The 72,089-nt window shown below is 48.0% G+C and overlaps 1 protein-coding gene across 1 annotated transcript; it reads right to left on the bottom strand.

Moving 5' to 3' along the window:
- Positions 1–12,126: 12,126 nt before the first annotated feature.
- LOC119452796 (uncharacterized) lies at positions 12,127–59,547 on the bottom strand. The gene is made up of 9 exons (XM_049667216.1): positions 59,486–59,547; positions 57,491–57,578; positions 53,280–53,335; positions 45,460–45,600; positions 39,290–39,318; positions 38,967–39,028; positions 26,922–27,005; positions 16,355–16,399; positions 12,127–12,449 (listed from the first exon to the last, which is right to left on the bottom strand). Exons 2-9 carry the CDS (start codon positions 57,555–57,557, stop codon positions 12,292–12,294), a joined length of 642 nt encoding a protein of 213 aa, XP_049523173.1. The 5' UTR covers positions 57,558–57,578; positions 59,486–59,547; the 3' UTR covers positions 12,127–12,291.
- Positions 59,548–72,089: the final 12,542 nt, after the last annotated feature.

Here is a 72,089-nt window from a genome sequence, read left to right as displayed (position 1 = left end):
ATCATGTTGGTTAATTTTGACCCGGTTTCGATCCATTCTGCACTTGTGTTGACCCTGCTTTTGCGCGTACGCACGACGACATGAGATCACATTACACGCCGAAAGCCCGGGCCCCTAAAGTGCTTCGCACTTAAAATGTGCGGCCTGCATGTTTTCCAACTTGACGTCACTCCGAAGAAGATGCTGTTACTTCTTGACTGGCAGCCGTTGTCCTATATACAAACGCCGTGAACGCGAGTTCTACGAACTTGAGAGACGTGCGACAGACATGTCCATGGCACTATAAACTGTCATGTATTATTTGCTGATTTGCTATTGAACATTTGGCAATTTTAACGCGATAGCGTTTAGGGCCCGTGTCGCAGAAAATCCGGCGTCGGCAACCGGCGTGTGATCGCGGGTGGCGGAGAAAAGCATCCAACCACACCGACCACGCAGGCCCTCTGCGTGGTGTAAGGTTTTGTTGAACAAAAATTGAATTTCTGACAGTGAAATCCGTCAGAAAAATGGTAAAGTACGACTTTACCATTCGGCGTCGGATTCGCCGTCGGATTGTTTACCAATCGGGGTCGGCTTGTAATTTAGATGTACGAGAAAACCTAATTCTGCTACGAGGAAACTCAAACATTTCTACCGGACCTGCGCGCGTCGGGGCAATAGCAAACAATTAAGAACATAATAAAAAAGTGCTAGGGCCTTCAAATTTTAATATAATACCACTTAATATATTGCCCCTGGAAAAACGTGTTTCCAGCAATGCATCTCAATTTAAAAGTGAAGCCGACTTTAAGGGGATCGGTGTAGGCTTGGTCTTTGTAAGCTGGCTTTCCCACGTTCAGTGTAGCAGTCAATGAAGCCTACTTGCCGTATGCGAACGATGCGATGCGAACGGGTCCCGATAACGCTATTGCGTTCTACTCTTAAAGGCGAAGCTTTTCAATCAACGAAGTAAAAAGCTTCGCTGCTTTACGACAGAAGCGCGTTCACCTTTAGGAATGCCCGCTGCATGAGTCCAATCGTGAAAATTTAAGAAAAAAGGTCATGTCGGCAAATAATTATTACTTTCCACCACCAATATAGATAGCTACACAATACTGCAATGAAAATACAGTTTGTACTAGGTCAGATAATTAAAAAATAAGTCGTCGTTATAATCTACTAGAAATAATTATTATTAGGACATTTACTTGACGAGATACGCTCAGCTGTATTGGATATCCAGCACAAATCCTAAATATATCCAGTTGAACGTGATAGCATCATTTACGCTCTCACCTAATAATTACAGTATCTCGGAGTGGATGGCATAGGTCATTCAATGTAGCTTGAAATTCAGCTGTATCTTTATGTTTTGCTTTCTAGCTTGATGACACATGAAATACATTTCTGCTTTTTCCGGGAGAAATCATTTGATGAAGGTTAGGGCTGTATATTTGCTATTCGACGACGTTTTTGATTTTCAGCGGTATTAGTATATCGATAAAGTGGAAAGTTAGGCCATCAAGCGGTGACAGCCTTCTGCATTAGCCAGTTGTCTTTAGCGATCGAAGCAGTGCTTTTCAAGCAGAGTGAGTAGACTTTTGGAGAGGCCAGGAACCTAGAACTCTGCATCCGGAAAGGTTTTATCGCAGCTGCTAACTTATGACTAGCATTTTTACATAAAAAGTATTATTAATATTGTTATATTAATATGTTAATATTAATAACGCGCGGAAAGTTAATTTGAGCCGTCCATCCCATGATACTCGGTAGAACCGGATAATACACACCAGCTTCCCCAACTAAATATTTCCAATAACTAAAAAAATAACGGAGCGCTTTACGTGAATCGCAATCCCTGTATGTAGATGGCGTTGTTCATGTTAGTCCATAGCACTTCTTTTTCATTTCCCAAAAGTAATTAGCTTTCTAAGTTTAATTAGCCCGCCTTTAATAACTTACGTACTCGATAAGGGACCAATAGAAAAGTTAGGGAGGAGGTTAAGGAATGATTGATAACAGAATTTAAAGTAAGTTCATGTGTGGTACATTTTCCAGATGATAAAACAAAGCTCCCCGAAATGAAAAACAATACATATATCACGTGACAGCATGTCCGCGCACCGGTAATAGCAGCGGTTTCTAATCTTCGCCATCTATTACGCTGTGCATTTGACACACGTTGAAAACCTGAGCTTGACGTTGAACAAGGACCGAAGATGTACGCCGAAAGCTGATGACGCATCGGCGAAAGAGCATAGCCGCTTGTTTCTATTGCGATAGGCTAGGGCGGTATTGAACGCTTGAAGAGCGCTGCAATACCTGGCGCGCGGACACGTTGTCACGTGGTATACTTTTTAAATATCCCGAGTTTCTTTTTGTCGTAAAAAAATGACAAATGACTTAGGGAGTTTTAAACACTGTTATGGATCATTTCTAGGCATCCTCTATACATTTGTATTGACCTCTTATCGACTACGTAATTAGGTTGAAAACAGAATTCCTAATTAAACTTAATTACCAAAATAATTTAGCAAAATACATTGAAAATGAAGTTCATGACTGGCATGGACAATACTCATCAACAATAAACGGTTGCCGTTCGCGTAAAGCCTTCCGCAATTTCTTTGTTTATTGGCGGCGTGTAGTTGAGAAAGACGGTATGGACCTTTTAAAGTTACCGCTTAGGCAATAATATGTAAGATCGCCATGATATGTGAAGTCGAGTGCAGTAGAATATACGCGGTGTCAATAGAGGTCTCATGGGAAGCATATGGTATTTACAAATTATGTTTTTTAGAAAATTGCTGAAACTTCATAATGTTGAGGATGCATGCCTTCAGCAATATTTGCTTACCATTCGTTGCCAGTGAAGTAGTCGAGAAATGCAGTATATTCACTGCTCCCTCCAAGCAATTCTATGGTCAAGCACTTCACGCTGGCGGTGTACCCAAGGAAATTTGCTCCTTTTGTTTTCTGCGACAGCACGAACTTTGGCATGCCAGTCACAGAGAGGAGCTGGAATGTTCCTTTACGTCAATGTTTCAGAAAAATTAGACAATTTCTTTATAAATGTTACGACAGCAACCCAAACTGCAAGGAAAGGTGACCTAAACGAATTATAAACCTGTATAGCCATTTATTAAGCACAATTTATTATTCCGTGGAAATAACCTGACTGCCTACTTTTCTAGAGGAAGACGTGACATGCGCACCTTAAAAAGAGGCTTTCAATATGAATAGAGAGTGAAACAGCATGTGGCAAAAAAATTTGCTCATTTCTTTTTTTTTCACAGTTGGGCGAAGAAATTAGGCAAAATTGTCGCTGTGCAGAGCTATGAAAAATAGACTTTGAAGCTTTCGAGCTCAATGCCTGATCTATGTTTCCATAAAATGAAGCGTGAACACACACACTTATACAAAACATACCCAATGTAATAGACATACGTACTCGAGTAGCATTCCTGGCTCTTTTGTGTCTCTTTTCCACGGCATCGCTGTAGACAAAAATAATTGCCAGAAACGCAGCGAGGACTTCCGTGGGCCGCATCCCGTATGAAGCTGGTCAATATTGAATGTCAGGCTTTAATGGTAAGGACCAGATGCATAAATAGCATACAGAGCTCGCCGAGCAGTCGCCAATGGTTTCGTGCTAATTTAAAAAGACCATCGTATGCCACTCAACTTTCACCGCACATTTGTAGCTAAATGGTAAATTATGGCGTAGCACTCTGCTCATATGTATAGTGCTTGCCATCTTGCTTCCTTTTCAAAAAGGACGCGTCACTGCGCAGTAACATTCTTAGGGTCAAGAACACTGAGTAACAATAGCCAAAAACTTTATTACAATATACATATAGAGTAGAATTCTGCTGATATGAAGTATTTGCTTTCAAATGACATTAGTTGTGTGGGCGAGCGGACATGAACTTCTATTATTAACCCGGGTATACTTATAGGTTGCTGTAGCATCTTATACGTACACGCGTTAGTAATAACAGTAGTAATAGTAATAATAATGATAATAATAGTAGGAATAGTAAAGCTAACCAGAACTATAGTTATGGTTAGCTCTAACCTCTAACAAGCACGTGAAGGGAGTCTCTAACAGGAACGTAAAGCTGGACTTCCGGTGTGATAGGGCTTGAAAGAGGCACAATGAACTGCTAGCAAACCACGATCTGGTAATGTATTGAACGCATGTAGCTTTTTTTTATGGTAGAAAATTGACCTAGCGCTTACTCATGAGGTCTGAAAGGCAGCAACGATTTTGTGTAAGCTATTCCACGGCCGCGCGATGAAACACACCTCCTCGTGCGTTTCATCGAACGGCCGTGGCTATTCCTTCGCAGCGCCTTGCAGGGCACACGAAATGTGCGTTTTTTTTTTGTCATTTCGCATACTGCAAACAACACACCTAACATTTTTCTGACTCTGTGTGCAGGTAGTCTACATTAATTAGTCAAGCTTTCCTGCTCTTAAGCGCGCGCGAAACTCAGCATGCACCGAAAACACGCCGGGGAAGCTGTTAGACAATTCGTGAGAGAAGCTAAAGTTCGTGCCTATATAATACCTTGAAGTCATGAAATGTTCCAGTAAAAAAAAAAAAAAAAAAGAAGCCTCGAACGTTCTACGTTTACAAGTCTTCGTAATAGTTGTAGCACCAAGAACACATGATTATCGTTACTAGGTTTTTTTTTTTGGTACTGATTGTGCCTCTTTTCACTGAATGAGCTATTATATAGCAGGCTCAAAACGAGCGCTCAGCATTGGCAGAGTTCAATGGAGTGTTTTTCTTTTTCTGCGTGTTTGATGGCTTCACGCACTCTGGAATTCTGGAGTGCTCGCCTGTATGAACCTTCCAAATTTGTTAGTGAAAAAAAGTTCATGTGTTTTATTGCGATAGCAATTATATGGACACTTCAACCGGATTTCTGCCGTCGGCGTCGCCATCGCCGTCGCCGTGAGGTTCCGTATAGATAAAATCTTCGCCGCGCGCCGTATGCCCCAGCGGAAGCGTGCGGGGACGCGCGCTATCACGGAGAGCGAACGCACTCAATCTCCCACGTGCAAGCAAGGAAGCGGAAAGCCAGCGCCGGAGGGAGCAGGGGGGGGGGGGGGGGGCGCACTTCTACGCTGCCAACAACCGCGCTCGTCGTTCGTTCGACCGCACCGTCTCTTATCTCCACACGGCTCTGACCTTTATGCACCGTGCATTCGCCGCTCAGTTTCCGTTGAAGCGATAGACCGCACGTACCTTCGCCCGTTGCTGCGGCGTATGCGCTCGCTGCCAGCGTTTTGACAGTCGTTGGCTGCAGTCATTCAGTGTGATCTATTCATATTTGTTTGTGCGCGCTCACACCACGCTTGTTCATTCAGTTAGTAATAGTCGGGCCACATTTTCCAACGCACGCTACACATGCAATGCTGCCCAGATCGGCAGTGCAGCACTACAGGTGTGTCCCTTCGCACGCGCTGCCCACGGGAAGCGCTTCTCGTTAACACCACCGTTTCACACGCGCCTTCTCGTGGTCATCGAGTCTCTCTTCATGTCGGTCTACTTACGGCGCAGCACACCTGCTTACTTAATCAGCTCATGTTTACTACAATTCATATTGCTACCGAAGCCGCTCACCTTACTTCGTATGGCATTGCTGTGTTGCTATCGCATTCATTGCTTCACCGTTAGGGCGAAACTGTGACATTTTTTTGTTTAGGACAGACTGCTTCGTTCATAATCTTTTTCGATAGCAGCTGCCACCCGCATGCGAACTTGTGCTGTTGTGCACTAGCTGCATTCGGGCTCCTAAACTGTGCACAATAACTATTTATTAAGCAGTTTTTATAGGAAAACAGGAGTATCTTCCTCCCCCACACGTTTATTTAAATAAGAATAAGCGCGGGAGGGTGGAGTAATGGGCAGAGTTAATCGCTCGTCTATTGCAGAGTTTAGTTGAGCGGCCACATTTGCTGTGTGTCTGTACAACCACAACAGAAGTGGAGGCTCCAAAGAAGGGGACGGCGTGAACCCCCTCCCTACAGTTGTCAGCACTCACGGAGAACTTTGCGCACTGCCGCGTAATACACGCGTGGTGCCGTTCTTCCAAGCTAAACTCTACAGTACACCTTTCTGAAAATGCTGTGTCTGCACTGTCATGAAGCTTGTGTCTACTACCGAAGAACCAGGCTTTTCCTAACCATTTTCCCTGCCGTTGCTAACAAGAGTCAGGCAGAAAGGGAGAGGTCCTCAAAAGTACAAGTAACGTCGATAAAGCAAGCGCTTAGGTGCTAGGCTACCTTGCAATGTGCGTTGCCATTAGTTAACAGCGTCCTCCAGTCGTGTTATAGGTATATTGAAAAGATAAAACCGAACGTTCTTTCGACTCAACAACAGCGCGCCTCCCAAAAAGCAATTCCAACTGCTAAAAGCAAAAGTGGCCGTATATATAGGCACAAAGGGCTGAAATAGGTATTGATCGGCTGCTTAAAATCATAGCTAAACCAATTTTTACCAATGTACTCATACATCAAAAGGCTGTGGTCTGGAAAGCCTAAATAGGTATCAAGGTATAAAATAGGGTCAAATAGGTATTTGCCTATATACCTGTCTCTAGTGATGAATGATGATGAGAGAAAGAGAAGAAATCGGTTCGTCTGAACGATAGACAGCAGCGCTAATTAAGCTGCTGGTATAATCGCATGGCATCTGGGAACTTCAACAGTGATCTTGTTTTCTGTCTTGCAGTGTCAGGCCGGGGGCCAAGAACAGCGCGCTCCAACAGTGGTTCTGCACACACCGGCTAAGATATTGTCGAGCGTCCATCCTTGCGCCACATATGCTGGGCGATCACACATGTGTTTCACCGTTTCACGCGTCTGGCAGAGTTCGCAGTCAGGGCTATTCGATCGCCGATGATCTTTGCATATAGTGGCGGGTGAGAGCAATGCCTAGACGAATCCGGCGCAGCAAAGATGCCTAAAGTCGGGTAGAACTTAAGAAGGCAGGAGAGGCCCCGCCCAGGTGACCGAAGCGCGGCAACCGATTGCCTCCGCGATTAAAGAAATAGTCCCGCTGACGCGACTCGGCCCAGCGCGAAGCGCGTGTTGCATGCTCTCCGTCGGCGGGGTCACCTGCCGTCCGGCTCATGACGTCAGTCTTAAGTGTGTGCCTATTGGTGGAGGCTCGTGTGCATCCGCCTTTGAGGAGCAAATGCCGCTGCCTTCTAAAGTTGTACCCGACTGTAGCTCCGTCTAACCAGTGAAGGCATACGGCATTTCCCATCCGGATAAAATACATGAAGGCCTCTGTGGATGTTGTCAGCAGGAGCCCTGTACATCATTGTAAGGTCTTGCATGATGTTGGCACCACTTATTAGGAGTTGAAAACTGCGGTTGCTGTGTCCATATCCGTCCGTCTTATCTGTTACGTCGTCGTCGTTGTCAATTAAGCTGCCGTCATCGTCGTTACAGCGCACCTCGTCTTCTTGTCACAATTAATTAAACGATAAATAATAATTAATCCATCATTTGCGGGAGCTGGTAGCAGTTGCGAATTCCCTGTGCACCAGACGACGAGCGAGCCTTACCAACGACGACGTAGTGCATTCTCTTATCGCGACGGCACGACACGGCAATTAGGGGGACGCGCCATAATGCATCAATTTAATAATTAGCAATTTTCGTAACACGACCTGTAGAACAAATCTATAAAACCAGCAGCCAAAGGCTAGTGTAGACTCATAATCTACAAACATACATCGCCAACAGCTACAAAAATTAAGATAATTTCACGCACCTTGGAAAGCAATGATATGCGAAGTATTTTGCAGGGTTATCAAGCACCATCTTGTAACTGCAGCGCGCACACGAAAAACGAGGACAAAAAGGTGAAAGTGACAGAGGCTGCAGTTACAAGATGAATAGATACCAACTCGCCCAACTTTCAGTGCTTATCAAGCACCATTTGAGTTTTTGCAGAGCTTTACAAGATGGACCTACGTTTCTGTGTACGCCAAGCAATTGTGTTGTGAGTGTGGTTCTAGCGTGTGCATCGTTGCACAAACTTTGCAAGAAGACGATAGCGGCGGTGATGGTGCTAGTATGACGTCGATAGTGTGAGGATTAATTTTTTTTTGCTCCGAGGAAGAAACGCTGCAACCTTTTCCGTTGAAGACTCCCTTGAACACTTTTATAACATAGTGAGAAAGTGCTGCCGATCTGTTAACGAGGCTCCTGGGAACCTGTGAGCGAAATACAAATGCACTGCACAGTGAAAAATCACTTGCTCGCGCTTCCGCAAAATCGTCATGAAGCGTTATTGCAAGCATGCCGGACCCCAAACAGCTATTGGCTGATTTCGTCTTCGCGAGAACATTCTCAGTAAAAATATAATTATTGCTCATTTGAGTTAAACAAAATACATATATGTATATCCGCGATCTCAATAAGACAAATAACGATTCTATCTGTGCACTTCTGGTCCAACCACGACTGTTGTGCGTTGCTGTGTCTGCTGCGCGCGCCCTCCGAGGTGAAAAGCGTAGCTTAGATACGGTGGCCGCCACGTGGTGCCGTAAGGAGCAGTCTCGCGTTCAACCTTTTGACGGGGCCAGCGGGGCATGTTCCCATGGGCCGACTTGCCGTCTCTCCTGTGTAGCTTTCAGCGTGCTGGTGGTGATGAAACGAGAAAGAAAGCTGCTGATCGGTCCGGTAATTACGTCTAACTTCGCTGGTGCTTGAAGGATTCGACAAATTTTGCAGCAGGAGACTCTTGAAGAGACGTAATTTAATAGAAATTTAATTGTTTGATTAGTTAGCAAAGAGTTTCAGGGCCACTTTATGACTTCGGTCTAGCCGGAGGCGATGAAGCCTAGACATGGCGTCTCGAAGCGCTAAGAGCCGCGAAGGAGAAATGGCAGAAACTGGCACGCTCTCCCTTTTATAATAGACTTGCTCGAATGCGACGCGACGTACGTGAAATACAGTGGTAAGGTTGCCACTCCGACGATGTCAGCCTTCCGAGCTTGGCAGTTGGCACAGGATTGGAGGAGCTTGGGTGAAGCATGGTGCTTCACGCAAGCTCCTCCAATCCTGTGAGACAAGTTCTTCTGTAGGCTTTATTGACCGCAAGCGCAAACGATCCAAACATGGCGAGTGTATCATTCCTGGCCTCATCGTCCTTTTACTCCATGCTTCGCATGGCAATTTACAAGAAGATATGGATGTTAGAAAGCGATATACGCTCACGCAGCAGAGCTGTGTACTTTCCGTTACTGCGGTTATTCGCAGGGCAACTTTCTGGGCGACAGTTGCTCAGCGTTCCTCATTCAAACGACGTGTAATTGTAGCACCCATAATAATATAATCAGCTGTTTACTTGTCAACTCATCGGCATGCTTTCGCTGCCTTAGATGTCGCTCAACGAAGTGTTGTTGGGTAGCTGTAGTCATATCGTTGCTGTCATGATGCTGTCATAGTGATAGTGCCATCGACCATGGGGCTATGCGGCTGTGTTGTCGTGCCCTCGTCTTCATTGTCACGCCATCGTAGTTGTGCTTGTCATCGTGTCGTTCTTGTGTTGTCATTATTGTGGAAAACAGTAACTACCATCACGATATACGAATATATGCAGTCAGAGCCGAAGCAGTCGCTAGGAACTGCTGATTGATTTTGGGGGAATCGTAAACGCAGCAGGCGTATGGGAGAGATTTAACTTATCTGTACACTTCATATCCTTACACAATAACGGGTTAATGGAGCCATGGACAGCAGAAGCAAAATTAGTAGCGACATGTAGAGGTACTTTGTCCGAATAAAATCCGCGTGGAACTTAGGTCTACAGAAGGTTTAGCTATTTTGTAGGGATTCATTTTACTAAAAAAGTAGGTGGTATCCGTGTTTACAGGCCTACCTTTTTCTAGCGTGTATAGACAGGAACACAATACTACCTTTTTCTAATGTGTGAAACACTTGTGTGTGGCGGGAGTGTTCTAGTCGAAGAAGAATGACAGAAGGACAGTATGTTAACGACAATAACGCTAACGACGCTTTAAACTCGCATTCACGTCGAATACGATAGGTCACTGCAGTATTAGCTTTGTGTGCCCTCTGGCTGAACTCTGCATCCCAAGGTATCTATTAGCGCTGTATTTCACAAACGGTAATAGGTTTACGTACGAGCTAAAACTCTCTTGAGAAGCAGGCACACGCAAACAAATTCGTCCTAGGTCAACGCCATGGGTCGAGCCGGAATCGTACTGGCCGTCAGGCACACATTATCCTAGTTCCGTCGGAACACGTGATTAAAAGCCCGACGACTGGTCCGTCCCGGGCATTGCAGTGTCCTTGATCTTCGTTTGATCCGAAGGAATGGTGGGACATCACGACGTCAAGTCTTAACGCGAAATTCCCGAACAAATATGGACTAACCTTTAGGAAGTTCACGAACAATTGTCCGCCACATGCTGCTCGGTATTTTTGCAGAATTGACGCAGGAACTGCTTCTTTACATCAAGAAACATGGCTTATTTAAATAGAACCTCGCGCCCAGCTTCATCACAAGCTCACACAAATGTCTTTCTTCATGCCGTGTGGTTGAAGCAGATTAGTCAGCCTGCTCGCCCAACTTTTCACATTACTGAACAAATGTCTTTGTCGTTTAAAATATATTGCATGAAATTTTGGGTAGGAAGATAATCAACACCTCCCTCCCTCTTTTTGTCGTGATTTCTTCTTCGCACCGCTTGCGCATTTCGACCTTTCACTGTTTACAAACATAGGCCCTGCACGGCTTCCGGTTTTGCCCGCTGACGTAGCTGCGAAGTCTAACTAGCAAAGAAGCAACCATGCGTTAAAACATAGAAGACTGATAAGGCACGTGACCGGAAGTTTCTTGGGGGTGGCGCGCTCGCTGCTGTTATCGCGAGCATGAAACCGTCTATACCTGATTTGTAGATGCATGGTTGCCTTCACGCGCACGCAGGACCACGCACGCACACATACAGACACACGCACACATACACACACACACACGCACACGCACACGCACACACACACACACACACACACACACACACGCATACACGCACGCATGCACACACACACGCACGCACGCACACGCATCACTGTTTTGATGATCCAAATATAATCTCACTATCAGGGAGGGAGCAGTCTACCTGACTGGAGCAGTATTTTCTTATTTGGGGTGTTGCTACGCTGCGGTCGCAACACCCCAACGACCGCCGCTTCGCGTCGGCGCCCGGCACCACGGCTGCCGCCGTGGCACCGGGGTTCAAGCGACCGCGCTGGCAAACAGAGAGGGAAAAAAGGAAAGCGTGTTATTAAGAAAAAAAAAAAACTAGCCAGGGCGGGATTCGAACCAGCCGACGCATGATCCCGAAGCGAGCGCCATAACCACTCCGCCATACAGCCATGGTTCCAACGCTTGCATTCATGCGAACCGTATGATTGCGTTCGAGCGCCCTCGGCGAAAGAAACCACCTAGAAACTCGGTACGCGCGAGCGGCGCAGCGTGGCGCCAGCGGTCGAACGCTGTATCTACTAGCAATTGGAGTGTTGCAACCGGGCTCCTCTCTCACGCTTCCTTCTGGACGTGCAGCGCCATCTAGTGGCACTGCCGAGAAGTCCACGCGTGGCCTCCGAGATAAGTAGCGCACCGGTGCCTGCGTACGCTGAGAATTGTTCCCTCGCTTTCTTGTTAACGCTTCTTGCCCGGCATATATGTACTCGGTGGAACGATAAACAAATCAAAGATGGCAACCTATGGTTTGACCGCGTGAGTCTGCCTTCGCCGACCACCCATGACGGGACGTCGAAGTGATGCTGGCGAATATAACTCAACGCGTCCCGGGGGTTAGGTTTCATGTTTCCATACAGTTACTCCATTCATGAGAGGGCATCGAACATGCACACAAAGATCAGGAGCTTCTACAAACTCAGGCCTTCCAGCATAATGGCCCTGGTCCAACAGTTGTTTTCAAACATGGTTCGCTCTGCACCGCAGCCCGATGCTCTACCCATATCACCATGGACTACCCAGTGACTCAGGTTAGCAAGTAAGTGACAAACATAGTAACATCCCGGAAAGTTTTCGAAGTATGCTAAGAATGCTAATCGCAATAAACACAGTTCGCATTTGAAGAGAATGTGTTTTTATTGCAGTTTAGGCAGCGTTGAGACTCCCATCCGCATTTGGGGATGATTAATCCACTTCATTTAACTAAACTAACATAGGTCTTTAATGAAATAAGGTGATTTGATGTGATGGAAAACTAGCAACAAAGAATGAGGAAACTATGAGAGTCCCTCGCCTTCTGTTAAATTGCAGTGATCATGTCCCCGTTTATACATGCCTTCGACACAACTACAGTTTGAGTAGAATGCCTCCTCGCACAGCTTCTTAACTGTATGGTTACCATGTCTTTGAGCCCAGAGTTGGCATGTCGAGTTATCTGAAAAAAAAAGCAAAAAAAAAAAATAACGTGTATGCAACTGCACTAGCGGATAACAGAGCTTCTATTTACTCAGCCAATCCCATAGCCTTCTCACGATGCGTTCTACAAATTGCGACACGCTCGGCGACAAAAGCTGTTTGGTGCCACTATGTTGGGGAAGAAGAATGGCCGAGCCCCGTCTTTTGTGCGGAGCAGTAGTCGCTCTGTGCTAACTCGCGTTTTCCTACTTTGCTTGTGCTGCTCTTTCTCTTTGTGTGAGCCACGCGCGATGTACAAAGGAAACTGACCCCGTGCCCCCCCCCCCCCCCCCCCCCAAAAAAAAAAATATAAATAAATAAAAAGACCGGACTGCGCCCAAGTAAACAATTCAGTTTTATTTAAAAAAAAAACATTCTCTTTAAAACAACCTTCATCGTAGTGAATACACTTGTCCGAATTTTTCTCCCACTGTTCGATGCAACTTCGAAACTCAAGCCTTTAATGCTGTTGAGCGGACCGTGTGACGTCTTCACCTGTGCATAGTGGCAACTCTCCCTCCTTTATTGGTTTTATTTCTTTGAACTAACGAAAACAATTGCAAGGAGCTCGGTACGATAAATAAATGTGGGTAGGGAACGCTTACCCATTTCTGTGAGACCTAATAGCTTGTCAAAAATAAGTTTGTGTAAGTGAGTGTGCTATCTTGATGTACAAACCAAATTCCTACATTCTCATTTCGCGCGTTTCCCTCGAACACTCAGTATCATCGCCTGAATACCCATAAGGAAAATCATTAATTCGTGGTATTTCTAAGAGGAAATGTTTCCGGCTGCACATTCAGAAATGCTGAAGAAAAACAATAAGAAACAATGACCATTGTCTTCACGTGAGCGCAGTTGTCGCTTTTTTTTTCTGTCTTGGTGAAGAAGCTGTCCTCAATTGCCTCTAATCTTGTTTGGTTTCGGGTTATACCCAGAGCAACAGCTTTCGTCGCCTGTGATCATCTTCGAAAGAAAGTATGAGGCCCTTTGGATGTAAGCTTTTAAATAATTGCTCAAAATGAAACAAGTGTTTTTTAGTAGTACTTGCTGTGAGACCAGCTGGTGCATGTAAAAAAAAAGAGACGACGAATTTAGGGCCAAAACACGATCAGCGGTAAGGACATAAAGACAGGACGAGCGTATTACTGCTGTTTGTATCGCTTTTTTTCTGTCCACTGTGAGCAGACGGAGAACATCACCGCCCAAGCACTCCGTACAGATGGTTAACCAGCGAAGCTGGAACGTGTGGCCCCTGTGCTTGTCACTGGTTTAATCCTGACAGTTCATTAAAGTCTTTCTGAATTATTGCTTCTTGGTTGACGTCCGCCCGCCATTAGCGCTTGCATTCCGCTTGGCGTTGTAGCACTGCTTGGTAGGCTGCCGCATCCTCGGTACACAGTTGCTGCTTGCGCTCGGCCGCACGAGCCTGTGCTTGTACCCGGGCTGCAGCATCGGCACGGCGTAGACGAGCTCGTTTCCGTTCTGCTCGCGGCATTGCTGATCGAAAGCTGTCTGCTCCTCAGGAGTACGTAAGACGCGTTGCCTAGCCATTTCGGAACCGGAGAGAAAGGCTGTGTTCCAATTCTTTCCATCATCGTAGACAGTCTACTTTGACGTCTACGAAGACAGTCAAGACAGCTTCGAGGAGAATAATGGAACGCGTTTCGAGCCGTCTGGAAGACGCTTCTGCGACGTGACGCCACCTCGCGGCGGCAAAAAGAAAAATGAGAAAAGCACACATTAGTTCTGCATTTTAAGTATTTTCGCCTGCGAACCTATGAAAAACATGATGTGACTTACATTAAGGGTATAGAAAAGCGTGTCTACGTTTTTGTGTGCGCAGACAACCTTCCCGTCGAGTTTCTAAGCGCCCTGCTCAGTCGCCATCTTGTTTAGACAGGAAAGTAGCCTGCATCGTTCTTGACTTCGATGCTGTCTTCGCGATGCTGTCTACTTTGACATCTTCGTGAGAATTGGAATGAGACTTAAGATGGCCGCCGTCCACTTAGCTGTCTATTTAGCCGTCTAAGGCGAGTATTGGAACACACCCAAAGTGCTGCGCGCGCGTTCGGCTTTGGTTCGGCTGCGACGGAAAGCAACGACGTCACTACTGGCGAAGCCAATCGCACGCCTTTCTTTTTTTCTTTTTTGGCGCATGCGCATGGGGTTGCGCCGGAGGAGTTTTCGGCGTACAGGCGACAGACGAACGGACGGGCGAATCGGCTAGCCACATACAGCTTCGCTGTAAAAGTTCAATGCAAGTGCGTCTCATGTCCAAGTTTACACTAAAAATCCACTCACAAAAGCTCCAAGCTCCCACTGGCAGTTTCTGAAATCTTCTCGTTTGTGTAGCGATGACTCTCGGTGGTTTTATTGATGTAGCATGTACACGGACGCTCGAATCGAATAAACGCCGTCGGCGCCACCACGGTCGCCGTTGTCGTGCTGTCCCACAGGCAGGGCATTCTAGGCTCGCGCATGAAGGGTTAGAGAGTCTTCAGGTACGCGTACTGCGTTTGGCAGCACGCGTAGTTGAAGCGAAGTGGAAGCACCGTCAGCACTACGCTCAGCGGCAGTATTCTGCCTTTAGCTGCCGTCTTGAACGTTGTGCGCACGCCGCAATAACCATACTAGCGTTCCTCCTGAAATGCTGTGCTCATGCTCTGGTCTGAGCAGTAATAGTCAGGCTGACGTTATCTGACACTTCATTGGCCGCTGACAACGTCAACGGTTGCCAGTTGGTCTCATATTGTGCAATATCGAGATGCGGCGCCTGCAACAACAGCGAAGGCGCTCCTCATCAAAGCACTTGTGAAAAGCCTAGTGCTGCCCCTCCTGCTCAGCAGGAGTTGCCTTGCATGCTGCATCGCACCAACCTGTCGCAACCGCGTATTGTTTGTGCACCACCCGAAAATTTCATGCGCAACGCTGAATCTTGTTACCAATGTCGATGCTTGACCCTTCGGGCGAAACTGCAGACTATTTTTGCTTAACCTTTTCAAGAATATCATAGGTCGACTGTTCGAAGGTCGCCCGAAATGAGGATGTTCTTTAAAGCTGATCTTTGGGCCACCCAAACCACTCAAAATCTTGTGTAGTGGCGAGTGCCGCTACCATAAACATCGTTGGAATAATTAAAGTGTTTCGGTAGTCGTTCTTCCAAGAGGAAACCAGAATCTGGCGTTGTAAGAGTAGCACGGCAATAGGTGGGACAACTGTCACCACAAACCGGTAAGGCATTCTACGATGTCGTCGGCTTGGCTACCGCCTTGTGAAGTGTCAACTTACAAGGAGGAGTAATCCTCCTTGTAAGTGAGTACATAGCGGGAAAACATAGCAATGTGATTGCGAAGAGGTTTACGGGGCCAATCAGGTCTTGTTTTTGGGGTCACCCTCGTATATCCTTGTATGTGCATTTCCTACTCTTAGTGTTTCTTACGCCTTGCGCTGCTTTCAGTATGTCTCCTGTGAAGAAACGTTTATGTCTGATGCATACCATACCATTTTATACTCATTTTATATCCCCATTTTTATCCTAATTTCTTATCTGTATATTTGGTGTTCATCTTTGTGAAATCCCTGTCTCTACTCCTGTCTCTACTCTAGTTGCTTATCACGCTGTGGGTTGCAATGCAGTAAAAATGACTGAAGTAACTGTATTCAAATGCCGTCAAATACAGTAGTTTTTCACCAAGGACTGTTGTAGAAAATCTTAAGTTTCACCAGAAGAAGAAACCTTTCAAAAGGTATATATGATGAAATAGCGAAATATGATGAAATAGACCACACGACGGCTAATCAATTAGAATAGAGGAGAGAGTCGTTGTAGGCACTTAATATAAGTGAGCGAAAGCGGTGATAATATTTCGTTATATGCTTCACCTGTGGGCGGTTGTGTGGAATCGACAGCTTGAGCCGAGGCGTTACCTGCAAAAAAAAAAGAAAAGAAAAAAAGAATCATTTTTGCATAATTTTGCAAAATATTTGGCGAGTAATCAGCTCGATAACCTGGTTATCTACTACCCTTGAGTAAATGGACCACCATATATGAATCGATCATTGACTGCAGCTTACTTCAATGGCCACTTTAGACACTGTAAAAACCATTTGTAAAATCATCGGATCTTACATCAAATATGTAACCAAATGACGGCCGGAATTAAGTGTCTGTGTGGCGATCGCATCAAAAAAAATGTGGTTGATCCCTCTTATATAGGAATCGGTATAGAACACGAAAGTGAAACGTGTCTTCACAGAAGTAGTGTAATGTTTATTGCACATTGATATATAATGTCTATTGGTGTTTTGTGGCTAAAGCGCCCTTAGGCGTTGATGCACCCACGCTGACGCCTGGTGGCACGTCTCCTCCATCACGACTACCAACGTCGATGACCATGAGCAACCGTCGTGCATATGGAAGCTGCACTACGCTGCACACGCTAGCACAACGCGAAAGACGAAGCACGTAACTGACACACTAATACAACGCGCAAGACAAAGCACGTAACTGAATCGTCACCGAGTCAAATCAGCGCGTACAGCGCGTCGTAATTGCAGCCTCCGCGATCAACTTCAGAAACATTTTCAGAGCTAATTGCGGAGGCCACGCTCCGCTGTGCTGAGTACGGTGAACGCCACCTAGGTGGCGTTGGTAGTGCTTCTTGATGCCAGCGTCCCTTCGAATGCTGGCATCGAGGCGTCGTAGTACTGAGACCACCGAAGCGTTCACTGTCGGTGCGCGTTAAGGCCGGAATACATGGAGCGAATAACCGGCGTCCGAGCGAAGAACTTCGTCGGGCGGCGAACGTCCGACGGCCGGCGTCAAGAAATTTGCCGTCCGCAGCCGATCTGCCTGTCCAAACATTTTCGTCGGGCGAACGCCGCCGCCGGAAGCGTCTAGCGCGCAGCGGTGGACGACAGCCAATCAGGAGGCACTAGTTCCGGTCGCAATGCATGCTGGTGTTTCGCGCGCGCGCGCCTTTTCGCGTCGTCTGCAATCGCGTTGGTGTTGCCGTGTCTGCATGTCTCTGCACCGATTGAGTAGTTCCTAGTATGATCTCTCAGGAATCGCGTTGTATTTGTACATCCCATATCCGCTGATCTGCGAGGAAACAGACAAGCAGTGCAAGCTCTCTACAACAACCTTCAACAGAAATCTTCTGATCTCAGAGGCCACATGCTGTCGTCATGCCTATCTCCCGACTTCCCCGATAGATGGCGTTGGCATCGGATATTTCTTTCGCTAGGCTTAGACGCGTTCGAAACGAGAAGCGATCTCGAAAACTACTCAAGGTTATCCATAATACTCTGTCGTCGAAGCGGCCTGAGACTAAGCGAAAGCCGTTTACGCAGTCATTTGCTTCCAACTAAGTGAATTCTACAAGGACAACGCCAAATTCAGTTCGAAGCGGGCGGCCGGGACCGCCGCCAACACGGCGGCCAACGCGCGGCGGCGTTCGCCGCATGTATTGCAACACAGCAAACATCCTGCGTCGTGTCGCCGCGTCGTTACTTGACGCGTGAAGTTCGTCGAGAAAGTTCGCTCCATGTATCCCGGGCTTTAGTGTCATAATGCAGTACTTCTCTTTTCTGCTCATAGGCGGCGGCACCGCCCCGAGCAAGAGCGCGGGTACACGGAGGAGTGTTAGATATATAAGGCGCGTCTGTGTAGCTCTCTGCGAATGCGTTTGTGGCGCAATGGGTTAAACGCTCGGCGATCTATCGTCGCGGACCGAGAGGTCGTGGGTTCGATTCCCAAATTTTGCATGTTTGTGGAACTTTTTCTTCTGGTTTCTTTCTTTGTATTATGTTCTATGACGTATTTCCGTGACGGAAATACGTCAGTGAAGTCTTGGTGGACCCCGGAATAAAACACTTTCGTGTTAAAATATCAGACACGCGTTCACGATGTTATCGTGACTCTGAGAAAATTTGTAGGCGCAGGAACTAATTTGGCACAGAGCCTTGCGTTGTCAGTAGGAGAGGGAGTACCATACGTAGCACTTAAACAGGCATTAGGTTCCTTGTACTCAAACATGTGACGATGGATTGGAATACCTAATGCTGAAATTGGTCCTGTCGCATGACATGACATGGCACCAAGAAACTGCTATGTAACGGTCACTGAACAGTCTTCTACAGCGAAACTTATTGCGATGATGTTCTGAAAGAACTACACTATTCACGGAGTTTACATTTAAAGGTGATACAATCTCGACCGGGTGAGGTGGGTCGTCACCGCAAGAATCAGGAGACGACGATGAAGGCGGGCATTGTGATGATGAAAAATAGAAAAGATTGTATTCACTTCACTGGTACATGGTTTTGACTCTATCCGAGTCTCGAGCGGTTCTGCTTAACATGGGGGCCAGGTCGGCCTTAAATAACCCCTCCTGGTCTTGGGGTAGCCGATGTCTCCTTCGAGGAACTTGTGGAAGTGTCAGTCCTCTGTCGGGTGGTCAAGTTGACGACCTCTTCCCCCTCGGGTCCTCTCCTTTGGTAGCTCGCCTTTGCCTGTTCTCAGGTCGTAGAGGTGTGACGCTATCTCGGGGATGAAAGGGGTTATCTCGTCACGAGAAAAGCGATCGGGCTTGTTTCCCACATTTGAGAAGTAGAGTTTCCAGGAAGATCATAACCGCCTCTTGGGGATGAAGATAATTGCTCCGACACGGGAACGTGGGCGTGTTTGGTTTTCCCGCAAATGAGATGCAGAGTTCCAAGCCGATCATAACAGAGGCAATATGACGCATCTTAGGTGTGACGTGGAAGAAAACTTGAGAGAGAGAGAGAGAAAAGAAGGGGGAAGGTTAACAAGTATGTGGGTTAATTAGGGGCTAATTGAACATTATTAAACCTTTGTGTTTTGTATGTTTTGTGGTGTATTATCAAGCACCAACAAAGTTTCCGCGAACCAAAGCCCATAGCGATTGTTGTGTTTGCAGGATATGGGGGTTGTGTTATGGGTGTTGTGAGCGGAATGCTGGAAGTGTACAGATAATGTATAGACTTCGTATAAAATTATTGATGCAATCTTTCAAGGGCTTCACAAGCGTATTCTGGTCGGTGTCTTCCCCAGCCCGTAGTGTCACTCAAGTCTTCCCAAACGAGGTCAGGGCTCAGTGAGGCGCCACCACCGACAGAATCACAGTGCTAGTCTTCTCGTTTGTCCGCATCCACGTCCGGCACATATTGCCATGAATTCGTGGGCCACGTCAGCGATTGTGTCACGAAGAACATCATGGGCTTTCATCCGGTGATATGGTTTCGATAATTTGCTTCTGAACACACGACCAGTGATCAATGTCCGCATGCCCCCCCCCCCCCCCCCCCCACAAGCCGTCATGTATATCTACATGATCTCCAGCCCTCCTGCAGCTGATAGCAATTACGTGCTCTTCCCGGTAACAGAAGTTTTGCTTGCCAAAAACGTCGCCGTACCTAACACGCTCGTGACTGTAACCGGCAATCGCATCTCCATTCCCATTTTAAACATCAGCGTCTCTGCTCAACTAATTCTGGTAGGTATGTCACTCGCCGTGATCACGGCAGCCGAAGACAAATTTGCCGTTATATCTCACCAGCCTCTCCAGTCCATCCATCATTTGCACCACAACCAGTTCGCCGCATGATGCCTTTGTCGGAATAATTCCCGCTGACCTTTCTTCTGCTCAAGCTATACCGACCTTCGTCACCTCCTGGAGTCTTACTATGACATTTTTTACTTGGTCGATCTTTCTCTGAGCCAAGCGTCCGTTGTCAAGCATCGAATCGACACTGATGACGCGAGCCGTATCTAGCGCCGTCCATATCGTGTTTCTCTCGCCGAACGTTGTGTGATCCAAGGCGATGTTGACAAAATGCTCACAAAAGGTGTGATCGAACCATTCTTCCAGCCCGTCGGCGTCCCCTGTGGGGCTAGTAAAAAAATGTGGTTGATCCCTCTTATATAGGAATCGGTATAGAACACGAAAGTGAAACGTGTCTTCACAGAAGTAGTGTAATGTTTATTGCACATTGATATATAATGTCTATTGGTGTTTTGTGGCTAAAGCGCCCTTAGGCGTTGATGCACCCACGCTGACGCCTGGTGGCACGTCTCCTCCATCACGACTACCAACGTCGATGACCATGAGCAACCGTCGTGCATATGGAAGCTGCACTACGCTGCACACGCTAGCACAACGCGAAAGACGAAGCACGTAACTGACACACTAATACAACGCGCAAGACAAAGCACGTAACTGAATCGTCACCGAGTCAAATCAGCGCGTACAGCGCGTCGTAATTGCAGCCTCCGCGATCAACTTCAGAAACATTTTCAGAGCTAATTGCGGAGGCCACGCTCCGCTGTGCTGAGTACGGTGAACGCCACCTAGGTGGCGTTGGTAGTGCTTCTTGATGCCAGCGTCCCTTCGAATGCTGGCATCGAGGCGTCGTAGTACTGAGACCACCGAAGCGTTCACTGTCGGTGCGCGTTAAGGCCGGAATACATGGAGCGAATAACCGGCGTCCGAGCGAAGAACTTCGTCGGGCGGCGAACGTCCGACGGCCGGCGTCAAGAAATTTGCCGTCCGCAGCCGATCTGCCTGTCCAAACATTTTCGTCGGGCGAACGCCGCCGCCGGAAGCGTCTAGCGCGCAGCGGTGGACGACAGCCAATCAGGAGGCACTAGTTCCGGTCGCAATGCATGCTGGTGTTTCGCGCGCGCGCGCCTTTTCGCGTCGTCTGCAATCGCGTTGGTGTTGCCGTGTCTGCATGTCTCTGCACCGATTGAGTAGTTCCTAGTATGATCTCTCAGGAATCGCGTTGTATTTGTACATCCCATATCCGCTGATCTGCGAGGAAACAGACAAGCAGTGCAAGCTCTCTACAACAACCTTCAACAGAAATCTTCTGATCTCAGAGGCCACATGCTGTCGTCATGCCTATCTCCCGACTTCCCCGATAGATGGCGTTGGCATGGGATATTTCTTTCGCTAGGCTTAGACGCGTTCGAAACGAGAAGCGATCTCGAAAACTACTCAAGGTTATCCATAATACTCTGTCGTCGAAGCGGCCTGAGACTAAGCGAAAGCCGTTTACGCAGTCATTTGCTTCCAACTAAGTGAATTCTACAAGGACAACGCCAAATTCAGTTCGAAGCGGGCGGCCGGGACCGCCGCCAACACGGCGGCCAACGCGCGGCGGCGTTCGCCGCATGTATTGCAACACAGCAAACATCCTGCGTCGTGTCGCCGCGTCGTTACTTGACGCGTGAAGTTCGTCGAGAAAGTTCGCTCCATGTATCCCGGGCTTTAGTGTCATAATGCAGTACTTCTCTTTTCTGCTCATAGGCGGCGGCACCGCCCCGAGCAAGAGCGCGGGTACACGGAGGAGTGTTAGATATATAAGGCGCGTCTGTGTACCTCTCTGCGAATGCGTTTGTGGCGCAATGGGTTAAACGCTCGGCGATCTATCGTCGCGGACCGAGAGGTCGTGGGTTCGATTCCCAAATTTTGCATGTTTGTGGAACTTTTTCTTCTGGTTTCTTTCTTTGTATTATGTTCTATGACGTATTTCCGTGACGGAAATACGTCAGTGAAGTCTTGGTGGACCCCGGAATAAAACACTTTCGTGTTAAAAAATCACAGCATATCCACGGGGTGAATGATGATGAGTGGGCGAAGCTCCGGAGGGAATCATCGGATCTTCCGCTTAAGGGGACGCTAGCACAAACGCGTTAGAAACGTGCAGTACTCTCTAGTAAGGGGGAGCGGCCACAGCGTCTTACGCAGCCATTTACACATGCCGGAACGTGCACCGCGTTTGCCGACGCCATCACATGACTGCTGAGAGAGTATACCCCCCGTATTCATAAACGCTCCTCGACTTGAACTTGACTTGCCACCGCTTTGGGCAGCGCGTTCGAAACGCGTTGAAGGTAAGGCGGAGAGGCCACAGCGTCTTACACCAGCTTCTTACACGGGCCGTAACGCGCTAGCACAAACGCGTTAGAAACGCGCTAGAAACGCGGCCTTTCGTTAATGTTGGGTATTTATTGCCATCGTGGAGCGTGTGTCCATGTCCGCTTCGTGGCGTAGTGGGCTAACGTCGCGCGTTCGGAAGCGAGGGGTCCCTGGTTCGATTCCGCGCTACGGACACAACTTCGGAATTTTTTTTCTCATTTTTCTCAGACTGGTTACACACTACTGGTTACACACTACTACTACGACGACGGGGACGGAACGGGTGCCGCTATAAGGAGCTTCGCCCCTAAAAGACAGATGGCAGCTGGCGCTGTTTGTTGAATACCGACACTTGAGCAATATCCCGCGTAAGGACATATACCCACTGCCTCGAACCGATGACGCCTTCGGCTGCCTCCACGGAGCCCCGTACTTTTCCTCCATCCACTTGCGCTCCACACACTGGCAGATCAGCATCGATGCCATGGGCCGCGAGCAGACTGCTTTCGTCACATGAACTTTACCAGTTCAAGGTTTGGATTGTGTAATGCCCCCCCCCCTCCCCCCCCCCCCCCCCCCCTACATTCAAGCGGACGATGGATTTTCTCCTTAAGGGCTATAAGTGGTCTCCTTGTCCTCGCTACCTCAACGATGTGACAGTCTTTTCGCCTACTTTAGAGAACCGCCTGACCCGCCTGTCGGCCATTCTCGATGTGTTTCGTCGCGCTGGCCTGCAACTGAACTCGTAGTGTCGTTTCGATCAACGTCACATCCCCGTTATCGGTCACGTTGTTAGTGCTAGTGGTGTCCGACCTGATCCCGACAAGGTGCGTGCCCTCCAAGACTTGCCTTTTCCTCGCTAGGTCAGAGATTCCCGGAGCTTTGTCGGTTTATGCTCTTACTTCCGCCGCTTTGTCCGAAATTTTGCCGACATTACCCGGTCGCTTACTGACCTACTCAAGAAGGACGTCTCTTTTCTTGCGTTCATGATCAAGGTATCGCAGTCATCACCATCGTCAGTTTACTTACACCACCAGCCATTTTGCCGCGTTTTGTCCCGCAGCCCCTACAGAAAGAAGTTCGCACCGATGTTAGTGGCCACGGCATAGGCGGCGTCCTCGTCCAACACCAGCACAAGCAAGAACGTGTCATTGCCTACGCCAGTCGCCTTCTCTCGTCGGCGGACCCGAATTTTACGGTAACTGAGTGCGAATGCCTCGCTTTAGTCAGGTGTTTGACAAATTCCACCCCTACTTAAATGGACCCACGTTTTAAGTTGCCACGGACCCCCATGCCCTTTGCTGGCTCTCGTCACTGAAGGATCCTACAGGAAGGCTTGGTCGCTGGGAATTACGGCTCCAGGAGTACACCTCTGACGTTCTCTACAAGTCTGACCGGATGCACCAAAATGCTGACTGTTTATCACGCCACCCTGTCAGCCCAACCGACACTACCGAGCGTGATACCGATGACTTTGTCATAGCAATTTCAGATCTGTCCAACATCCGCACTGATCAGGAAACCAACGACACGCTACGGTCTATAATCGACCGCATCCATTCTCGTGAGCTCGACCCATCGCTTCGTCTGTTTGAACTTCACGGCGATATTCTTTTACGCTGTAGTACCACTCCCGATGGCCCGGAACTTCTGCTTGTTCTCCCCAAGCAACTACGTGTTACTGTTCTCAAAGAACTTCACGTTGCCACAACCGCCGCCATCTTGGCGTATCCTGCACATACGAACGCGTGCGGCGCTGGTTTTTCTGACCTGGTCTGTACAGATCTGTTCGACGCTACGTTGCGGCGTGTGACCTTTGTCAGCGACGTAAACGGCCCTCGGCGTGGCCTGCAGACCTTCTGCAGCCCGTTGACATACCTAAGGAGCCATTCTACCACATCGGTATTGACCTGCTCGGCCCAAATCCTACGTCTACCTCAGGAAACAAGTGGGTCGCAGTTGCAACTGACTACGCTACGCGGTTTGCCATCATGTGAGCTTTGCCGACTATAGCTGCGCCACTGACGTCGTCGATTTCTTACTTCATGACGTTATCCTTCATCATGGTGCCCTAGGCAATTGTTCACTGACCGAGGCCACTACTTCCTGTCCAAAGTCATCAATGACCTCCTTTGTTCCTGTTCTGTGGAACACAAACTCACTCCTGCACACCTCCCGCAAACCAACAAGCTCACTGAGAGGCTGAACCGCATCTTAACCGATAGCCTGGCCATGTACGTTTTTGACTATTATTGTGACTGGGACAGAACTGTGCCATACATCACGTTCGCGTACAACTGATCCTGTCAGGGCAACGCCGGTTTTTCGCCATTTTGCTTACTCTTTGGCCCTAACCTAGCATTGCCTTTTAACACGCTACTACTTGCTGTTGTAGAATTCCGCTCGAGCCCATCTGGCAGGTTAGATCGCTCATGAGCGACTCTGCGACTCGCAATTAATTCAAAAGGACCGCTATGACTGCAGCCACCGACACTTCTGCTTTTCTCCGAGATCTCGTTGTAGTTTTTTGGACTTTTATCTCGTCGTGTTTGTCTTTCGGAAAAGGTTTTGTCGCGTTACACCGGACCTTCCAAGGTTTTATGGCAACCAAGTGACCTTAACTTTGAGATGGACAGTTCTTCATATCTATCCTGTCACCTCGTGATGCCGTGCACGTATCCCGGTTGAAACCGTACTTTCCCGCCGCCTCCTCCTTTTGTAATCATCCTACGCCGGTGCGGCCCTCCGCCTGCCGGGGAGGTTAGGTGTTACGAGCCACCTCCTTGGATTAATGAAGAAGATGACGACCGCCGGGACGTATCGCGTATTCCGCCGTCTTGGCCATCTCTGTAAATTGTCGGTTTATAAATCGTGCTTCGCTTTCATTTATTTGACGCCACGTTACAATATTTACGGACAGCATGTTTAGTGCATGTTATAGGATTTTGGCATTATTGTGGAGAGCTGCTTTTAAGCGCTGCCTGTAAAAATAACATACAAGGAAATTTTCCGAACTATTCAGTTTTATAGGCTTTGGGTTCCGTGGTTGTTGTTATTTTGCTCTCTGTTTGTGTTTTAGTTGAAAATAAAGTTTGTTTTATTGCATACCCCTATGCGTCAGACTATTCAATCTGCTGAGTGGTTGGACAGGTGAGACTTTGCATGAAAAAGAAATTTGGAAAGTTTTTCTAACGTTCTGAACTACATCAACTTGCCCCAAATTTGATATTTTAATGGAGCTGAGGGAATCTTATGAATAATGCGCGGTCTCAATTTTAATGGCAGCCTTCGTAAAAGGATCCTGAAGCAAGTGCTGCGAAGCGTTACAAGGCCATCCTGAAAAGTTACAAGGCTATTTTTATTAGCTATGTTCCCCAGTTTTCCGAGTGAATTCTGCGTGAGACAGTTTTACATTTCCTGGAAATGGGTTGGGGGCGAGAGGAGGGGAGTGGGCAGGTTATGAGCGGTGGTTGAGGAAAGTTTAATTTGCTGTCATAATTATGGAGTTTTGCCAATATTTACTGAATTCCTGTTTTCTGCCTTTTTTCATACATTCCCCGAGGCTTATCGTAGGTATCCCCAATCTCCTCCATGAACGAAACAAGACACTTGGTTGGTATCTGGTGATAAAAAGGGGCAGGTTGTGGGCGACCTGCAGGCAGAACTCAAAGGCTTAATTACAGCCTTGGCAATAAATTACTTACGCGAGTGCTCCACAGCTTTAAAGTGTGTATAAGCGCTGCGTATGACCGACCTAGTTGGACTGTGCGAACAATAAGAGACACTGCAGTGACAATTAGTGAAAATGGGGTGAACGATATGGCTGATGTGCAAGCGAAGATAAATTCGCCTAGAAGTCTGGCCCTGGCTAAAACTTCTTAGTCAAGTTCTCAATAGCGTTGTATAAGCGAGCAATGTTTCCAACGGGTGATTCATATGCGGACAGCCTTTAAAAGTGTGCAGTTTAATTACAAGTAACTATAATTCTCAATGCACTTGCTGAAAAAAGAGCAGCTACGGTGACTACTGGTCAGTGAATCTGCGGTGTCGCGCAAGCCGGCCATCTTTTATGGTTACGTACTTGTACAGCCTAGCGTAGGCAAGCAAAGGTTAGCAACCATAAAACCCATTTCATCTTCACAAAGTTCGTTTTATTATTTGTATGACTCAAGCAATAGAAGATTCATAAACGACTGTGCCATGCGAAAGCAAGTGAATATACGTGACAAATTTGCCTACTGTGCATAGACGCCACTCGATCCATAAGAAAATAAGTATAATGAGTAGTGCAATTATAAAAATAACGAATAGTTGTAGAACCATTTGGAAAGAACAAGTTAGTGCAGCCGTGCCTCGTTTTCGATAGCAGTCATGATCTGTATCATCCCTTCGTTTCCATCGTAGGCTGTATATTAAATCAGTATGTAAATTTACTGAAATGATCAGGCCGAAGCAAAGGATTTTTTAATGAGGTGTGTTTCAGGAAGAAATACTCGACATCTCACCTAATATACCCATAACGAAGCATTGAGGTGTTGCAAAGAGAAGTGTGAAATTGCCGCTGACTTCTGGGTCCGGTTGTCCTCCATCTGCGAGAACACAGTGCGTAGTCATATAAACTTTCAGAAGCTGTCATGCAATTATTGTACAGGTCATACGGCTCTTTCTGGCAAAGAAGTTGGCAGGTGTGATTTTTATGCGATATACGCTAGGCATCTCTTGATGGGCAGAGACCATGAGCAAAGTGTCAATGTACTGTTTAAAATTACTTACACTCTGCGCTAACTGAAGGAGCCTTAATTGTAAATTAGTATAAATTGCCAGTTTAATTATAAGGCAGTTTAATACTTATTGCCAGTTTAATGATATCCGAAATCCGGAGTTACGGAATGTCCGTGCGCGCATTCTAGACTCAGCACTAACTAGAATGAAAAGGCAAATTCATGTTTATTTGTGCATATGTTTATTCATGTTTATTTGGCAAATTCATGTTTATTTGTGCCCTGAATGACAAATTATTAACTGGTGCACATAGCACCTTGAAGCTGCAGGACTAATTTTGAGGGATGCCATAGAGAAGGGCAAGATAATAATTAGCACGGAGTATTATATACAATGAAACAACAGCAAAGGCCCCGTATCCGCATTTTTCACTGCAAATGGCGCTTAGGGCGAAAGCACGGTAGTGGTGTGCCAGTACAGGCCATGAAAGAATAATATTTATTGCAGATTTTTTAGACCAATAGCTCTACTACTCCAGGTACAAACCCAGAAAACGCCTGGTTCCGTTAATCTGACCTTCAAGCTCAGGCGAGGTCAAACTGCTGCATACGCCGCGTGGGCGCCCATATCTTGAAAGCGATCTGCGATCTGTACAAAGCGCTCCGAGTGCTGGTAGCTTCGTATGCGCTGTGCATTCGACGCTTAGTTCGCGTTTAAGCGAGATGCAGCATGAAGGTAAATTGGCTCGTTGCCGCGCCGAGCAGCGTCTGTGTCCTTTCCCATAGCACGCAATACTGTGCTTTCGCTCGACAAACTTGGTTTAACCGCGTTCAACAACAGCACATTTTTCTATTGCTCTCGGAAAGTAGCGCGCTGCTTGTCACTGTTACACTCGAACAAATGTCAGTGTCGATTAGTATTAACTTGACAGTGACGCATCTGACTTGACGAAAAACGAATGCCGACACTGCGCATAGAACCAACGTCATCACTCCAAAAATGTTTGAACAGCGGATGTGTTTAAGCTCTTGGTTAGCCCGCGTAGTACGAACAAAAAACTGCGCCTGGCAATGACGTCACCACGCGTTGCCTAGCAACCACCTCGCAAAGCGGCATGTGCTTCGCTTCCTCTGCGTGCCATGCAGATGTTGTCTTGACATGGGACGTTAAGGAGTGGGAAGGAGAGCATGCGCGCGGCGCGCGCTATGCTTGGGAGAGAGAAAGAGAACATGAGAGCGGAAAAAAATGAGAACGAGAGAGAGAGAAAGAAATTGTAGCAGCACCAACGAGGCAACGCGCAAAGCTGCTGCCGGTGCCGTCCGCGTTTCCCTGTTCCCCCGCGTTCGCATCGAACGCGCCCGGTGTCAGCGACTGCAGCCGGCGCCTCTGGCGGCGGCTCGGCATGTTTCGACGAGACACGCCCCGGCAAGTGTAGAGGCGCAGCTTGACCATGACGTCACTGGTCGTAACGTGACGTCAGCTACGTGAATCAGCTACATAATCAGCTACTTGACGTCACGTAGCCGATTCTAACTTGCGCCTGCAAATTTCCTAATTTCATCACCCCACCTAGTTTTTTTGCTGTCCTCGACTGCGCTTCCCTTCTCTTGGTATCCATTCTGTGACTCTAATGGTCTACCGGTTATCCATTCTACGCATTACATGGCCTGCCCAGCTCAATTTATTCCGCTTAACGTCAACAAGAATATCGGCTATCTCCGTTTGTTCTCTCATCCACACCGCTCTCTTCCTGTCTCTTAACGTTAGGCCTAACATTTTTCGTTCCATCGCTCACTGTGCGGTCCTTAACTTGTCCTCAAGCTTCTTTGTTAACCTGCAAGTTTCTGCTACATATGTTAGCACCGGTAGAATACAATGTTTGTACACTTTTCTTTTCAACGACAGTGGTAAGCTCCCAGTCAGGATTTGGCAATGCCTGCCGTATGTCATCATCATCATCATCATCAGCCTATATTTTATGTCCCCTGCAGGACGAGGGCCTCTCCCTGCGATCTCCAATTACCCCTGTCTTGCGCTAGCGTATTCCAACTTGCGCCTGCAAATTTCCTAACTTCATCATCCCATCTGGTTTTCTGCCGACTTCGACTGCGCTTCCCTTCTCTTGGTATCCATTCTGTAACCCTAATGGTCCACCGGTTATCCATCCTACACATTACATGGCCTGCCCAGCTCCATTTTTTCCGCTTAATGTCAACTACAATATCGGCTATCCCGGTTAGTTCTCTGATACACACCGCTCTCTTCCTGTCTCTTAACGTTAGTCCTAAGATTTTTCGTTCCATTGCTCTTTGTGCGGTCCTTAACTTGTTCTCGAGCAATCCTGAATTTTGGTTCTCTTGCCAGGCTATATAACATTATCTTTGTCTTCTGCATGTTAATCTTGAACCCCACTCTTACACTTTCTCGGTTAAGGTCCTCAATCATTTGTTGCAGTTTATCTCCATTGTTGCTGAATAGGACAATGTCATCTGCCAACCGAAGGTTGCTGAGATATTCGCCATTGATCCTCACTCCTAAGCCTTCCCAGTCTAAGAGCTTGAATCCTTCTTCTAAGCATGCAGTGATTAACATTGGAGAGATCGTGTCTCCTTGCCTGACCCCTTTCTTGATAAGTAACTTTCTACTTTTCTTGTGGAGAACCAAGGTAGCGGTGGAATCCTTGTAGATAATTGCTAAGATATTCACGTATGCCTCCTGTACTCCTTGATTACGCAATGCCTCTATGTCTGCTGGTATCTCTACTGAATCAAATGCCTTTTCATAATCTATGAAAGCCATATAGAGAGGTTGATTGCACTCCGCAGATTTCTCGATTACCTGATTGATGACATGGATATGATCCATCGTAGAATATCCCTTCCTGAAGCCAGCCTGTTCTCTGGGTTGGCTGAAGTCAAGTGTTGCCCTGATTCTATTGGAAATTATCTTAGTGAATATTTTATACAATACTGAAAGCAAGCTAATTGGGCTATAATTCTTCAATTCTTTAACGTCTGACTCCTTATGGATTAGTATAATGTTGGCGTTCTTCCAGCTCTCTGGTACGCTTGAAGTTGTGAGGCATTGCGTAAAAGGGCCGGAAGCTTTTCAAGCATGATATCTCCTCTATCTTTGATTAAGTCTACTGTATTCCATCTTCTCCAAGCAGATTTTCGCCTGGTCATGTTTTTCAAGGCCTTTCTAACTTCATGGCTAGTTATAGAAGGAGCCTCTGTATCCGGTTCATCTCTATTTCGAATGAAAGTAGCTTGGCTGTTTTGGGCACTTGGGCACGTATAGAATTCTTCCGCTGCTTTTACTATGTCATCGAAATTGCTAATGATATTACCATGTTTATCTTTCAGTGCACACATCTTGCCTTGGCCTATGCCAAGCTTTCTTTTTACTGATTTAATGCTGCGTCCATATTTTACAGCTTCCTCAATGTTTTCCACGTTATAATTTCGTATATCCCTTACTTTTTTCTTGTTGAATAGTTTCGACAGTTCAGCGAATACTATCTAATCTCTCGAGTTGGACACTTTCATGTTTTGCCGTTTCTTTATTAGGTCCTTTGTTGCTTGGGAGAGCTTACCTACTGGTTACCTTGGTGCCTTAGCTCCCACTTCAATTGCTGCTTCTGAGATCAGCCTAGTTTCGGTTTCATTCATTACCTCCATGTTGTCTTCATCTTCCTGTTCTAAAGCTGCATATTTGTTTGCGAGCACCAGCCTGAATTGGTCTGCTTTTACCCTTACTTCGTCTAGGTTGGCCTGTTTCTTCTTGACGAAATTTATTCTTTTTCTGTTCAAATTGAGAGAAATGCCGAGACTAATCAAATTGAGACTAATCTATGGTCACTGCACTTAACCTTACCTAACACTTCTACATCTTGCACTATGCTGGGATCGGCAGAGGGTATGAAATCTATTTCATCCCTTCTTTCTCCATTAGGGCTTTTCTAGGTCCACTTCCTGTTACTGCGCTTCCTGAAGAAGGTATTCATAATTCGGAGCGTATTCCTTTCCGCGAATTCTAACAACACCTCTCCTCTTGTGTTCCTAGAACCGTTGCCGTAGTTGCCAATTACAATTGGCAATTGGCAGTTTCCCTATACCTGACGACAACTTTCTGTGGCAGCATTGCTCATGCTACAGAGCCCAAGCGCGTAGGCTTGGCCGTGCTGCCACAGAAAGTTGTCGCCAGGCGTAGGTTGGCGCTGGTTTGGCTAACGTGCGTTCTATTTCCTTTGAAGTAGCACTAAAGTGTCGCGCTTTAACTGTTTCCCGCAGCGTCTGCAAGCATATTTTGTTGGCGCCGCCCACGCACGTGTATTGCAGGTTAGTGAGAGGTCAGGTGGCGGCAAAGCCATGACAAGCGAACGCTGGCGGCAAGCATGTGATATAACCAAGCTGAGCCCCCGCTACAGCACCTGTTCGTTTCCCCCAGTTTCTGCAGTCCCCGGCAAACGATCGCTGTCACTTGCAAGCGCTGCGAAATATTGACACGTGTACTTGCTTATCTTTCACCGGTGACCGCTTTTCACCGGCTAACAAATGTTAAACGTTATCGCTAAGCGCATAACACGCCTGCATGTGTCGGAAGTTTCTCGAACGTTATCGATGCACCTATCCGTTGTATGTTGTCACCGATGCTTATGTAATCTGATTGTATGAGCGACGCGAGTTTTTAGTACTTACTGGAAGACACGCGGGCACCAGGGATTACTCTGGAACCTTAGATTACTCATGTATAAAAGCGTACGCGTTTCGCCGCTGATCGGATTTCGACGATCGCCGACTGTGTTCGCCGCTATCTTTGTGCTTCGAGTGTAGCTTGCTTTTGTGGGCACAGGTTCGCCCAATAAAGAATCAGTTTCATCATCCACAGCTTTACGACTGTTTTCTTCACCGTCACTACTACGTGATATCTGGTGGAGGTGCTTTTGTGTTCATGCCCCGGACGCCCCCGAAGAGCCGTGATTTAAGCAGGAACCCCCAAGACTGTACCAACGTTGTCCCAGACCATCGAGCTAGCCTCAGGCTACGAAACCAACCCCTGGAGTACGGACATGTACCCGAGAAGACCAGGAAGTGCAAGGCCACGACCGCATCCACAATGACAGCACCAGTGCCGCCTACACCAATCGTGTTAGAGCACCCACGGGAGCCACCGACGTTCCGCGGATCAACATTTGAGGATCTCAAAAGCTGACTGGAGAAGCATGAAAGGGTCGCTCTATTTAACAACTGGAACAGCGACGACAAGCTGCGCCATGTCTTCTCATTGGAAGATGCCGCCAGGACGTGGTTCGAGAATCGGGAGTCGACCTTGACAACATGGGACCTGTTCCGCCAAGGCTTTCTGCAGACCTTTCCAAGCGTCCTGCGCATGGAAAGGGACGTAGTTCTCCTAGAAGAGTGGGAGGTAAGGAGATATGGAATGTGGTGATGTGGCGAGGGCATCGTGAAGGAGCGAGACGAAGTATGTGGGATGGTGAGCGGGTCTCTGGTAGGGGAGTGCGGAAAGTAGCGCATGCTTTTATATGCGGGCAACAGCTAATTTATATGTAGTCCCAGCCAATGTTGGTCAATGTTAAAAAAAAATTTTGGTACGCGTTAAAGGAAGACGCAATTAAAAGAATGTTGTAAGCTACATTATGGAACAAATCTCACGACTTTTCTGCATTCGTTTTTGTTACAACATTAGTCCACATTTCATTTTCAACGCCGGAAGTCCTATATTGCGAAAGAAACTTTCCGTGCGATAATTCGAGAGCGTTTTAGAAGAAATCCTATAGAGCGTTTTCAAAATTTGTGCCTATTATGAAGTAGCTTTTTTACGTCTTAATGTAAAAAAAAAGTTGAAGGACGATTAAGCTTTGCCGTTAAGTCACGTGAGCTTTAGGTCACGTGGGTTTTAGTGAACCGACGACGGCACAGGGTCCGCACAAACAGCTTCACTGCGAAAGAGACGTACTTTCGGCGGCCGCCGCTCGGCCACGGCCGCCCGCCGCCCAAAAAATTTGGAGGACGCTTAAGCTTCGCCTTTGAGAGTGGAACGCGATACCATTCAAAGATCCCTAACTGCTTGCCAGGCTTCCCGGCAACTGCAGCTTTCTTTTGTCTCCACCTTGACCTCTGCGCACCGCTGCAGTTTTATGCTGCCCAGGAGGCCAGCGCCATCTGGATGATGTTTTAGGGGTGAAGATCTTTAGGGTCGAGCCTCGTCCCTGGTCGCACCGTCGTAGCCACGCTAGTACTCGCCGCTCCCGCTAGAGGCGCAGCTGTGCTCTCTTTCTCTCTCGTTCCCGACGGCGCTCTCTCTCTCTCTCGTCCGTAGCTAGGGGCGCTGCGGTGCACAAGGGCTATATAAGCGCTGTATATGCTGTACACATGTACAGTATATATATATATATATATATATATATATATATATATGTATTTGTACATATATATACATATATATGTACATATATATACATATATGTACAGTCTGTTTCACACTTAGCGGAAATCTCGGAGCGCATTGCATCGCGATGCGGCGAGCGCTGGAGTCAGGTGCCGGAAGTAGCTCGCGCAGGCGCAGACGGTCGAGGAGCGTTATCTTGAACCGCGTCGACTGGTACGCCGGCGCGCGCTGGTCGCATCGTCGGGAAGCGTGCTACTGTCAAGGGCAGTTCATCGTTACTGCGGCCACTGAGCCGATAATGTTAACTAAACGTTGTGCGACGCCAACCTTTGAGCCTTCATTGGCAAAAAAAATTACTTCATCTTCCAGTAGGGGAACCCTGAGCAGTATGCGAAGCAGCCACGGGGTCGGCCACGGCGCTGACACTGGCGTTGACGCTGGCGCTGTCTGCGGCACTCATCGCGGCGTTGCGGGAGGAGAATGAGAGGAGCGCTGCGCGCGCGCGTCATTATACAGCGAGTACAGTGGCGCCCCCCAGCGGAGTATGCAGCGCCTACTGTCACGCCTCTAACCTAAGCGGCTTCGAATTATCGCGCGCGGAGCCGCAGGTGTTGCCATTCGTTGCGCAATCCGGAGAGGAGGAATGCCGAGAGGAGAGATGAAACAAGGAGAGGAGGGGAGGAGGATGCGCATGCGCAGTGCGGGTGTGGACGCCGCACGGCGGATGGATGGAGGGAGGAAGGGAGAGAGAGAGAGAGTGACATAGCCCCGACCATAAGCTGCTTCGCATCTAAAATTGGGTTCTCACAGTTCTTTAGACAGCACGCTTCGTTTGTTCTTTCGATAGGCCGAGATACTAGACAGCTTTAGTTACACGCACGTAGACGCTTTGCGTACGTAAAGCTTCTACGTGTAAATAGTGCGCATGCGCAGAACGTAGCGGCCGCGCGCTGGTCTCACGGACGTACGTGAGATTCGATTTTTTACGTTCGTTTCTTGCGCACGTAGACAGCTTCGCGCGGGGGTTTCGCGAGACCACGAACAAGCGATAGCGTGCTGAGCGCGCGCAGATGGCTTGCATGGAACCATGGCGACAGGATGACTGGTCATCTATTTCATTCCATGTCAACGATGACAGCAGATAACGCTTGCACAACACACTTCCGGGCATTGCGGAGACGATGACCGGCACGCATCAATGCACATCACTGGCTTCGCTGAAATACTCATCTTGAATTTAATTGTTCATAATTCCCGATAGATGTAGCTACGTGGTGCGTCGCGTACGTGTAGCTAAAAGCGTTTCAGATGGCGTGCACGTAAGGTACGTAGACTGTTCACGTTTGCGTATACGTGAAGTCTCCACGTACGTGTAACTAAAACTGGCCACTGAGTGCGTGCACACCTATTTCTTCACTGCGTGTGCTACCGTAATACGCAGCGACAAGAAGGAGACACAAAAATGTGCGCACAACGTTTAGTTGACATTATCGGCTCAGTGCCCGCAGTAACGATGAACTGCCCTTGACAGTAGCACGCTTCCCGACGATGCGGCCAGCGCGCGCCGCCGTAGCAGTCGACGCGGTTCAAGATAACGCTCCTCGACCGCCTGCGCGAGCTACTTCCGGCACCCTACCCTAAGTGTGAAACAGACTGTATATATATATATATATATATATATATATATATATATATATATATATATATTTCGGCTTCATGGTTTTTGAACCAGAGGCCGGCTACATTAGTGATGTAAAAGTGAACGTTCGTGAGCTTGGCGCGGTCATCCCATTTGTTACACGAGCTCACTCTTTCGTACTCGACGATCCAATCCTCAACGTCCTGGTCGTCGGTGCCGCTAAATATAGGTGGGTCGCGATGTCGGGGCACGCCAGCACAGTGGATTGTCGTTGGCACGGGAACAGCTTGCGATGGGCCAGGATCAGTCATGGCGAAAGCTGATGGTAGCGTGCGGCTGCGAAGTTCCAGGATGAACAGGACCCCGCACCTCCACCACTTAAAATGGGGGTGTTGGTCTTCAAGCAGGCTTGGACGTGGCGTTGCAGAAGGCTATCCGAAAGGCAGGTCGGGTTACTGGCGAGCGCGAGCTAGAGCGTCAACAACAACCACACTCATCGTCGTCTTCTTTTCCCAGACATCCCAGAATGACCGAAGCGCGGTCATTCGCCTTCAGTACAATTTATATATAGTATATGTACGCCAGCTTCCGGCTTCCGGAGAACGCTTCCGGCGTTTTGCCCGCATGATTCCCCGGCCGGTGCTTCGCCCACTCATCATCATTCACTTCGTGGATATGCGGTGTTTTTTTGCAAGTAACATACACCGGCGCGCCGCTGCTGGTATGGTAGAAATTCAGGAAAAGGGGTTTGTGTTTGAGTTTCCTAATAGCAGAATTATGTTTTCTCGTACATTCAAATTACAATCCGACGCTGTTATGTCTGTAGTTTGTGGTTCAGTCGTACTTGACGATTTTTTCTGACATGTTTCATTTTGAGAAATTCAATTAGTTCACTAACGCCTCTGCGCCACGCGGAGGGCTTTCGTGGTTGTGGTGGTTCGGGATTTTCTGAGCCGTGGACGCCGACGCCGACGCCGGATTTCCTGTGACACGGGGCCCTTATATCGATAGCCAATGAATAGCTAACATGGAGCCAATCGATAGCCAATGAATAGTTAATCCGGAAAATGCTGGGGATGACTTGGTAGTGCTTAGCCTAGCCCAAATACGTGGCCAATATCTTGCGATAGCCAATCGATAGCCAATCAATAGCTAATCTATAATCAATTAATAATGAATAACTTTCGGGAAATGCTGCGGATGACTTGGTAGTGCTAAGCCTAGCCAAAATACGTGGCCAATACCTTGCGATAGCCAATAAATAGCCAATCAATAGCTAATAGACAATCAACAAATAATCAATACATTCTGGAAAATGCTGGGGATGCAAATCTGCTACTTCGATCAGAGATCACATCGGTGCTCTGGTGCGAAGTTTTCTTTTATCGAAATTGATCCATGCAGTGATATGTAAACTTAGTCGTACCTACAGCATCGACGTGAGGAGAACTTTCTTTTAAGCTAACAAATTTAGAAATAGCTTATCTGGTGAATTGATTAACGTAGCGGCATCACAACGGTTACACATCCTTTGTTTACTAATATTATGCCCAAATGTGACAAACACTATATTGTACATCGAAAGCCGCAGTTCTTATCCTGCGGCATTGAATTCGGAAACATGTAAAGGAAGAAAAGCAGAAAAACGCAAACGTACGTTGTGCTTAGGTACATTCTTTCTCATTGAAACTGACCCCAGTGAAGGTTTGCGTGTGTGATTGTCAATAACCCTTAATTTATACATGATTGTCGAAGGTGTCAACGCCGTTAAATCGTCAAATGACGTTGCGATGGATGACTTGAAGCTGCGCGTTTTCTTTTTTTGACACCCACTAGCTCTTAACTCAAGTACGCGCGCTAAATTTCATCAGGATGTAGTTCACATGCTTTAGCTGGCGATAGGTCAGTTTCAATATCTTGTATTAGTAAATACTGTGCACCTTCGCAGAACATCAGCGCTATTGTTGGCTTTTTGGCGTTCTTTGTGTGCTACTGAAGGAGCAGCACTGACGAAACCATGCTCTCGTTGCACATCACGCGCTTCCTAATGATGTGCCGTATCACGTGTAACTATTTCCTCAGGCTGATTCCTGATGCTCAGCTAATTGTTGAAGTGGAGCCTGCAAATGCGAAAAATCATGGTCTATTCATTTGTATATGTCAAAGTGAATATTTGCACGCGCACACAAAAGCTCGTAAACACAACCACGCGAACAGGACACACACATTCGATTAGCTTACACGCTAATTTATGCGTGCTTGTACACACACATCTATTCGCCTGCACCCACGCACATTTATACAAACATGAACACACACACACACACACACACACACACACACACACACACACACACACACACACACACACGCACACGCACGCACACGCACACGCACGCACACGCACACGCACACGCACGCACACGCACGCACACGCACGCACACGCACGCGCACGCACGCGCACGCACACGCACGCACACGCACGCACACGCACGCACACGCACACACGCACACACGCACACGTAAACCCGAGTACATGCTGTACAAACACACCCACCTGTACGCCCATAAGCCGATGCATACAGATGCGCATGCGTAAAAACAAACATGGCACGTTTGCATGCTCCGAACATTGCTTGGAACAGCACGAAATTCGCTTGCTATATGGCTGGCTGCGTGGCGTAATTCTCTATTGCAGTTTATTGGCGTCCTCCAACTTGCTGAATATAGCTATAGGACTTCATGCTCCCTCCTATAGTTTATTTCTTTCTTCCATGTATGCATTTGTGTGGTACACTTTTATGAAAGCGCCGGTCTTATTGGTAGACTTCTGTGACGTCACTAGGCTACGATAGGGCGAAAGAGATTGCATTTTTTGTGTGCTTTTCACTTGAATTACGAGCTTGAATAGCTGTCATTGGTCAGCACCAATTCTCGTTTTTCCCCCTTTTTCTTGCATTAAACGCAGAACCGTACTAAAAGCTCGTAGACATGAAATTGTCCGGTGTGAAGATAACGTGGCCGGGCCACTTTAGCAGCACTATAGCGCAGTAGTCGCTAATGTGTAAGCAGGACGTAGAGAAGCAATGATAAACTTATCGAAATATTCAATGTGGGAGGCAAAAGAGGCACTGCTTCGCTGGTACACCAATTTGGTTTTCAAATACTGTATTTCTGACGCCTCATCTGTGGTTAAATTCCTAATTAAGCCTCATAAATTTGATTGGCAATCTTCATTGTGCCACTTTCTGAGCTGGAACGGGAATGACAACGTTTTTTTTATAAACACGCGTATGCGTGTTCATAAGAAATGTTTTGATAGCATCAGCGCATGGGCAGTAGCTAATTATAATAATACATCTCCTGCTTATGCTTATCTGTAAGATTAACTTACACGCATGTGCTCATTAGCTCTCACAGGCAAGCAAGCAGAGAAAGAGAGAAACAGACGCGTGGCCGAGCGTATGCTAAAGCTTCCCTTGCAATTGGACATGAAGGCTCGGGCTCACAGCCAGTCACCCATGTGAGGAAGTTGTCGATAAGAGCGTGCCACTCACTATCAATGCGTATTTTTTCGTTTTAATATCAGTCGTAGCTACTGCTAAATAAAATGAAAGCTTAACGTTCGCTGTGTTTTTCCGTGAATATGCTTGAGAATAATGTTAAATATAATTTTTACCATCCCTCAGAATAATGCACACAACCAGCTATTCAGCATAACCAACATTGTGACATGCTTGTATTGGAATCAAAGAAAACAGTTTGGAAGGTTCTTACCACGGGCTTGCACCATAACTGTGGGTGTGCAGTTCATTGGTCCCACGTAATAGGTAGTCTCCCTGCAATATAACAGCGAGATGTAAAGTTTGCTTATTTTATTTATTTGTCCGGTAGTAGTGGTGATCGACATTACCGTGTCTTTGAACAAGAACAATTGCGTGTAGTTGCACCTTAAATACGCAAGGTGCTTTCTTTTGCCGTGTTATCGTCCCATCAAAAGATACATTTCGTAACAAATCGCGAGCATTATTAACCTAAGTCGGCTTATAAATAAAACTATTTTGAATAAAACATAGACAAATAAAATTAATAAAACGCACCTGTCTTGCCAGTGACTTGTAGTGGCCACCTGGAAGGATATGTTACGAACAATAATAAAAAAAGGTTCCACAAAGCTATTTATTTCTTTATTAGGGTGACATAATGGTCGCAATTCGAACACAGCTATCATCACAAATGACAAATTCGCGCTTATCCTGAAACCTGAATTTGTCATTTGTGTTGCTAGCAGTGTTAGTACTGCGCCCATTATACCCGCATATTAGTAATATTTCATCGCATTAAAAAAAATCGTGTTAGTAAGAACGTAGAAAAACGGTCGAACACATTATCTGCAATGAATCTGCGAGAATAAGTGGGAAAACATCATTCTAATATGGAAACACACCCTTTTTAATAGAGATGCAGATGGACAGATAACCGCCACCTAATGTACGTAAATAGTGTACCTTACAGGGAAAGAAAAGCAAGAACAGAACTAAGCACACGCCGTTTCTAGTAAAGCGATGTTCAAGATATTCTAAACCACCTAAGATATTTTTTGATCATTTCAAGTAAACAGGCGCATCGAGTTCAGAATGCCGTCACGATCAACGATGCCAAACGCTGCAGCGCTACGCGCCGCGGGCGCGCTACAGTGACAGTGACAAGAACTTTTATTGGTCCTGAGAAACTGGCCAGGGGGAGCCGAAGGCTCCCTCAGGTCTAGGGTGCCTCGATGCCAGCGCCGCCGTTCAGGGTGGTGCCATCCTTTGACCGCACCCGCACCGCCGCTTTCTCGCTGCGACGCCATCTTGAGTCACAGCGAGCGGTTGCGAGTGCTTGGTGCCGGTGCTTAGTTCGAGACACAGTGCGCGCGGATGCTTCGCTGACGCTTCTACTTGCTGGACAGTGTTCAGCCTCATGAATGACAAGCTTGTCAAGCGCATTGAGTCGACATGACGGGCTGTTGTGTTCCCAAGTGCACCGGATCGACGCGTAAAGGGCTTCGCTGTGTACGCTTCCCCCGGGACCCAGAGCGAAGGAAGAGATGGGAAGCCCAAGTAAAGCGGTATCACTGGAAGGCAACGGATAGCTCCTACATTTGCGAGGTAAGTGTCAAGAAAGTTTAGACTATCGCATCGTGTTTTTCATTTAAATAAGAAAGTATTCTCTGATCCTCGCTCACGAACTAAGCACTGCACCGATGCTGAGTAGCCTATGGTTTGCGAGCGTGCGTCGCATAGGCTTTTGCCGTTTTGATCAGCGCAGTCTATGCGAGTAGTACCCTTACTTTAAGAACTGACGAAAATGCTTCGCCGCGAAATAGCCTTACATTAGCTACAAATCGTCATGTAAACCACCTATTTTACTTTTTCACGGGAAGCACACATCGTGTGTCTCTTGTTTCTTTTTTTTCCCTCAGTTTCTTTCTTCGCTACTGGTTATTTGGGAATAAAGAACGCAGTGCTTCTTCTGGGGAGAGCGGCTGTTGTGTACGTGGCAAGCGAAGCATTGTGATTTTCTCTATTCTCAGCAGATATCTTGCGGATCTCAGGTTGTTACGTTATATAGCTGATTTTTTAGACGAATATATTTGTAGCGTGGTGCTCGTAAGCCGATGGTCATTCGTGCTCATTACCGATCGTAGTGGGTACTGTGACAGTCTTTAAATGCCTGTGCACGGTATGCCCAGGTGTAGCAGAGTTAAGGGGCATCATGGGACCAAAATGTTTCGGCGCTTTCTGGCATGGTGTTTGTTGTAGCCTGTGCATTTCTTCGAAACGTGTGAAGCGAGGTAATACAGCATTACTTCTGCGAAAATTTATTTTTAAGCACTGTAAGGGGTTCTCTGTATTTACAAGGCAACTTTTCATATCAATAATCACTTTTGTTGTTTTACTTGTACTTAGAAACACTTTGAAGAGGACCAGTACGAGGGAAATCGACAGGATGGGCGCCGTCTGTTAAAGTCAACAGCCCTACATCATCATGGACTATATTTTCGAAGTGAAAAACATTGCTAATCTGTATTTGACTGTCTTAGTTTCATTTACGGTTTTTGTACGCGATATGTATGCAGTGTTGTTTATTTTTTAAATGTAGGTATCAGTGTTCTAATGGTTATTTATAAAATGTTCTGTACTCGCCATCGATGTGTTTGGCTGATGCGACGTATTCGATGGTAGCTGATGTATTCTGGCTGGATATCTTGATTAATATTACCTGTGGTTGCGTTTTCTTGTTTGCATTCTTGTTTTCGATTTATATTGTGTGTAATAAGGTTTATGTACTCACTTGACCCCCCCCCCCCCCAATGTAATGAATAAATTAAAAAAAAACTCTCACTATCCCGAATTGTGTGTCGAGCCTACCTTGCGAATTGTTTTTGATCTCGTCTTTCAACATAACCTTCAGGCGCCACACAGTACATATAATTTTTCATGTACATATCTCTTTCATGATTGATTGTACTAGACATTATAAGTACATGTATTTCGTACATCGTTTGGTTTCTTGTGTGTACTACGCAAGATTGACACAGACAAGTTACGTTACATGTTTCTCTACAGCACTAACTAAACCTTATTTTCACGTCGCAGTTATTTTTACACCAGCTTAATCCTGTCAGCACAGTTTTGTAGGCAAAAGACGCATAATTGCGCGTAGATATCGTCAAATAATTGCAACGAACGCGAAGAGCACGCGAACGCAAGGGAAACTAACCGCCGTGCGCGAGTGGCTGGCTACGGTAAAGGAGGCGTGACGTGTAAACCAAAATACAACAGCGAAAAAGAAAACTTCCACACACAGGGGGTCGCAAACCTTATATACCATGCATCGAAGCGCAAAAAAATAGTGCGTATTTCAAACATACACACGGCATGTTAAATGTAAATTGAATTAGGCAACTTGGGGCATGTTCCCGGCGCCATACATTTACGTCTTGGACCTTCGACGAGTTAACGGCTATTGGTTATAAAGATGTGCAGATGCGATACCGATAAAAAAATCCTCATCAAGGCAAAGCACTTGGAAGTGCGCCGCGAGTAACACTATTTATGAACGCAAGCGTAGCTGAGTCTCAGCTCGTGTGACTCAATATGGCGGCGCCAGCGGGGTTGTCTCCACCCTGGACGGCGGCGCTGGGCATCGAGGCACCCTACTCAGGTCAAGTCGGTGGCTCCGCCCACGATGGCACCGGGAGGCGAAATCCCGTTGCGCGCCACAAAATAAAAAAACAATATCGTCCTCCTCCCCTGGCCTTTCCGGTAACACCAGCGGTCGTCACGATGTCAGCAGGGTGCATGGAGGAAGGAAACCCCAGGAGAGGCCCTGACCAGCACGAGCGTATTGGAGAAGGTGTGGCGGAAGTCACGTGCTGTTTCTCGCAAAGGAGCACTGGGACGGGTAGCCCAAATGTCAACGTTGCCATGGCAACCGCGCTCCTGAAGCTTTCGCTGCTGCTCGTGGTCTCTGAAAAGTGAGATACGATTTTTCCGCCGGTGTCTTTCCCGCAGCACCTTTTGTTCGCGAGAAAAGCTGACTTTGGAGTGTGGTGTGTAAGCTTGAAAGTTGTGTTTTGGGTCTGTGAGTGTGAGTGCCAGCCAGCAACAGATACACTCAAGCGATCACGGCGCGAATCTTCGTTGTCTTCTTCAACGTGCCACGGAGAAACACAGGAGCGCGTATGCTTCCCTAAACCTGCTACAGAAGTTTTGTAGGCTTTGTTTTGACGCGCGTCAGGAGCACACACTTCCGGCGGCTCGTAACAATGCAAGTTCAAAGTTCGCGCCCATCTACTCCGGCGAGCTGCAGAACCCCTGATTGGAGGCGCAAAGGGAGATGGCACACCAACAAGGCTGCACTTCCGGCTTCAAAAATGTGACGTCAGGGCCTCTCCTGTTTTGTTTCCTTCCTCCATGGCAGGGTGCATCTGGTGATGTCAACAGTGGCGACGATGTCGATTGGTCGAGCAAGAACCTACGACTTCCGGTTAATCTGCTAGCAGGTACGCGCGCTCCCTGCTCTTCCTCGCCGTGTTGCTCGCTTGTGCGCGCTTGCGAATCGGTAATTACAGCCCGCTACGCACGTCCCAAATGGCTCGGGTTCCAACGCAGTCGTGCTTAGCGGTCTGATTAGCTGCGCAAACAGAGTGCGACAGTGTTGGCCTTTCTAGACGTGCGCGCAACACAGGGTCCATATCGGCACGCTTCGCATGAGCACGGGCCGGCACGGCAGCCACAGCGAGTCACAGCGGGTAGCACGTTACCGGCACGGTAACTCGCCGCATGCCGTTTGCCATTCGCGGGCCGCCGTTCGACGGCGGTTTTCCTAGCGAACAGCGAGATTTCCTTGCCGTAGAGAGGATGATACGGGGACTCATTTGTGCGGTAGCCTCACTGCCGCCGATCGCTCGACGGCGCCGATATCGTCGCTAGGCCTTTTCCGGCTCACTTCAAAGCTAAAACGGACGGCGCTTCGCAATGAATTACAGACGCTCACAAGCCGCAATATTTTCTTACCGTTGTTATCGCTCTTCGAAATAATGGTAAACGAAGAAGAAAACACGCTTATATTAGCGGCGCCGTCGGCAGCGATGCGAGCACCGCCGAGCCGGTCGTCTTCCGTCGGTAGCCGTGCACGGCAGCTGAGCTCGACAAGTATCGGACCTCTCGTTCATGTTTAACATTTGACAGTGGATATCGCTCTTCATAAAATGTACAATTTACGCATCACTTTATGTAGGGAAAATTATTTTGCTTGGAACAGAAGCTGCAGCCGATGTTTTTATCGCCGGTGGCGGAGGCGCGCAGCTTCGCAGTCGTCGATTGGCCCGTTGATCGTGCTGCGGGCGATGCGCCGGCCGAAATGCCGTCTACATAGGACACCTCTCGCGCGGCAGACGTTCTAGGGTACGGGAGGCTGGTTCGCCGTCGCTATATTTGCCGCTAGCGTGGGCGTGCTTTAACCGGAAGTGGGCAGTGTTTTGAGAAGCGCGTTGGCGATTACGTATGTCACGTGACATTTGGAGAAGCACTCGGCGAGGAGAAGAGACCAGCCGACGAGCAGAGTAGCGAAAGAAAGAGCGAAACGAACCAGGGTCATTTTTCGATCATGAAACGCTTGTAACTCCGCTATTACGGCACCATTTCAAAAAATGCTGGCGGCTACATATTCGTTGTAGACTCGTGCACAACTGCAACACCACAACTAAATTTCGACCTCTGGGTGGTTTAGGGGCCCTTTCAGCAACGTGGCGAAAAAAATCGAGTCGGTTGTATTAGGGTACGGCCACGCTAGCGGCAAGAACGCGAGTTTTTGACGCGCGTCAAAAACGCGCGGCAACGCGTCATGCCGCGCGCGGCAGAATAGGCAGGAATCGGGGGTTTTGCGGCGTGCCGCGCGAAATGGCTTCGAGACCCTGGCTTCGGAGCCGCCTGCTATCGATGGTTTGAAACGCCGCTTTCGAGACCTTCCGCGCCGCTCACGGACACAATGCACCATCGGACGTGAAATAGGAGAAACTATATTTTTGTTTTCTAAGCGGTAATTTTGAACCGGAATTTAAATTACCGTCAAGCGGTAATTTTTGAACGCGCTCCGAAGTTTCGCGATCGTCAAAGCAGAACGCAAAAAAATTTGCGGCTTCGGAAACGCAGCGCGCGCTTCGGGAAATCGCAGATATCGCGATTCCGCTGCCTCTGCGGCTGATCTTATCGATACATCGTATAGCAGCGAGTCAGAGGACACTGACTTTTCGTCGGACTTTGAGTCTGAAAGCGACGACGACGCAAACCAGCCCGGATCATTGGCGGCCGCAGCCTGGCACTCCCAGCTGTTGTGCTTGCTGGTAATGTTTTGTGGAGAAATGCCTGTTCAATGAAAAATATTGATTTTTTCGGAAATAGTGCTTAATAGACGGCAACACATTTTGCATATCTCATAATTTTAGTAACAATTTATTCTTAGTAGGTACAAGCGTCTCTTCAAAAACTTTGTTCAATTTTTTGGCACAATCTTGATTTTAACAATTTATATATTTTTATGAGATAAATCTTGTTAATAAAGCTTTTATGCGTGAAAAGTGCATTCATTTTGTTTTCTGTTTATGTATTACATTAAATATTGAGCGCAGTAGTTCCTTCAAAAAGAAACATGTGCCGTAACATACAAAAAACACATATTTTTCCCATGATAGGGAAATAGTTAAACCTCATAATGTACTCACCGTGTTGTAGAATCGTTCGTGACGCTGGTATCCCAGATTCAATGCGTGAGATTTGTTGGACGTCCAACAAATAGTTCTATTGTTGCGAAATGGTCCATTGAAACCCCACTTCAAGAACAATTGTGTGCCGTTTTTGAGCATCTGCATCCGAAAGAGCGTGGAAAGTGCAGCGGTTTAATAAGTCGACGAAATGCATTCACAGCCGCGTCCCAGCGCGAAGCTCCTCCTCGACATTACCGAGTGGAACACTGTGCTAAATCTAGATTGAAGGATTTACTGAATTTCAATAACGCTCTCAGTGACGAGGAGCTGTTTGAAAAGTGCCCCTTAATTCCAGTGCGCTTGAGCAGCAGTGGCGAGCACCTGGTTACAAAATAATGGCTAGAAGTTCACGAAACAAGGCTTTCTTAGGGCAGCGATAACTTCAGAAAAAGGGCGGCATTGTCCCGCGCTCAAAGTAGAGCGTCGAGTGGAAGAAAGTTTGAGATTGCAAAAGAAAGCCCGTTAGAACCAAGTTAAAGTCAAGGTTGTGTGAGTGTGTTATTCTCGTGGCTCTTGACTGTTTTCGAGGATAGGCAATCTTTTCATCAGGGAGCTTACGGCGCAGCAAAAGTCACACAACAGAATTATCATAAGGAGTGGAATCAACATGTAAATGAAAGATGACAGGCCACTTATGGTAAGTAAGTCATAAAGTGATGGGGAAGGTTAACCGAGCGATAGGCTCTCTTAGTGACTGCCGGAGCTTTGGAATGTAAACACGGACCGTGAGTTCATCGGTCTGAAAGAAGGATCCTGGCCTAACCAAGCGTCACCAGTACCTTGTGGTTAAATCAGAATGCACCAAGCAGTTATCGACCCCTCCTCTTCCCCTAACTACTTTGTCGGCTACCAAAAAGATGCGAATAACTGACAAAGTTTGTTAGTATGCGTTGACTGGAGCCAGTCTTTAAATAAAACTAGAACGGACAGTGCGAATCCTTGTAGACCGCGGGCTTGGCTGTAAAAAATTTCGCCACAAATGAAATAATTGAATTCCCTGTGTTTACCAGCGTAATAACAATTAGCTTGTATCTTTGTAGGACGTTGATTGAAAGCTACAGACATATAAGGAAACTATGCTTAGATAGCTGCCTTTAACGTCGTAATATACGTATGACTTCGCCAGATATGTCAAGTAAAATGACCCTTTCTGCATCTTTTGAGTGTTCAACTCCTGTACTATAGGTCAATTTTTCATTAGAAGCTTCATTTAAGGAAAGCTTCATTTAAGGCCGACCGACCGATCGGTCGCTCGGTCGGTCGTCGTAATGGGGAGGACGCGTTTACGGGGATTTGAGACAATGCTTAAGGGGGTATGAGCCATTCATTATTGATGTCCTAACGCGCCCTCCGCCGGCGCGTTAGGACACGTTGTCAGATGCTCTTCTGGCTGTGGTAGGAGAAGGACTTGTGTTAATCTAAGGTCTAGGCGCTAGCGGCATTACAGATACTTAAAGGGAACATTAAGGTTGTCTAACATTTTCTTTTTTTTTTTTTTGTCACGCCGTCCATTTAATTTCACCCACGACAGGACAGCCCGTATCTGAAGGGCCGACTTCAGACGGACGGACGGACAACGTTTATTCATGTCCTGAGGAACTGCGTTGGGACGCCCCCTCTCAGGGGAAGCCCGTAGAAGTCGTGGGCACCTCCTACGCAGGGACCGGAAGACCATGGCTTTCCGCCCTCTCGCAGGCCCTCTGGACAGCCCGAAGTTGAATCGAGAAGTCGCCGATTTTGAGGGCTTCCTCCCAGTCTTCTTCGTTGTTGAACTACGTGTCGCGTAACGCAGGCCATTGCCAGAGCATATGAGCTAATGAGCAATAAGCCTGTCCGCAGTCCGGACATTGCGGTTGGATGTTGGGCGAGAAGTGACTAAACCTGCCCCTCGAAGGGAAAGACCCCGTTTGGAGAATCCTGAATGCCGACGATTGCGGTCGAGGGAGTTTCGGGTGAAAAAGTGGGAAAGCCCTCCGAGAGAGATGATACTGAGTCAAGATCTCCTGGAAAGTGAGGAGGGAGTCCCTGTACGTCGCGGCGTCCCCGCCTTCGAATCCGCCGGGATCGCCGCGGTGAACGAAATCTCGCGCACGGTCATGGACAGACTCATTGGCGTTGGGAACATGGGAATTTACGTTGGCGCCCATGTAGCCCGGGAACCATTTTATGGTGTGAAACCCGGCAGCCCCCTCGCTGCCGAGAATGGCCGCTGCCTCCCGCGAGATAGAGCCCGAGGCGAAAGCCCGAGCTGCGGACCGTGAGTCTGTGAATATATTTGGACGCAATGGGTCCTGCATTGCTATGGCGATGGGCATTTGCTCAGCCACCGGTGCCGAAACATTTCTAACCGAGGAAGAACATAGGAGTTTGACACTATGGTCGACCGAAGCCACTGCGAAGCAATCCGAACGCCCGTACTAGGCTGCATTGACAAAGGCTGCGAGATCCCGACTATCTGCAACCGATTTCAATAAAGAACGGGCCCGAGCTATCGGCGCCCTACATTGTATTGTGGGTGGACATTTCTTGGAAGTGGAGCTACCGTAAACGTAGCTCTGATCGAGGATGGTAGAGTCACTTTACGCTGGTTAGTCTCTAAGACCGCAGCTTATGGATTCCAGGATGCGCATACCAGCCCGCGAGGGCTATAGACGCACGACCTGAGCCATCTGCTGGGTCTCGATCACCTCTGACAGGGAGTTATGCATGCCTAATTGCATGAACTTCTCGGTGCTGGTGGTGATAGGCAAGCCTAGAACTCACTTGATGCTTTTGCGCATTAGTGCATTGATTTTTACCTCTTCCCTTTGGCCCAGTGCGGCGCCGAAGCGCCGTAATTAATGTGGCTCATGAGAAACGCATGCTAGAGCCGAAGGAGATTGCTCTCGCTCAGCCCTCCCGTGCTGTTCGAGACCCCGAGTATGAGCCTCAGCATGTTCTCCGTATTGGAGGTGATGCGGGCTATAGTCTGTGAGTTGCCCTCCTTGGACTCCAGTAGGAGTCCGAGGACCCTGATGGAGTCTACCCTGGGGATTCTCAGCCCCTCCTGTGTGTATAGAGCTATGGGAATGTGCTCTAAAGGAGTGAAGTTCCTCACCCCTTGTCGGGTGGGTCTGTACAGTAATAACTCGGACTTAGGCGGTGACAGGCTCTGGCCCGACACGACTAGAAAGTTCTCCATGATGTCTAGTGCCTGTTGAAGGATAGGATAGGAATAAACTTTATATGCCCAACGGTTATGGCTGTTGGTGCCCGGGGCTAGGCTGCCAGGGGTCCATCGCCGGAGAAAAATCTCTCGAGATCTTCGGCAATAGCCCTGGCCCGCTGGACGGCCCACTCCTGGTCCTCGGGTGCCTCGCTGAGGAGGGTGGCTTGCCATCTCTATGTGAGGCGCCCGCCTTCAGAGGGTCCTGATGTTGTCTTCTGCCTTCATCTTGGCGCTTCTTGCTCATGGCGTTGACATTCCCAAAGCATATATTGAAGCGCCTGCTCTACTCCGGCGTCGGACTCTCCCATGCACCACACGGGGATATCGTCCGCGTAGAGAGCATGGCTAATCCCGTGCACCATGACGAGTCCCTCCGAGAGGCCCTTCATGGCAATATTGATGAGTACAGGAGATATGACTGCCCCCTGTGGGGCGGCTCTCGCACCGAAGGTAAATTCCTCGGATTTGAGTTGACCGCTTTGAAGCTTTGGGCAACAGCGCAAAGAGACGACCACAAGAAGGGAGACACGTACACACAAGCGCTGTGTATACCGTGTGTGTTTCCGTGCTCACGTTGGTTTGGACGGGAATTCAGGGTGCAGGCTCCTTTCCCAAGCGTATCACCCCTGAAGGAAGCCGAACGCCAGGCCGTGGTAACGCTTGTACCCTTTTGAACCAGTGGGTGCCCGGCGGCGGTGGGAATCGAACCCACAGCCTCCCGCAGCCGAGGCGGGCGACCGCAGCGATGGCCTAGCGGTAGAGCATCCGCCTCGTATGCGGGAGGTACCGAGTTCAAATCCCGGTGCCGCCGGGAACCCACCGGTTTCTCTAATGGGTAGAGATGTCCTCTGGCCTGGTGCTCTGCTGTCTTGGGGGTCCACGTCTCGAAAGAGGGCCCAATAGAGATTTCAGCTGTTGTCTCTGGGCGCCTCTTGTCTCCAACCACAGACGGCCTTGTAGACGAGCATCCGCCGCGGCTGTGGGAGGCAAGTGCTGCCGCCGGGTACCTACCGGCAAAATAGGTACGAGCGCGCTCCCGGCCTGGTGCTCGGCCATTATGGGACCTCAACGCTTGGAAAGGGGTGTTTGACCTCAACCCGAAGGTGCCCCCACCTCAATAGGTGCTTGGGGTGCCACATGGGAAATGACCGCCATGGGAGCGGTCCAGACATAATTTTTTTCCCGTGCTCACGTTGGTTTGGACAGCAATTCAGGGCGCAGGCTCCTTTCCCATGCGTATCACCCCTGAAGGAAGCCGAACGCCAGGCCGGGGTAACGCTTGTACCCTTTTGAACCAGTGGGTGCCCGGCGGCGGTGGGAATCGAACCCACAGCCTCCCGCAGCCGAGGCCGAGAGTTGACCGATCTTGATGGTAGCCCTGCGATCACTGAGAGAGGAGCTAACGTATGCGTGGAAACGTTGTCCCAGTCCCATATTCGAAACCGCCTCAAGCACAAACTTGTGCGAGATATTGTCAAAAGCTTTGGCCAGGTCTAGAGCTAGTATGTCTCTAGTAGCCCTGGTGTAGTTGTGAATAATTTGTCTCTCGATAAGGATTATGACGTCCTTTGTGGATCGTGCAGGTCTAAATCCGACCATATCGTGTGGAAGCAGCTCTTTGCATTCTATGTACCGGGTCACTCGATAGTGAATCGCATGTTCGGCCACCTTGCCCACGCAGGACGTAAGCGAGATGGGCCGCATGTTCTCCGGCGCTAGAGACTTGCCTGGCTTTGGGATGAGCACCACCGAGGCCGTCTTCCAGGATTCGGGGACGAGCCCCGTTTCCCAGGTTTTGTTGACTTCTTTAGAGAGCTTCTCGATGGATTTACCATCCAAGTTACGTGAGAGCTTATTTGAGATCACATCCGGGCCCGGTGCAGAGCGTCCGTTGAGCTCGTGGAGGACCTCCCGAATTTCGGGTTCAGAGAAAGCTGCGTCCAGCTCCTCAACCATTCCCTCCCCCCCCTCTCCCCCGCCGGTAGCGAAAAGAAGTGCAATCCGCCTTTTTCATTTTCCTGTGCTGCTCTCTGCCGCACGCCACCCGAAACGTTTTGGTAGGGTGCCGGGGCTTTCGCCGGTTGATTTGTGAACCTGCGCCATTGTTGAGTGCACATCGGTTGTGCATTTCGTGGATCGCGGATAATTATTAATGGCTTCTGCGGGGCAGCATGTCGTTCCTGGAAGCCATGTAGCACTCACCAACTATATATATAGGGTGAGCAGGCGTGATAGCGCTGTTTTGTTTATAGTGTGGCCTATAAAGGTACGCTGAGTACCCTCTGCCGGCGCGGCTGCTTTGGAGTTTGTTGTTGCTGACTCCTGCACTTGCACCTAGCTTTTCTTTCAATTCTTTTTGCATATTCTTTAGACATTTTGCATAAATAATAAGTTTCCGACCGCGCCGCCTTCCGCGTCGGATTTAGCAAAGCGGTGCCCTTGTTTACATCGACATCTACAGCCACAGATCGTTGTTAGCGCGAAACATTGGGAAAAGGTGCATCGCTGATATGATAAAAAAAAAGTCGGAACGTCGAATAAAACACACATACCTGCTCATATGAGCCGCGTTATTCCACCGTGAGACGAGTCAGTATGAGCGCCTGAACTACTCAACGGCGACTGTGATCCAGTTACAAATATCGGGCTGTAATTTATTACTGATTCTCGCTTTTCTTTAACTTCATCATACTTAGTTTGCGCGTGTCATAAAGCATTATTAGAGAAAAATGTGCTCACATAAGCGCTCATTTAAAGGCCGTGTTGTTCTCCCGCAAAAACGCGGATGCCATCGCTGACACCGTTGGTATATAACTGAGCGAGGCGGCTGTTTATGCTGCTGTACCGAATGTACCGTACGTATCTTGTTTCGCGTTTGACTCAGAGATAAACAGTATATCTCAGGAATTAAGAAATGCGTGAGCATACCAACACGTACAAACCGACCCATCTACGTTGCAAATACGAGCGGCAGCCTACGGGAACGGTGACCTACAGGTGTTGGCACAGCCATTGGCACAGCCGTTGGGCACAGCGCTGTGTCGCCGCATGCAGACTATTGTGTACGCGCCGTGCGAAGCGAAGAGTAGTTTATTTCAAATCGCTAAGGCCAGAACTGAACTATAAAAGCAGTTTCCTTCGTCTTAACTTGCTTACTTTTCAGTACAGGTCCACCGGTAGCGGGTGCACGAACTCGACGGAGCGAGGCCTCAGCTTCGCTGAAATCAACATTGGCTCAAACTTCATGTGCACGGCTTGAGAGGGTCGAAGCCTTGCGCATTTCAACGTTTCAACTTCGTAGGCATGTTTTGACTCACTTTGAGCGCGATTATTTGCATATACCAACGAAGGCGTTGCGGCTATCGCGTTATCGGTTCGACGGCCTATCGCGCGGGTTTCGGTCGAACGATGGTATAGGCACGGTGATTTTATCGGTGCCGTCGACAAGAAAGCCCGTCGCAGTACCAAAGCCAGTCTTACGTACGCACACTTTCAGTACTGCACTGACCTCGAGCTACCAGTGGAGTTTCAACGCGGTACACGGCACGAGTTGTCAGTAGCGCGCGTCCGAGCGCTTTTTTTTTTTCGGGGGACGTTTCCCCCAGATGGGGCCGCACGGCCGCGCGCGCGACCCTTCCAAAACGTTTCGCGACTAATCCGCCAGGGCAGGGCGCATGCGCCGTCGGGCCGTGAAAAAGGCGGATTCTACGCTGGAATGATGAGCGGCAACGGAGCCAGCTGTGGAAGAAGACGACGACGCTCGAGCCATTGCTGATGATGATAGTTAATCATCGTACTGATGTGAAAGAACTGACGGTTAACTGGCCCTTTGCTGAAGTAAACTTGTGTTCTTAAATTATATTTATCCTATACAACTCTTAACCTGAACCGTTTCCTCCTTTTAGATGGGTTTTTATTATTCTCACGGTTTCAGCGACACCTGAAGTTCCGGTTGCCTGAGGCCAACTTCCGGTGTGCTCATTGAGAAATATAATGTCGCTAGTGCCATAAAAGTGCTCGTGCACTGAGTATAGACACAGATTCAGTAAAGCTTTGCTTACCGCTCCGCTCCGCTTAAATTCCACGCACAGCGGCGCTACTGAGAACTGCGCTGGCTTCATATGTTTTTTAAGCGCGCATTTTATACGCGTAGATGATTGACACGCTGTAAACTTTGATGTACGTGTCACTGAATGTACGCATGTGTCACTGAATCCAAGTCTCTATATCTACATAATCTAGTGGAGTCAAGAAAACATTCTACATGTGACTGCGATCGCCAACGTTGGGCGCACGCTCACTTGAGTTTCCACTAAACAGCTTTGTGCAAATTGTAGGACACACCGGCCGCAGTGCAGGCCACCCTAAATGCTCAGATAAATCTTATATACCTCAGATAAACTTCATTAGAAACCCACCGTGATCTGTATTATTTTACAGTTCTCCAACACGGAGTTTGTGATTGCTCCACTTTTGGTTATGTACGTTAAAAAATGTTGATATGCGTAGAAAAACGACAATGTCCATAAAAGTTATTGACTTAAGTATTATTTACTACGATTCAGCTTACCTCTCTTACATAGTCCATATAATTCCGTTGTTCCAGGGGAATTGTTGAGTAATCACCTAGCAAATGTGAAAAAGAAAACACGACATTACAAAAGTGAATTCCACGTTCTGTCCAGTGTGTGAAATACAGAATATTAGAGACATGCATGTTTGATACCTTTAGCTTTTCTTCCCAGAAATTTCTAGAATAGAATCTTCATTTCACAACGGTTCATGTGAAAAGTCAACACACTACCGCGATTCCTCGAGCTGTGTGCTCCGTTAATCCAGCTCGCAGCCGAGAACGCAATATCCTCAGCAGCAAGCTGCAGATTCCATTGCACTTTTCCCGCCGTGATTGAACTTTACCGGAGCCGCCTCTGGTTAGGGGTGGCTTTTACGAAAGCCGACTCATTACTTATTGGAATGCCTGGCACACCTATCTGTGACTGATGCAACTGTAAGTAAAGAGACGATATAACACGTGTTGCGTCTTTGTAATCTTTATGACGTCGAACGCGATGTTCTTCGGAGTATGTTAAACTGATTAGACGGCAGACCATTTTCAGAAAACAAAGATTCTTGGACCATGGCCCCAGCCGTTGCAGGCTATCGATACAGTTCATGAAATCGACTGGCCTGAGTGACCGATTGTAGGCGTGAAGTGATGGACGACCGCATGTGTTCACACTGAGAGTACCTTCTTCCCTCCCTCTCCTTTCCTTCTTTTCATTCCTTAAACCCATACCACGGGTAGGGTAGCAAACAGGACGTGCGTCTCGTTGACCTCCCTACCTTTTCTTCTTTTCCTCCTCCTCCTCCTCATTCTCAGCAGCAATTTCTGCTTCGCTATATGTACGCAACATGGTCATCTCCCACAGCACTGCCTGCCGTGGCCTCCGAAATATATGCACAAGCGCAAAGACTTTCCGACTCTATGCGACACACTAAACGGCGTGTCAAGTTTCGCTGTCAGCACTTGGTTGTGAGTGTTGCATTCACCCTACTGCTACGTCATTGGTTTCGGTAACACGGAATATTAAGAACGAAACTTGGAGCGACTGAACGTGTTCTGTTCCGAACAAAGATCTCTGATCGCGCTAATGCGCTTTACTAGCGTTAGGGTAAAATGAACGCGACACGGCGACGTCGGTGTGCAGTTGTTGGCTGCAAAGGCGGCGAGAGTGGTAAAGCCTAAACTGGTCACTGCATGACGAGCAGTTTCGGCAAACTTCTGGTTAGGTAGCAGCCTCTGAGTTTAGTTTAGTGCGTCGTAGGCGCCAAAACAGGAAGTCGTGGCGTCTACATGAACATCGAAAACCCCATTTAAACTACACGCCCCCGTGACGTTCAGTGGGCGGAGCGTTGCAGGCTGCGCCCCGCAGGGCAAGCCGTTGAAGCAGGAGCGGGGCATCTCGGAGGGGTTAAACAGTGATGTTTGAATGCCGGTAACTCCGGCTTCTACAGAACGCATTGAAAGACTTTTCGCTTCAAAATATTTCAGAAATTGGGTCCCTACAAGCCAAACGCTTAGGAGGACTTCGATAAAAAGTGCTGCAGGGCCCGTTTATTAGTGTTATGTCACGTGGTGGATAGGTGCATAATTTCATTGTGGTGTACGATTGTAAAGTTACGCTGATGAAATTTTTCCCATTTTATGGGAAAATTTCACGTTCGCGTTTTTCAGTGTATTTACCTAAGATGGCGCACTCAACAAGGGTGGGCTTACAGTTACATTTGTTGCACTGTTCGATTAGATGAACGCTAACTGAACCTTTTAGAGAGTGCGCATGCCCGCGAAGTCTATTATTATCACATGGGCCGATCTAGCAACGCCTGAAGGAAAGTGGTAAAGACTGGTGCGCTACCACTCGGGAATTAATGAAGTTGCACGCGCAGTCTTTGCGAAATTACCGCCAGTAATCTATATATATCGCGCTGGCGTGAGTAACATGCACTGAAGCTCGTGATAGCCACAATGAAACTGTATAAATGGTAAGCATTGCTTCTCTCACTTTCTCAGGCGCCGTGGAGTAGGTGAGAAACACTGCTCGTTCACACGCAGCAAGTAAGTACTCAGCAGTGTGAGGGAGGCGCATAAGGTAGTTTCATGTAGTAATGTGTAGTCACGGGTATTTACGTGTTTTTGTTATGCCAAAGCGTCAAGGGCCCATTGAGCGAAAAAGCCGGCATCTGTCGTCGGTAGCAGTGAAACGGCACCGATACTCGCATTGCCATTGGCTGCGACGCCATGTCACGAGCTGCGCCTCGACGGAGCAGAGCGCTCGAGAGGGAGCACCTGCTACAGCATTAGCGCTCCATGGGTAGCGTGAGGGGAGACAGCATCGCCGCGATGCCACGTCAGCTTCGCTCTCGGGACGAGCGCTCCTCGACGGAGCAGCGCCAACGCCTCCTAGGAGGCGTTGGTAGAGCAGGCGGCCTAAAAGGCGGCCTCGGGTGCCTACATGCAAGCGCTTTAAAACAGCGCTTGCATGTAGGCTCCCTAAGGCGGCCGGCAACACCTGCTGCGCCGCTGGCGCGCCAGGGGAGCTATAACGTAAAATGATTCCAAAACGTTTTGATTCCAAACTCCTGACGTCAAATTTACGTAACCACCGACGCAAGCATCGGGCGGTGACCCACAGCGTTGTCTGAACAACCCAATCAAACACTCTCCTCGTTTATAGGATGTCACCTTTGTTCGCTTTCAAAACCAATAACATCGTCTACACTCAGCGGTTTTTCTTATCTAATTGGCTGACAAGAGGCGAGGAGCACCCTCTAGTGAAGAGGGTTTCGATGGGGCCGAGCCAGCACAGTGAAAATAGATAAGCGCATGAAGAGGGTGGTGCCGGCTTCTCCGATTGGTCCACTTCGCCTTACTTAGCTAGCGGTGGCTGGTCGAAAATCGCGGCGGCGTGAAACGGAAGGATAAAAATGCCGCTAAAACGGATCCTCAACAAGGAAGAGTTGACAGAGGGATGTCGTATGCATGCCGAAAGGGCTCGATAACGTTTTACTGCCACGCAAAAAGGTTTATCATGCGCAAATAAATACATGCTCACCGGCAGGTGCGAGTAGCGAGGGCCTGAGCGATCGGCGGGCAGCCATCTTTGATTCCTTTCGGAACGGGGCAGTCTGTGGCTATTCAGAAAATTTTTCAGTTTTGTTCGGCATATTAATGCATTTTTTCGCGTACACGTCACTGTGACGTGGTGAGTTTTTGCGGTTTTGTGACGTCGCGTGACAGACAGACGAAGTGGGCGTAGCCAGAAAACATTGGACCAATAACAGAGAGCTATTGGTGAAAAGACATCGAATCAGCAATGATTATTTTTCTTTTGTGCGGTTTAATCATGCATAATCAGTGCGCACACGTTATATCAGATGGGAAGCTGTTGCGGTTTTCGTGACGTCGCGTGACAGACAGGCGAAGTTGGGAGCGGCCCGAAAATGTTTTGACCAATCGTGGAGGCTGATTGCAGAAATTGGAATCAAAACAGTTTGGAATCATTTTACGTTATGGCGCCCCAGGTGTAACGCGAGAGTAGAGAGCATGCATCGCCGAGTTGGTAGCATGCGGCGTTGGCACTGCAGGCTGCTGCTGCTGCTGCTTGCTGCGCTCGGGCAGCAAGTACCGGTATGGTACATTTTTCGCAGCGCGAAACTCGAAGCACCGCGCAGCGCCGTTCAATTAAACATTAATGCTTTCGCATTCACAACTCACAAGAAGTGCTTAGGTGTACTCGCATTTTTTCGCAGCTTGCGGGCGCTCTTTTAAACATATAAGCAATCCTTGCTTACTGGATAGATAGATAACTGAATCCAGAGTTTTCTCAAATTCCCTACAATGTTGTCTTTGAAAGCTTTATAGTAAGTTTGATATTTCTACGCTGGTTTATTCATCGTTCTATGTATGTCAATAGACCGCTTGCTCATAAACCTCGACGGGCTCCATAAAAGGGCAAACAGCATGCTTCAGAGAAATCCTTCGGGTTCTCCTAGTTGGTGAAAAATTACGATACGCTCTTTGTCACGTCGGGCTCGAGCGCCCAGAAATAGTTTTAAATCTCGGCGAATAATAGTCGCCACACATTGCATATGTACATCTGTGTACGACACGGATTAAATCACAAATACTTGTTTACTGCGCTAGAGCAGCCGCAAACGTAGATATACATATTAGTTGCTTGCTAAGCTTTTGGGGGTATGTTACAGGTGCACTTCACTTACAGGTGCCTCCTTCACTCAATGCCATGTAAACGATCCCGAGCAGAAGAGAGAACAAATGAATGTGCATTGTCGTTGACCGCCAGCAAGCCTGAAATAAAGAAGAATATATGACATTTCATAATTGCAAAAAAAAATATCCAGCGTGGTAGCATGAGCTTTGATGATAGGGGACGTGTTCAAGTGTACACAACGACCTACCGCTGGTTACTCGACGTGTATTATAACCTTCACCTTTTCCGTGGAGCACAAAACAAAATGGTGCAATGTTTAAAGAAGAATTCTTCCAGGGGCTCTTTCAACTGACGTAATTGGAGGCTCACAACTCATAAGATAAACCTATGCCACGGTTTGTTTAAACGTTGAAGGAATTGTTAAAAAAATCACCTGTGGCATATAGCGCAAACCTGAGCGAGATTAGTCGAAGAGGCTGCCAAGTTAAACGCGTAAAGTGCCATTCATCCTCTCATGCCAACTCATTGATTTTTGGCACGGTCATTCATTGGAACAATTTGCCATCGCACATCGCCACAGAAACTGACACAAAAATATTCTAAGGTTTACTTCGCTATGATGGAAATCTGTAATAATATTTTGGTGACTGTTCTTTTGTTCATCCGTATCTTTCGTATTGTGCTTTATGTTTTAATTGCTGTTTTTTATTATTGCTGTATGTATTGTTGCTCTTTCTAATATGTACGGCATTTATTAATGAATGTATCCCCCCCCCCCCTCCTATGTAATACCCTCCCCATGAGGGCCTTTAGGGTTAACATAAATAAATAAATAAATAAATAACGTGCACAAAAAAAAACAAGACGCATAATTCACTAATTACCTAAACTTCACTAATGAACCGCTTAACTAACCACATTAGCGCACATATTGCCATATGCGAATTCAAGCTAGTTAGTGAGTTTGCAAGGAACACTCACATGGACAGAAATTTGAAACTAGCAGCAGTATTGAGTTCAACACTGTCAAAATTGGGGTAAAATTGGGCTGTTGTTTCACTTTTGTACACAAAATGCCTTTTTATACATTAAAGCTCAAACATACCTGGAAAATTATTTCCAAGTGGAAATGAGCTGCGAACGCTTATGCTATAATTCATTACGTTCAACATATGAATGTTTATTTTATTTGACAGAAAATACAAAGAAGTTCTAAGAGCCTGACAAAAATGCACGAATGCTTAAGTGTCAGTCCCCTTTACCCGTACACAAAACACTCAAGCACACATGATAAGCAAGCTACATACAGTGAATACTTACACCTACAATGGAAGGTACGTGTAACATATAGCAGCAATGTATAGCAGCAAACTGCTATTTGCAGTTTCAAAGTAAACAATCATTTTTTAAGCAACAACAAATACATGTTTACTTTTTTAACAGCGGAGCTGTTCATGTCTAGCGTAATCTGTCTGTTGTAATCAGAAAACTGTGGCCCGATCCTGGAGTTGGTGCAGAAAGGGTCCAAGCGCAATGGCACATACCTCTGTGAACTATCGAAGTTAGGCCTGGCTAAGTCTAGCTAAGCATGGTTGGGACTACTTAAGGTTAGTCATCCATCGATAGCCAATCGATAGCCAATCAATAACTAATCAATAATTGATAAATAATCAATAAATTTCGGAAAATGCTGGAGATCACTTGGTTGTGCTTAGCGTAGCCCAAATACGTGGCCAATACCTTGCGATAGCCAACAGATAGCCAATCAATAGCTAATCGATAGTTGATCCATAATCAATAAATTCCGGAAAATGCTGGGGAAGACTTGGTAGTGCTTAGCCTAGCCCAAAAGCCAGAGCAATAGCTAGGTGCCCATCAGCTCCGCTGTCTCTTTAGCATTGCGCCTCCAGTGCAAGCTACGCTAATTTTAATATTCCTAGAAATGGTGATTCGTTTAATATAGTGTGCATGGCAGGATGATGATTTAGAAAATCTGCAACAATGAATGACTGCTTTTGCATGCCGTAATTTGTCCGTATCTTACCCTTGTTGTAAGTCGTGCCTCGTGTTATATGTGTGCTCTGTAAAGTTAAAGTGTAATATCCTGCAAAGTTATTACAGCATATTATAAGAGGTTGCATTATAAGACTTATAAGAGTTTTGCCAATTAGTCAATTATGCATTTTTGATGTTTCGTGCAAATATTGGCCGCCTCTTGGAGTAGGTCAGCTCAGAGAATATAATTCTGCTACATATCAGAGGTTACTTGAAAAGAAATGTGTTAATTAAGTATAAAGAACACCATACATATGCAAAATCACGTTTGATCAAATCGAGTATAAGACATGATAAACAGATACCCTGTTTGAGCAGGCTGTGGATGGACACAAATTAAGCTACACACTTTTAATGAGAAAAATATGCAAATGATGCACACAACCTTAAAAAACAAATACATGTAAAAAAACATAATTAAATTTTGGGGTTTAATGGCGATCCAAAACCATGATTTGATCATGAGGGACGTCGTAATGGGAAGCTCCGATTTATTTTCAGCACGTTGGGTTTTTTTAACATGCCCCTAAGTCAAGGCACACAAGCGTTTTTGCATGTCGTCCCCATTGAAATTTGGCAGGGGAGGCCAGGGTGAAACCCGCGACCTCGAGTTCAGAAGGGCAACGCCACAGCCGCCAAGCTACCTCGGGGGGCGAATAATTTCACCAATGCGCAGAAGGTCGAAAATGTGCATCCTTACATCCTAGCAATAATTTCACGGGTATTTTTCTCATACCCACGTTCGAAAGTATTTATTAGTAGATCGTTACCAATATTATATGTTGTATTTCACGTTTAATGCCTGTAATTATAAGAAGAGAAAGATGTCAAGGAGAGAAAAGAAGTATTTATAACAAAAGTATCTCTTTGGAGGCCTCGGGCTGGAGTCTCCCTTACACCATAGCTAGATTATCCAGGTTTGAAAATCGACAAAATATGACCAAGTTGCTGCAGTTCCTGCACATTGCGGCAGTGATGCAGTTCTCGGACGACGCAGTGTTACAAGTTTTGATGTTATAAACAGCGAAGCAGATTAAGCTGGATGTAGTCCGGTGGTGTATGCAGAAAACTCCTCCGCCTGGCGGTGACGTCACCTCAGATACTACTACTTCGCCGAGCGGGGGGAGAGAGAGCTGAGAGAGAGTGAAAGCAGAGTATAAAAATAGCATCGCGCAGCATAGCGGATGCGAGGTGGAGAGGAGGAGTGAGGCAGGTGGTAGTTGGACGCGTAGAACTGCCGACGCCGACCGCGTTTCCCCGCGTTCGCACCGAACGCGCCCGGTGTCCGTGACTGCAGCCGATGCCTACGGCGGCGGCTCGGCAGATTTCGACCAGAGAACTGGACACGGGTCACTACCCAAAGACTGAAGTGAGAGCTAGGGAAGCTGAAACCAAGCGTCTCGCCTAACCTCCGCAGCAGCGCCGCTCGCCCCTCCGCCGTAGCCCTGCCTAGCTTCTCCCCACAGCCACGTGGGGGCGATAATAGGCAATGACGTCACTCCAGAGTATATAGCTCCACGTCGCCGAGGCGCGGACACATATTTTGGCTCGTGAATTTGCGCCGAGCACATGGGTCATCCGAAGATCGTCCCGCCCAAAGAAGAGGAGGAGCGGCGCGAAAAGCGCCACGCTGCCACTCGAGAGTGACTCCGAAGACTTCGCACCGATCCAGAGTTTCCCTAGCACCGCCACCTAAAGCCTAGAAAGCCAAGCTAATAGAAAGGCCAAGTTAAAGCTAAAAGAGAACCAAGGTAAAGGTAATGAAAAGCCCAAGGTAAAGTTAACATAGAACTAAGTTAAAGCTAATAAAAAGTCAAGCTAAAGCTAGGGAAAGGCCACCAGCTTCGCTGTTTTTTTTTTCACTACTATTGATGCAAAACCGTCAAATGGTCCATTGAACGAAGGCTTCTGTCGTCTGGGCAAGCTAAAAAACGGCACCTAGATTCCTATTGGCTACGGCGCCACGTCACGAGCACACCTCGACGGATGTTAGGTTTGGCGTATTCGCCGAAGAGTAGAGGGCGGGCTCCTTGTGATACCGACGTCAAACAGCATTCCACCGAGTCAACGTCAACACAGAAATGACGAAATACTCGGCATTAATACCAGAATATGCGTCTTTCAGTGACGGCAAATTGGTAGACTTCGGCGGGGGAAGGAGACGTTGGAGGGTTTCCCAGAACCCCAGCGAAAGATGCCAGGACCTGGAGAAGCTTCACCCTCCAAGGGGCTCGTGCAGTTGACCTCTCCACGGTCGACAGGGAAACGCTGGGTCTGGTATGCTTGTTTTCCCCTTTCCAGGATCAGCTTAGGGGCGGACCGTGTACTTTGTAACATCCTTCTTCTCCTCGGAGGCGGTGTGCCGCGCCGATGCGGACCACTCGACTGGTTGATTGGGACAGTACTCGTTTTCCTAGCGCGTGATCTAGGGAAGACAGTGTGGTTTGAAGATTCATCCTTAGTGTGTGGAGTGTGCTCTCGAAGAATGCTCTGACATATAGCTTGTAGCTTCGTGCTCCGTGCTCCGTGCTCCTGCCACGACGAGTAGGGCCTTTTTTCCTGTAAATAAGGTTACCTCTCCTATGTAAATAAACCCCCAGTGCCGTTCCTCCAACCTCTCGAACTCGTACTCACCAATAAAGAAGCAACCGCCGTCAAGAAGGCTCGGATGACGGCGTAGGCCCGCTAAGCCTCCGTGTGACGGCCCGGTAGCGTAGGCCAGCTACCTGTTTCGAGACGCACCGGTGGCGTAAGCTAGAGAGCGACCCTTAGTGTGACGCCAGACTCCGAGACCACCACCCTTGAATCCTACATGGAGCAGAGCAGGCGAAAGACAACACCTGCTGCGCGCTAGCTCGCCACGTGCTGCGTGAGGGGAAAGGGCATCGCTCTCGGAAGTCTGTGTTATCTGCGCGTTCCTTGTCCACGCAAACTCTCGCCTGCGTTTTAACTGCGCCTTGGTAAGGCCAAATCAAAACTCGCCAAGCCCCGCGTTTGCTTGCCCGTGAGGAGTTCATAACTCGAAGGACCGCTCCACGGTGTTCAGTTGGACATTAATGCTTTGGCATTCACAACTCGTAAGAAGTACTTAGGTGTCCTCCGATATTTTACCCCTTATATGCCTTGCGGCGAATCCTTCCCGAAAATGAAACGAAATTATCCCCCTGCTTTTAAATCCTTTTCCACATGTTCGTTTGCTGAGCGTGGTTGTTCATGAAGCCCCTCCGATATTTTTTTTATCTCGTGTTTCCGAATATTCAAAAGAAAGCGGATACGTAAATATATACATCTTTGCGCAAAACAGGCGACCGCGGAAGGTATGCGCACATAGTCAAGAAAGGCGTTGTTCTTGACTTTTAAATGCGAAGCATTTCTTGGCGAACATTTGTCACTTTGAGAGTATCTATCTAGCCACCGACGTCTTGGTGCTCTCGGTCGTGTTCGTTTCGTTAACTCGGTATGTACCAATATTGGCATAGTATGACAAGACTCGCAAGAGTATATGACGAACATAAATGATAGGTCATGACATGAATGACATGTGTGTCATGTAGGTCATGAAACAGCCGCCTACGCTTTGGTGCTCTCATTGGTTAAAAAACCCCCAAAGTGGCAAAGAATTGAGAATTAATTATGGTAATGGATGCAACTATGATGATGATGATAGTAACGATAATGATAGTACAATACAACAATGACTCAATAATGACCATGACTCAGCAAAAAATGACAATGACCGCGTAAAAAGATTAAAACTCAAACACCACTGGGTGTGGGCATTAAGTGAACACTAAAGGTTGATGGTAGAAGTCATTGTAATGAGCATGGCTCACCAAAAATGACAATGACGTAGCAAAAAAAGATTAGCACTCAAAAACCACTGAAAAAAGTTCGGTCATAAAATATAGGTCATGACATGACGTGCGTGTCATGAAGGTCATGAAACAGCCGCCTACGTCTTGGTGCTCTCCCGGTCGTTTCGTTAACTTGATATATAAGCTCCCCGCGCACTGCTTCGCACAACATCAGTTCTCACAGGGCGTGGGGTCTACCGGTTTTTTATATAGACAATGCTTTGCTCGAACGCACCATACCGGCCATCAAACATATTTGACACGTTGGTCCAGGTTTAGGGCCTATAAATGCTTTTCACCCCTTTATGGACATCGACGTATGGTTAAGCGTCTGTTGTCATTTGAACCATTGCATGCTTTATTGCGATATCAATTATATGGACACTCCAAGCGGATTTCTGCCGTCGGCGTCACCGTCGCTGAGGGTTCCGTATAATGTCCGATGGCGATAAAATCGCCAAGCGCCGTAGGGTGCACGTGCGAGTGAAAGCGCGCGTCCCTCGCGCGTTTTCATGGAGAGCAAACGCACGGCGGAGAGCGAACGCGATGTCTTCCGTCGCGCGAAAGGCCGTGGGGGCATCGGAAGGAAGGAAGGAGGTAGGGGGGGGGCGGTGTTGTGCTCCGGCACCAACTGCGTAATTCGCGACCAGGCGCAAGGCGAACTGGCGACTCAATATCGCTCGCGAAAGGAGTGAAGCAGGAAGGCAGCGCTGGAGGGGGGGTGGTGCAGCTTCTACTCTGCCAGCAACTGCGTAATTGTATTTTGCGCGGGCGAGGGTGGTAGCGCGCGCCTTATCTTGAAAGCGATCTGCAGACGGCTCATGCCTTTGTGCACGCTGTGCTTTCGCCGTTCAGTTTCCGTAGAAGCGATAGACCCCACGAAGGTCACTTCGCTCGCTGCTGCAGTGCGCTTGCTCACGCCAGCGTGAGTTTCCGCGGTCATCGAGTGTGATGGGCTCATGTTTGCTTCTAGTCGTTGCCACCTCGTCGTTGTCATGCCTTCAGACCCCCAAGCGATTCGCGAGTTCGAGATCGCAAGCGAAAAACTTGGAGGACGCTTAAGCTTCGCTTTTAAGAGTGGGACGCGATAGCATTCAGAGATCCCTAACTGCTTCTCTCACGTTTCCCGACAACTGCAGCTTAAGCAACCGTTATGGTTACCGGGAAACACTGGCGGCGAACGCTATGCACGAAGGCGAGATTTCTGGTAGAAACGTGGCCGGCCTCTTGCGCGGGGCGATCCCGGAGATATTGCACAGCCACGCCAGAAAAAATGCAGAATTTTTAGGTTATTGTTTTTGTTTCGTAATTTTAATATTTCAGTCTGAGAAGATTTAACATAAAATGCATGCGCTGTGGGTGTTTTGTTTCATGACATTTGTTTGTGGATTGTCATTTTCAAAATTCCGTAGAATAGCTTTGCCAAGAATGCAAGACAAGGTGTGAGCCACATTAATGATAGAACATATACATGTACCTAATATATTCGGAGGGCCTGCGTGGTTGGGGATGATTTTATCCGCCACCACATCGCATGCCGGTTGCCGACACCGGATTTTCTGCGACATGGGGCCCTTAACGCTATCGTGTTAAAACGCCGAGCCCGCACCACAGCTCGTACTTAAACATTCGCATTACACATTCGCAAGCATCCTGCGAGTTTTGTTTTTCTTTATGTCATGACTGTTATGACTTCATAGCCGTCCTTTAAAACTCGGACACTGAGCGGTGTTAGACTCCCGAGATTGTTAGTTTGGCGTGAATAGAAACGTGGTGTAACTGCAGTGTGCATTTATGTATCTGTATGACGTTGCATATTGCACCTATAATTTTTTTTACCCGCCTAAACGGTAGTAAAGACAACAAAGAAATACAGCATGATGTAGGGCTTGCTGGAAGCCTTGATTTGACTGACGGGTGCGAGAGGAGGGATTTTTGTAAAAGTATGAGTTCCCACTTTAAGTTGAAACTAATTGTATAGAAATGTATTGGGCGTGTGGTGGTTCCGCTGCAACAATGTTGCTCAAAGTTTACTGCAGAAACTCCCCAGTGGGACTAGTATACATATATATATATATATATATATATATATATATATATATATATATATATATATATATATATATATATATATATTGAAAGGGGGATTTATTGAAGCTCGTCCGAGGGATCGCAAGTGGCTTTTTATGCACAGTCCTAGCTTTTGGCAGAACGGAGAACTGAACCTCAGCACGCGCCCAGTCAATGGCGGCATGATGGCGCGACAGAAAATCCCAGCCGATAATCACATCGTGGGAGCAACCGGTTAGCACAAAGAATTCAATAGAGTACAAAATATCTCAAATCAGCACCCTGATATTGCACATAGTGATGGCTGAACTTGTTGAGCAGTGGCTGTTCTAAGCGATAGTACCGAAGGCGTCATGGTCACTTTCCGTAATAAACGACAAAGCTTTTCACTAATCACAGATATGGCGGCACCTGTGTCGACGAGCGCAAAAGATTTGATGCCATCCACTGACACTTCAATAACGTTAGCGGGGAAGAAGCGAGGACTTCGATTTTCCGACGACTACGCAGTTCGTGCCTCAGGAACTGCGGAAATCAGTTTTCCGCCTCAGTACTGGCACTGGGCCGACGACGCATAGGTGAGAGGGAGCGGCGGCGAGGGGCTGGTACTCCGGAGCTGGTACGTCATCAGCAACGTAGACTTCCGGTGGCGGCTGTTGTGGCATACGAAATGGTCGGAATCTGTAGCTGGGGGCTCGCGCGGTGCGCATGAAGGCCGGGAAACGCCGACGGCAGAAGCGCGCTACATGTCCCGGGGTGCCGCAGGCGTAGCATATGGGGCGGTTATCAGCAGTGCGCCAAGGATTTGTATCCTGCTGTTGTGCACCGAATAAGTGAGCCGCCGGCTGCTGAGGCAAAGGCGGAGGAGAGAACACCGCCAGGCGAGGAGCCCGTGCAGCCCCCTCAGCATACGTCAGAGGCGCGGCCACGGGAACCGGCTGACACGGAGATGGAAGAGCTTCGGTCACTTGCACTTGAATCATATGTCGGATCGCTGGAGCCAAAGAGTGAAAAGGCTTCTCCGTGGTCGCGAAGTGGAGAGCTGTCGCGCAACCTCTACCCGCACAAATTCTTTTATCTGCGTCACCAAAGTTGTCTGGTTGTCGCCAATAGCCAATGCTGCTAGCGAATCTTCCGTGGGTGGTGGGCGTCGAGCTAAGATGCGTTGTTTCCGTAGCTCGTCAAAACTTTGGCACAAATTGATAACGTCGGCCACGGTACACGGATCCTTCGCAAACATTTGCTATGTGCCCTCATCAATGCCTTTCATAATGTGTTGTACCTTGTCCTGTTCTGCCACTGACGAATTCACCCGCCTACACAGGTCAATGACATCTTCGATGTAGCTGGTGAACGTTTCACCGTGATGTTGTGCGTGCCCACGCAGGCGTTGTTCAGCTCGAAGCTTGCGCACGGCGGGGCACCCGAACACTTCTGCAAAACTGGTCTTGAATGTAGTCCATATGGTGAAATCCTGTTCTTGGTTTCGGAACCAGAGGTTCGCGACGCCGGTTAAGTAAAACAACATGTTGTGCAACTTGGTGGCGTCGTCCCACTTATTTTGCCGGCTTACCAGCTCGTAAGATGACAACCAATCCTCCACGTCATGATCATCGGTACCGCTAAAGATGGCAGGATCAAGCTGACGCAACACACCAGAAACGATGACCGCTGGAGGCTGAGGTGTATCTTCCTGGGCGGTGTCGTCAGGCATGGTCGCCGCAGTGGGTAGCGTCCGGCTTCGGAGTTCCAGTTTTCGAGGTTACCCCGCACCTCCACCAAATGAAAGGGGAATTTATTGAAGCTTGTCCGAGGGATCGCATGGGGCTTTTTAAGCACAGTCCTAGCTTTTGGCATCAGCAGCTCGATCTCGGGTCTCGCGCCGGAGCGATGGCAGTGCCCACGGCACCTACATGCATATTCCCCACTACAATGTGTATATATATATATATATATATATATATATATATATATATATATATATATATATATACTGAGCGTGTGCATTTCATCTTCCTCATCTGTACTTACTCATCATCACCATGCACGTTGGGGCCCTAATAGTGGGTTGCTCGCTCGCTATAATAAAAGAAAACTGTCAGCCCTTCCACTGGGGTGGAGATGCAAGACTGGCGAAGCTGCACTGTGGTGGGAATTGTGTATTTCCAATTATGACTATTAAGATGTCAGGGTGCAATTTGTTATTTGAACTATTAAAGAATCAGAAATATATATGATCCGGTGGTTTTCATTTATTTAGTGACCACAGGGACCATGGCCTTATGGTCGCTACGGTACACCGCCATAGGGTGTACGGCAAAGGTTGGTGCGTTCTTCATAAACACGTCACCAACGCCGCGCGCGTTCGGTGCGAACGCGGACAAAACGCCGCCGCCGTCGACTACAGTTCTGCACGTTGCAGGTGCTGCTACAAGTCCAAGTTTATACAGCTCCTCAGAATTTTGAGAGTGACAGCCCATAAACAAATTTCATGAAACAAAACACCGGCAGCACATGCGTTTTATGTCAAATCTTTTCAGACTGAAATGTTAAAAGTGCGAAACAAAACGCCCTGTCCCAAGATACGCATTTGGTGCCGAGGCTAAACGTCGCCTCCCCTCCTGTCTCCCCACGGCCTTTCGCGCGACAGAAACCTGAAAATCATGTAATTTTCTGGCACTACCTCCGGGATCGGCCCACGCAAGAGGCCGCGTTTCTACTAGATTGATTTTGATTTGATTGATTGATTCTGGGGCTTTAAGTGCCAAAACCAGCTCTGATTATGAGCCACGCCGTAGTGGAGGGCTGCGGAATAATTTCGACCACTTGGGGTTCTTTAACGTGCACTACAACTCAAGCACACAGCTGTTTTTGCATTTCGCCTCCATCGAAATGCGGCCGCCGCGGCCGGCATTCGATCCCCAAAGCTCGCCTTCGTGCATAGCGTTCGGCGCCAGCGTTTCCCGGTAACCATTAGGTTGCATAAGCTGCAGTTGTCGGGAAGCGTAAGAAGCAGTCAGGGGTCTTTGAATGCTATCGGGTTTCACTGTTGAAAGTGAAGCTGAAGCGTCCTCCACATTTTAGTAGATCTGCTACACACGCCTCGTCTGGCGATCTGCAGACGATGCCTCCTCATCCAAATTGGCGAACGTCTGTGATATGCACATAGTGATGGGTCACAGCTTTAAGATGCGCATGAATTGCTTGCGAGTTGTTGATTCGAATGGAGCCGTCATTCAAAGGTACCAGCGCCACTGGAATGCTGCTAGCTCCACTACGAAAAGAGGTTTCTAAGGGTATTTGATCAGGAGGGACCGAAGCTGACCAGGGGAGCGCCTCTGGCCAGGCGAGCTGTTCGTCATGAGGACTGGCTGACTGTCTCAACCAAAACAGTACAGCCTTCTGTAGCTTATTGCCAAAAATCAAGCTTGCACCGTCCAACACCTAGCCGAGCATCCCAGAGGGCTTACGTGACCACCAGATGCTTGCTTGGCAGGACACGCTCAGTCGAACGGAATACTCGAACTGTTCCAGCAACCAGAAGCCGAGTGATGATGATGATGATTGTAACATCTTTGGCACGTACCCACACACGAGGATTGGCCAAGAGTCGGGCACAGCCGAGTGCTGCGTGTGCATTTCATCTGCTTCATCGTTACATATTCATCATCACTACTCGGGGCCGTAATAGTGGGTGGCTCACTCGCTGAAATAAAAGGAATACCCGGGGCCTAACTGTTGCCTCATATATATATATATATATATATATATATATATATATAATATCATATTGTAGCGGGTCAGATGGGTTTATTTACAAAATGATCGAGGGGGCGTAGAGACGAGATTGCAGGCAGTCAGGCATAGCTCTACACCGCGTGCACACCTTCCATATCCTCTTCTTCGGCTCCGCCGCGCAGCGTAACATCTTCCTCCGGCGCAGACGAAGCTCGCCGAGCGAGTTAAGGAACTACGTGGTTGGTAGCGCTCGATTCGGGAACCCTATGATGGTAGGACTTCAGGCGGGCCACATGAACCACTTGTGTCTTGCGCGACCGGTGATTATTGGAGGTCAGTTTTGCTATGACGTAGTTGACGTCACTTAATCGGTTGAGTATCACAAATGGACCGCTGTACGTTGCGATAAACTTGCGATACAAGCCTTTCTTCCGTACAGGTGTCCACAATAAAACGTGATCGCCCGAAGCGAAAGTGACAGGTATATGCCAGGCGTCATAGCGTGCCTTGGTTGAAACTTGCGAGGAGATGGCTCTTAGGCGAGCAAGCCGACGCGCTTCTTCAGCACAACACAATATATGTGCAATAGATGTGTCTTCGTTCAGTGTGAATGGCAAAATTGTATCCAAGCATGGAGGAAGGAAACCCCAGGAGAGGCCCTGGCCAGCACAAACGTATTGGAGAAGGTGTGGCGGAAGTCACGTGCTGTTTCTCGCAAAGGAGCACTGGGACGGGTACCCCAAATGTCAACGTTGCCATGACAACCGCGCTCCTGAAGCTTCGCTGCTGCTCTCGGTCTCTGAAAAGTGAGATAAGATTTTTCTGCCGGTGTCTTTCCCGCAGCACCTTTTGTTCGCGAGAAAAGCTGACTTTGGGGTTTGGCGTGTAAGCTTGAAAGTTGTGTTTTGGGTCTGTGAGTGTGAGTGTCGGCCAGCAATAGATACACTCAAGCAATCACGGCGCGGGTCTTCGTTGTCTTCTTTAACGTGCCACGGAAAAACACAGGAGCGCGTCTGCTTCACTGAAACTGTTACAGAAGTTACGTGGGCTTTGTTTTGACACGCGTCGGCAGCACACACTTAACAATGTGTGCGGCTCGTAACAATGCAAGTTCAAAGTTCGCGCCCATCTGCTCCGGCGAGCTGCAGAACTCCTGATTGGAGGCGCAAGGAGAGGTGGCACACCAACATGGCTGCACTTCCGGCTTCAAAAAAGTTACGTCAGGGCCTCTCCTGTTTTGTTTCCTTCCTCCATGTATCCAAGAAAGTTTGGGGACTGCGAGCGTACAACAGATAGAAAGGCGCATACCCGGTTACTTGATGCTTGGCTGTATTGTATGCGTACGTGACGAAGGGCAGCACAACATCCCAATTCTTGTGATCAGCTGAGACGTAGAGTGACAACATGTTGGTGAGAGTACGATTTGTGCGTTCGGTCAGGCCATTGGTTTGTGGATGGTATGGCGTAGAATGCCGATAAGTAGAACCGCAGAGGCGCAACGGATCTTCAACAACGTCGGGGGTGAATTGCCGTCCGCGGTCACTTATAACACGGGGAGCGCCGTGGCGTAGGATGACAGAATCGAGCAGAAAGCACGACACGTCGGCGGCGGTAGCAGAGGTAAGCGCCACAGTCTCAGTATAACGTGTCGAGTAGTCGACGCACACATTAATCCAGCGACGGCCGGTAGAGCCTCTTGGGAAAGGGGCCGAGCAAGTCGATGCCAACTTTTTCAAATGGCGAAGTAGGGGGTTTCACTGGTTGCAAAAAGCCTGCAGGAGGCGACGCCGGCTTCTTATGACATTGGCAACCTGGACAACTGGCAATGTACTGTCTTGTGCTTTTCCAAAGCTTCGGCCAATAAAAGCGCTGGCGTAATCGATGAAGGCGTCCGGGCAAAGCCCAGGTGACCCGACGGGATGTCGTCATGCATGGCGCGAAGAATCGCAGTACGCAGGCGTTCGGGAGCGACTAGGAGCAACGAAGCGCCGTCAGCAGAGTAATTCTTTTTATATAAAAAGCAGGCCGTCACACAGCGTGAACGGCGGGGTCTGACCTGACGTGCGGGCAGCCTCCAATAGGGGTATCAGCGTAGGATCGCGATGTTGTTCACATTTAAAGGTACTAACGTCAGGAAACTCGGTAATGCTGGCAAGGTAGTCGTCGAAGTCGTCGCCGTTAGCGTTGGTATGTGGCGACGGGAGACGAGACAAGCAGTCGGCATCGGTATGACACCGACCGCTCTTGTAAGCGACAGAAAAGTTGTATTCTTGAAGGCGTAACGCCCAGCGTGCCAGCCGTCCAGAAGGATCTCGCAGTCCAATAAGCCAACAAAGGGAATGATGGTCCGTGACTATCTTGAAATGGCGACCGTACAAATATGGCCGAAATTTCTGGATGGCGAAGACTACTGCCAGGCATTCCAATTCGATGACAGTGTAATTTCGCTCCGCACGTGTCAGTGTCCGACTTGCGTACGCAACGACGTGCTGGCGCGCATGGTGAAGTTGAACGAGGACGGCGCCAACGCCCACACCGCTAGCATCAGTGTGTAACTCAGTCATGACCTCGGGATCGAAATGGCGCAAGACTGGCCCAGAGGTTAGTAAGTACTTCAGCTGACGGAACGCGTCCTCGCACTCTGTAGTCCATACGTATGGACTGTCTTTCTGAAGAAGGCACGTGAGTGGGTGAGCAAGTTGGGCGAAGTTCTTAATAAACCGGCGGAAATACGAACACAGCCCTAGGAAACTTCGGAGGTCTTTTGCTGTCTTCGGTTGGCTGAAACCACGCACTGCAGCGATCTTTTCAGGATCAAGTCGTATACCATCTTTGTCGACGAGAAAACCGAGCACGAGAGGCTGGCGCTCACCGAAGTGGCACTTCTTAGAGTTTAAAACCAGTCCTGCGTTTTGTATGCGATCCAGTACG

The sequence above is a fragment of the Dermacentor silvarum genome, chromosome 5 (genome assembly GCF_013339745.2).
Source record: "Dermacentor silvarum isolate Dsil-2018 chromosome 5, BIME_Dsil_1.4, whole genome shotgun sequence".
In the NCBI taxonomy this organism is placed as follows: Eukaryota; Metazoa; Arthropoda; class Arachnida; order Ixodida; family Ixodidae; genus Dermacentor; species Dermacentor silvarum.
The sequence above is the reverse complement of the archived record's forward strand: the minus strand, read 5'-3'. Positions and strand labels throughout refer to the sequence as shown.

What these genes read in the sequence shown, in the direction of transcription:
- LOC119452796 (XM_049667216.1), bottom strand. Translation starts at nt 57,557, where the DNA reads ATGCACATTCATTTGTTCTCTCTTCTGCTCGGGATCGTTTACATGGCA. An exon ending in ACAAGTCACTGGCAAGACAG is followed by an intron (nt 39,029 to 39,289) that starts GTGCGTTTTATT and finishes GTTATATTGCAG; the next exon opens with GGAGACTACCTATTACGTGG. An exon ending in TTCCACACAACCGCCCACAG is followed by an intron (nt 12,450 to 16,354) that starts GTGAAGCATATA and finishes TTTTTTTTTCAG; the next exon opens with ATAACTCGACATGCCAACTC.